Genomic DNA, 68,950 nt, shown 5'->3' with positions numbered 1-68,950 from the left:
CAGTAGTTGCTTTTCAGAAGGTGGTGGCAAACTTGAATTGTCTGGGTTTCATATCAAGAACTATTCAGCTGCTTAGGAGGGAGAAATAATTGCAGATGATCTTTCCTCATCAATAAACCAAGCAGGGTACTAATCTACAGCAGTATTTGGGCCTTTATAAAGTCCAACATCAGCTGCCCCTGCTCCAAAGTTAATTTCTTGGATAAATCAAGTAGGTTTACTATGAGGATAAGGTGACGGAAAGACATGTTCGTTCAGAATTCTGTCGGTAATAGTGTAATAACTATTGTATAATAACTACATTAATAACTACAATATAGGTGAAGGTTGGTAACTTGATAACTAGACATAAGGAAGGATCCTAGACATAAGGAAGAATTTCTTCACTATGAGAGCGGTGAGGCACTGGCCCAGGTTGCCCAGGGAAGCTGTGGCTGCCCCATCCCTGGAGGTGTTCAAGGCCAGGCTGGATGGGGCCTTAGGCAGCCTGATACAATGGGAGGTGTCCCTGCCCATGGGAGGAGGTTGGAACTGGATGATCTTCAAGGTCCCTTCCAGCCCAAACTATTCTATGATTAGAAATGACGTAGCAATTCTTAACAAGGAAGAGTTTGCTGCATATCTTTAGACTCAAGTTTAATCTTGACCAGCAGAATATTTGCAGCTGGTAGCCAGTCTGATGAACTTCTGCTGCTTCCAGTTAGACACAGAAGAATGTTTCTCAGTATACTCATCATTTCCTCCATGGGCTGGAGTTTCCCACTGTGTCAGTTTTGCATCCAAATATGAATTCTATCACCATGCTACAAGTATTCCTTTTTGATGAGTTGTGAAGATGTTCCTCATTTAGATCCCTGGATCCTTAAGGGTATTTCTAACTTATCAGAATGGTCTCATGCCTATTGTGGCTGACAATATATGACAAAAAATGAGAATCAAGTGAAATAATCTTTATTGATTTGACTGTCCACTAAACTGAATCTAGTACACAAACCCTGAAAAAAATCATTCTCCCCTGAAGGACCTATATTCCTTCTCGGGAGCAACAATTAACATAGAATCATAGGATGTCCTGACTTCGAAGGGACCCACGAAGATCATCAAGTCCTGCTCCTGTCTGTGCATAAGACAACCCCAGAATTCCCACCATGTGTCTGAAGATGTTGTAAAAATAGATCTGTTCAGGGTAGTTTAAGTTCCTAGGGGATCTAGGTCTCTCCCTGTTGGCTGCCCTATCCTTAAATATATTCACCACTCAAGTAATACTGACACTATCTGTATATTTTATCAACAGGGTTGATAAATAGCTGCTTGGCAGAAGCAGCTATGCTTATATTTGAGGTTTTGTATTTATGATACGTCGAAAATGTTGGAAGCATTCTAGTGCAAACATACACAGTGAACCATACAATCATGTTGTGCCAAATAATTAAATTTATTGATTCAACGGCGTTGACACAAGGATGTCTGCAAGAGCTGTTATTCTGATTTACAATAGGTTAGAAGAGATTCACTCTGCATATATTAGTGAAATAAAAATAAGGGCAATTTTTAAAACACCATTCCTTTCCTTTTGGGTTTTTAATTGCATATAATACTGAAGAAATGTGCCATGAACACCTAGAATCTCCAGCACCAGAGTCCAGTGTGAATTAACCTTAGATTTGTTTTATAAGCCACCTCTCTTCTGGAAGACATCCCTGTTTGGGGACTGCTGTTTGTTGGGTTCTCTCAAGTTTGCTGGTCTGTATAGAAGTTGATGGGAGAACAGCAGCATCAACAATTGCTGTCTTAATAAATGTATGAGAATTATCAGTTGAGCCCAAAAGAGGCGTGCAAATCCTTGTATAATGAAAAGCGCCAGTAGGTATCATGTGTTATCAGAGGGTCTTTCTGAAAACCCACTTGAGACAGCAGCTTTACTCTGCTTTGATTTAAATACTTAGTATTAAAAAGGTAATGTATTTTAGAATTATCTATTTATGACTGCAATTCTCATGCGAAAAACATGGTGTGCTGATCCACAGTTTTATACCAGCACAGTAGGGAGAATGTTGAGTAAGAGGAAGGTAATTATGCAAATAAAGACTATATTCTCTGCCAGAATTGCCACATAGAGATATCTCTGTGAACATATTTTTCACTCTGCAATTCCATTTCTCCAAAGAGAACCGTGCATGGCAGTTGTATTCCATTCAGCTGGTAACTGGGATTGCTTACATGGGCATTTCTACTCAGTCACACCTCTTACATCACTGTCACACAGACCGGTTAGAGCTTCAATCCCTGTGCCTATGGCTCTACTTAGAACAATAAATATGTATCAGGTGGTGTAAGAGAGACCATGTTAGATCAGAGCAATATGCCAGCCAGCTCAGCATCCAAAAAGTGGATGCCTCAAGAAGGATATAAAGCCGGATTTAATAGGGATTAAGTACAATGTCTATTTTTTATCTTATGTGGGGTGAATAATGGTGAGTTATCCATGGGGGAAGGAAAATAATAGCAGCTCTGGCCACTCAGTCTGGTGCTGGCATCATCGGAACAGGCTGCCCAGAGAAGTGGTGGAGTCTCTGTCCCTGGAGTGGTTCAAGAAGTGTGCAGCTGTGGCACTCTGGGACATGGTTTAGTAGGCACAGTGGTGCTGGGCTGATGGTTAGAATAGATGATCTTACAGGTCTTTTCCAACCTTAATGATTCTATAATTGTATGATTCTTCTCAGGAATTAGTCATTCCACTCCTGATGACTTACCAGGACCTCATGATAGGTGTCCCAAGTACCAGTCTAACTTCCTTCTAGCCCTCCTGAATTCTGAAATAGCTGAAGACACTTCGCTCTGCTGCAATACAAGTGGATTTATCCATCCACGACTCCTCATGAAGCTGAGAAAGGGTTTATCTGCAGTTTTTAACATTTGTTGGAGTGGGCACTAGAGCTACACAGACCAAGTGAAAAAAAATTGACAGTAATAATATACTTAAAAAAATCATCATCGCTTTTTTTCTGTGTACTTCATTCTTCCTGCATGTTTTGAGAATGCACACTCTTAGCCATAACATCACAGCAGGGGCTTACCTAAAAATAGAGAGCTATGCCATTAAAAAAGTGATTTCAAACTCAGCTTCCATATATCATTCCTGTTCTGTCAGGTGAACAGAGTCAACCTGTTTTGGAATGTGATGGCTTGCTTTGGGATTTCTGATGTTTCAACACACCATTCTGAAGCCTTAATTTGCTGAATCAGAAACACTTTTATACATCAGCCATGCACATGAACGAGCAAAGTAAAGCAAAGCAGGCATGTATTACCCATAAAACCACATGTTATAATAGCTTTAAATGTCAGCTGTGGGAGATGATCTAGTGGGACGTGTCCCTGCCCATGGCAGGGGGGTTGGAACTAGGTGATCTTTAAGGTCCCTTCCAACCCAAACCATTTGATGATTCTATGAGCTAGAAGTTTGATATTGAGGCATATTAAATGTGCTCAATATATGGGCAACGACATAAGCTTCTTAACCCTATGAATAAAGTCGCAAGGTGTGGGCATGTGAAAATGAGAGTGAGGTTCTCAGGGTACTTCTAAATTTTTTTTTTTTACTCACCACTTCTTTTCACTGCCCTTATCAGCTTTTAAATGAAAAGATACCTTCAGGAAGAAGCTATGACATGCTGACAGCAAGGGAGATAAAACTCAGCCTTCAATCATCACACCGTCATCCACACAATTGCTTTCTCCTCACAGCAGTTGATTTGATACAAATGCTGGTGGGCTATCAACTATAATGCCTGGATTTAGGCAGTTGGACTGTTTCTGTGTAACTTGCCCTTTCTATGAAAGCCCGTTGTTGTTTCTGACCACAAGCACATCCAGTGTGCAGCAGAGAAGAAATCCTACCTAATTTCTTGCAGATGTATTGAAAGTACTCAAAAAGTAGCAGACATAATGGCAACAAATCTAAGTACTTAGTTCTTCCAGGGAGCTGTACAAGAGCCATGTTCCCTGCCCTTGCATTACCATGCATTGTAAACCTTGATGAGCATTAACCGCAGTCCATTTATGTTGTCTTCTTCATTCAACTCAAGTGGATTTTCTCCATTCACCTGCTTGTTGCAGCAGGAGAGAGAAACCTAGGTTTGGTTCCACAAACAAGGGTGGCTTCTCCTTTCACACCAGCCTTCTCCTGGAGTGCTTGTTTCCCTCATCATGCTCTCTGCCTCTATATTGTCATAGCCATTTGGTATTTGGAATCCTCAGGGATTCTGTTACCTCCTTTTCTCTCTCACAATTCTGACCTGATTCCCTCCAGCTCCAGTTCTCCTTCCAGCTCTGCTAACAGATTGTAGCCAGCACACACTGGAACACATTTTACCCCGGCACAAACCACTTGACCATTGCCAGTGTCGTTAGGATGGGCCATGGGAATAAAAGCTTGCCTTACATTTTTCCTCTAATGAACGCATGACTTCCGAAAAATCTGTGGAACACAATTTCCTTTGCTGCTGCTTCTTCAGAACGGCAATTTTTGTGGAGCAGAAGATTCCTGGAAAAGGAATAACCTTTTAATAAGGAAGTCTTTAAATAAGACCTCAGATAATAAAAGCAAGATTAAGGCATTGCTGCCGTGTTTATATAGACAACATTATTGTCTTCCGTGAGTGTGTTGCCACTGTTTAGTTGCATGAACCAGGGTGTGTCTTGTGTTCTTCTGGCTCTAGTCTCTGAATCTGCTGACAGAGAAATAATTCCTCTTGTCCCTAATAAAAAAAAAATCCCTCTTAACATAATTCCCACTGACAAAGCTACCCTGAGGACAGGGCAAGGTTGCATGGATTTCAAATAAAATCTATGGCACTCTAATCAGGGGTTGTCTTTGACCACAGAATTATAGAATGGTTTAGGTTGGAAGGGACCTTTGAAGATCATCTAGTCCAACCCCTCTGACATGGGCAGGGACATCTTTCACTAGATCAGACTGCTCAATCTGACCTTGAGTACTTCCAGTGATGGGTCATCTAGAAGACCCTTACTCCTTTTTGTGCCCAGACAACTGACCTTGGTTGGTCAACATGAGGGTTTTTAAGAAACGAGTCCTACAGATAACAAGAAGAATTAAGCACTGACTAGAAGGTTCTGTAACTCCACAACAGCAGTATCTGATCATCCCACATGTCTTTTTCACTAACTGATCTTCATCATCTTTTTGAGAGCTGGGAAAATGGTTTATCCATTACAAGGCAAGAAGTTTTAACATCTGCCTCTAACTGATTTGAGAGTGCAAGAAGTCCTCTATTTTTATAAGACAACTGCGGTGTAGAAGGTAACTAAGTCCCAGTTTCTTGCATCACTGTATCCTTTATGAAAGCATTTGGCCATGTATAAGTGTGTCAATATGAAAAGGGGAGATTCAGGTGTAAAAAGGATAAAAGAGAAATGCAGAATGGCAAGTTAGAAACAGATTGGAGACCTTTGAAGAGGAATGTTTGTACTAGTAAGAAATGGGCTCAATCTCTTTGTGGCTGGCTCTATTGTCTTGTGTCTCAGCCTATCACGTGGTACTTATCATAGAATGGTTCGGGTTGGAAGGGACCTTAAAGATCGTCTAGTTCCAATGCCTCTGCCATGGACAGGGACACCTCTCACTAGATCAGGCTGCCCAAGGCCCCATCCAGCCTGGCCTTGAACACCTCCAGGGATGGGGCAGCCACAACTGCCCTGGACAACCTGTTCCAGTGCCTCACCTCTCTCATCGTGAAGAAATTCTTCCTTATGTCAAGCCTAAATCTGCCCCCCTCCAGCTTATACCCATTCCCTCTCGTCCTATCACTACAAGCCTTTGCATACTTCTATCATGTACTTTCTCTATATGCATTCCAACATCCTTTCATAACATTTCATTGTAATATTAGTGCTGATAAAACAGTACATGAACTTGGGGTTAACTGGTGAAATAGCACCTGATAAGCCCAGCTCTGAGCCCCTACAAATTAAATAATTGTCTTAACGAGTGCTTGCATCGTGGGACTGATGAGGGAAGACAGCAAGGCCTCGTTACTTTATTGACAACTAGATCTTCCCATTTACATTGCCCTATAGCTTGGACTCGCTCTCCACTGAACACATCTCCAAGCTGAACGTGTCCTTTGGGTCATTGCCCCATAGGTTTACAATCATCCCCACAGGGAACTGGGTGCAAAACCTGCCTCCTCCAGGTGCTGTCTGGTACATGTGCTCTCTAAAGCCCAGCGGTAGTCGTGGCAATGAGCTCCCCCCAGTGGCAAATACATCAAAATGTAAATTAAATGCACGCATGGGTTCTACTTTGTGTTTCCTAAAACCAAAATACAATCTTTATTTCTAAAATAAAGAGGTCAGAGTGCTTAATAATTGCAATACAGTTGTCCATGTGATCTCATTTTCTTGGTAGGGATTTAATGCACTCCTGGGAGAAAGATAGTTCCTCTCTTAGATGTTCAGGTGCAAACTCCAAGGCCATTCTTAGAGGGGACTATTTCTAGACAATATGGTTTGGACAGTATGGACAACATAGTTTTCAATGTGAAACTACCTCATTTTGGAGTGCAATCCTCTGCTCCTGACTGCATCTTGCTTCAGTTCAGGAGTTAACTGTTTCCGTTTGGACTTGAAGCCAACCCAAGATTTTTATATTTAGAAAGTGCTTTCAAATGAGTGTTTGACCGGACTCAGGCCTGAAGAAAACTATTGTGTCTTTCTTCACTCACTAGGGATTAACATCGGAGTTTATAAATGATTGATATTGGGACAATCAACGAAAGAAGGATAGAGACCCTCAAAAATTTGATCAGAAAGCCAGAGGGATTGGGAAGGTCAGAGTAGTATTCACTTTATGAATGTGTTTTAGCAGCATAGTCCTACTATAAATAGTATATAAAGAGGGACAGTTTGGTGCATTCTTGTCTCCCAAGTGGTAGAGTATATTATATATTTATGATATGTTCACCAGGGCTGATTATGGTCTTTGCATGAGATCAAATCTTACTCCTTGGACCAAATCTTGAAGTGGTGGCCTACAGTTTTCGTATTTGTTTGGTCTATCTCTGGCTCAATTAATCTTGTACCATTTGCTGCATGTTGACACCCTTCCTAGTAGGGAGTGAAGAATTTCTTTCAGTTTGGAAGTGAGTGGACTGAAAAGTGAAGAGACAGCTTCAAGAAAGTAATTTATCCATCCATCATAGAATGGTTTGTGTGAGAAGACATCCTTAAAGGTCACCTAGTCCAACACCCCCACAGAAACAGGAACATCTTTAACTAGATCAGGTTGCTCAGAGCCTCATCCAACCTGACCTTGAATATTTCCAGGGATGGGGCATCTACAATCTCATAACCTCATAATCATAAATGGCATCTCTTTTTCTATTCCTTTTCTAAGAAAAGATTAACTATGTCAGGGCCTTGAGTATATTAACAGGTCTTAGTGGCCCTGGCCAGCCTCATCTGGAACTGACACCCTGACCAAGGTTGCATGTAACTCTGGTCTGGGTCACCAATTCCTCCTTGAGCTCAGCTGAGTCTGGCCATGGACCTCATTGACTCTAACCTATGGACCTGCTTCCTCACCACAAACTTTTTCCTGGCCTTTGGGACTTAGTTGAGCCTGGCTACAATCCAGTCCTGATCTGCTCACCTTAGGTACTGTGAAACTGGCTCCACCTGATGTGGCCCTGCTGTCTTTGGTCCTTCCACTCTCCATCTGGTTGGGAGCTGCCCACCTTGGCTGCATGCTGACAGACTACTCTTGGTCTGCAGCTACAGCTTGTACCATGAGTACCATCCAGGTCTTTCCAAGACTGGCCAAAGAAGGTTCTCAGAGCATTTGCAGCCTCCTGAACTGACATGTATCCTGCTCATTTCACCTAGAATCACAGAATATCTCAAGTTGGGGGACACACGTGAGGATCGTTGAATCCAATTGGCTTCTCCTTGCAGAAATGCCTAAAGCTAAACCGTGCAACTAAAAGCGTCATCCCAAAGCTCCTTTAACTGGCAGGCTTAGTATTATGACCTCTTCACTTGAAGTGCTAGAAGAGGTGGAAGATACTGGAATTATTTCCAATCCACTAGTTGAGAGGTACTGCCTCTCAAGGAGGAATACAGAAAAGGATTAGGAAAAATAATCCAAGCTTGCCTCCTTGTGGTACTGTCCCACTGTTACGCCTAGAAATGGACTTTTTTTTTTCCTCTCTGTTTGCTGCCAAGACTGGGACAGCTGCGTCCAGAAGAGATTATTTAGAGCATCTCTGGCCTTTCAACACTCAGTTGTGATTTTGGAGACTCTCAATACCAGCCAGCATCGCTCAGGTAGGACAAAGATAGGGTGCAGGTACCTGATAATACCCAATACTACAATGCAGTGCTCCTGCAATGATGTCCTGAGTGCCTAACATAGAAATATTACCCAAAGAAGTGCAATTACAATATAAAAATAACTTAATCTAATAATTTCTCCTGGATTACTACTACTAGCATCTGTATTAAGTGTGTTCAAATATGAAAAAAGTGGCGTGATTGTAATAATTATTTTATAGCACACAGTTATGCAGCTATAACTACTCAGTCAAAGCACTGTTCTGTGTGTAGAAGAACTCAAATTGTCTTCAGCAAAAGAATTGGGTAGTGTTTGAGAGAGCAGGAAGCCAACAAACATTAAAAATATGGTTGACTATAAGCACTGAAGGGAAGTAAAAGGAACATAAGGAATATAAAGAAAGGGACCTAGAAGAATGCTGAGGAGGGGCTCTCTATCATGAAAGGCAGGGATAGGACAAGGGGAAATGGTTTTAAGCTAAAAGAAGAGAGATTTAGGCTAGACAGTAGGAAAAAATTCTTTAGGGTGAGGGTGGTGGTGCACTGGCACAGGTTGCCCAGAGAAGTCGTTGGTGCCTCATCCCTGGAGCTGTTTGAGACCAGGTTGGATGAGGCTTTGAGTGAGCAGGGACACCTTCCACTGGATCAGGTTGCTTCAAGCCCCATCCAACCTGGCCTTGAACACCTCCAGGGATGGGGCAGCCACCACTGCTCTGGGCAACCTGTGCCTGTGTCTCACCACCCTCACTGGAAAACATTTATCTTTAAGATCTAATCTAACGTCCCCTCTTTCAGCTGAAAATTGTTCTCCCTTGTCCTCTCCCTGTGCTCCCTGAGAGAGAGCCCTTTCTCAGCTTTCCTGGAGCCCCCTTTAAGTACTTGAAGGCCACTATAAGGCCTCCTCAGAGGCTTCTCCAGGCCGAAAAAACCCAACTCTCTCAGCCTGTCTTTGTAAGGGAGATGCTCCAGCCCTCAGATAATCTTTGTGGGCACCTCTGGACTTGCTCCAACAGCTCCATGTCCGTTCTGCTGAGGACTGCAGAACTGAAGGCAGTGTTCCAGGTGAGACCTCACAGGAGTAGAGGGGGAGAATTTCCTCCCTTGACCTGCTGGTCCCACTGCTTTGGATGCAGCCCTGTGCCTAGGGGCTGGCTATGGAGAGAAGGGATGTGGTGTCACAGCCTAGGATTAGTTTTGCTTCTCCTTTACTTCTTCCATGTAGTATCCTGTGGTGCACAAGGACTGGTTGGGAATGACTCCAAAAGCCTGGGCTAATGAAGCTCATTCCTTTGCTTCAGTCTGCAGCTCACAAAGCTCTTGTACACCTCCTACGATAGGAAATGAAATTGCATTATGACCTTGACAGACTCCCTTAAATTTCAATTTAGTTTAACTACATTGCTCTTAGCCTTTTTTTTTCCTCAGGACACTGGGAGTTCCTGCTGTATAGAAGGTCATGTTTCAAGATCCAGAGCTCTGAGGTATAATCCCAGCTGCTGCCAAGCTTTATGTTTCATGTCCAAAAGATGGCACTTGCAGCACTGGGCCCGCCAGTGCATTGTGGAGTGGTTTGTGTGTCAGGCAACGCTGCCTTCTCAGGTTTATAATCTGTTAGTTTCAGTATAAGCAACCGGCGGCTGCCCAGGGCTAAGATTAAACAATTAGTATTCCACTTGAATTTTCAGAATTATCCCACAGGCATCATCTAAGATCTCTGTTTGTATAACCAAGGATTAGAAGCAACTAAGAGAAGTAAAATGCAACAGCAAAAGCTGGACAGGAGCCAGTAATGTGTGCTCGAAGCCCAGAAAGCCAAACATATCCTGGGTTGCATCCGATAAATCATGGCCAGCACAGTGAGGGAGGGGATTCTGCCCCTCTACTCCACTCTTGTAAGACCTCACCCAGAGCCCTGCGTTCAGCTCTGGAGTCCTCAGCACAGGGAGGACGTGGAGCTGTTGGAGGGAGTGCAGAGGAGGCCACAGAGATGATCCAAGGGCTGGAGCACCTCCTGTCCGAGGACAGGCTGGAAGAGTTGGGGTTGTTCAGCCTGGAGAAGAGAAGGCTCTGAAGACACCTTATAAGGAGTTCCAGTACTGAAAGGGGCTCCAGGAAAGATGGGGAGGGGCTTTTTCACAAGGCCTATTGACAGGACAAGCAGTGATGGTTTTAAACTAAGAAGGGAGATTGAAACTTGATATAAGGAAGAAATTTTTTTTGCAGTGAGGGTGGGGAAACACTGGCACAGGTTGCCCAGGGATGTAGTAGATGCTCCATCCCTGGAAACATTCAAGGTCAGATTGGATGCAGTTCTGAGCAACCTGATCTTGTTAAAGATGTCCCTGTTCCTGCAGTGAGTTTGGAACTGGATGAACTGTAAAAGTCCCTTCCAACCGGAAGCATTCTCTATTTCTATGATATCCACTAATATTCATCATGCTGGGCCGGCACAAAACTCTTAGGAAATGTATTTTTAAAAGACAAACCATTTCCTCTCAAGGTAAATTATGATCCATCTAAAGAAAACACCATTCTGGAACCTGGTGTCCATGGACACAGGAAAAAAAAGCATTCTATCTAGTTAATCCATGCTGTCCACAAATACAAATAAAGAACTTTGGTCTGTGTCTCAATGAGCTCATTTCAGCCAGGAGAGGAGGGCTCTTGATCCATCAGTTCAAGGACATAGAACTGGAAAGAAATGGGCTATAGTCCTGCGCTTGAAACTTGTGTGAAGGACTCACTGCATAAACTCTGATGCATGTTAAATGGGATGTAACCGGTCAGTTAGTCCACGAGGCTTCGCTGACAACAGGAAAGGCACACACAGAAGGGTTATTTGCAAGGAAATTCACAGGATCCTTTGTCTTCATATGGCAGCTGCCAGGGAATCTCAGGGCAGCCTGATCTAGTGGGATGCGTCCCTATCCATGGCAGGGAGGTTGGAACTGGATGATCTTTAAGGTCCCTTCCAAACCAAACTATTCTATGATTCTATAACTGGGAGATGGGATACTTCAGATGCAGAGGAAAATTCAACGTTAGCAGTCCCATTAGTCACCTGTTCTTTATTCTCATCAGGCATTATAATCCTCCCAGTTCCTTTTGAGGCTGGCAATAGTTTTCCCTATCTCAGTAACTGCTTTGCCTGCCTCAGTTGTCACATTTCTTTATCTCTTAGGGTGCCTTTTTTTTTTGCTTTTTAGCAAAACCCTTTTATGCCTGTTTTGCTGAGATAGCTTTAAACTATAGGTACTCTGAATAAATCCCTATGAACAGTTTCTCTTTGTTGTCCTTTGCTGACTTGTAATTCCTAAAAGCCAAAGTAAGAATCAACTAGGAATACTTAAAGTCATAGAATCATAGAATAGTTTGGGTTGGAAAGGACCTTAAAGTTCATCCAGTTACAAACCCCCTGCGATCACCAGGGACACCTCCCACTAGATCAGGCTGCCCAAGGCCCCATCCGACCTGGCCTTGAACATCTCCAGGGATGGGACATCCACAACTTCCCTGAGCAACCTGTGGTTTTGCCAGTTCTCTTTCAATAATCTGGGTCAGCTGTGAATGAAGAGCATAAAATAATCTTCTAACAAAATAAGCAAGCATGAAGTAATCTGGTAAGCGTAAATAATAAGTGAGGATGGGTTCTTAGGCTTTGAGCAACTGTGAATCTACATTAAATAATCAGATTTGTCACCTAACTGCTGTGACGACATCAGAAAATGAAAATACCATGCAGTTGATCCATGGATGCTATGCAAGGATTGTGCAAGCAAATATAAAAGTATTTGTTGTAACTTATGAATGTTTTTTTCTAATGATTTTTGGAGACCTGTCAAACTTTCCATCCTATGTTCTTTATGCTAAGCATAAACTGTGCATAGAACAGCCTGCATTTAAGGTTTATCATAAGGGCCCTGGGACCATATCCATGAAATTAATAACTTGAACATAGGAGGGGTTCAATTACATTTATAATAAAGGAATAATTTTAAACTTATAGAGTCCTTAAACATTGATTTTGGAGATGACAATTAAAAGTTCTGTTTGAAAGAAAGGAAACTTCAACTATAGGTCAGTAGGACACAGAAAACTTTGAGCTTACCTGAACAATGTGCAACTGCCTGGTTTGTCTCTGAGCATGAGCAACAAGATATGACCATTTCCTGGCCTTGGATGAAGATATTTCTAACATAAGAACCCTCTTAAAAGAGGTAGCACAATGCAACATTGACTTATATACACTCAACTACTTAACACCACTTACATTAGTTTATTGAATTGTATTATCTGTTCTTTGTATGTTGGACCATTACACTTGTCCTGTAAAGGAATTATAATTACATAACTATTTTTATGGTTCCTTATTAACGTGTAAGAAGCTCTCAATGGATATTAATTATTGTTATATATTGAGCGGGTGGCAGCGGCGGCACCGGGATGGAGGTCAGACCCCGTGAGGGGGCGAGCAGGAAGGACATTGGAAGCTTCTGGGTGACCTGAGGACCACAGTGGAAGGCTTGGTGATTCTATGTTATATGTACATATTATTATATGTTGTTACTTCTCTCAAGTAACAGGTGATAGAAGGAGAGGAAATGGCCTCAAGTTGGGCCAGGGGAAGTTTAGACTGGATGTTAGGAAATATTTCTTTACCAAAGGAGTGATGAAGCTTTGGAAGAGGTTGATCAGGGAAGTGGTGGGTCTCCTTCCCTGGAGGTGTTTGAAAAACAAGTAACCATGGCACCTGGGGACATGGTGTAGTACGCACGGTGGGGTTGGGCTGATGGTTGGACTGTGTGATCTTAGAGGTCTTTTCCAACCTTAAAGATTCTATGATTCGATATTAAGATGCTGAGATGAGAATGACTTGTCTGTTATTTACAGAGCATTGGCTGTTGGAATTACATCTTTGTTCTACAATGCTGAAATTGCAGTTAATAAATCCACATAATTTTCAGAGCCAGCTGCACTTGTGGGCTTGGAGATGTGAAATAAGCTTGCATGTATCCTATACCTATGCCGTCTATACAAATCCACATTTCCAAATGAAATTGCAAGCCGAAGTCTCTGTTAACCTGCCAAATTCTATTTGGCAAGCAAGCAAGATTTATGTGGTTTGGCTAACATAAGAGCTAGCCTTAACTTCCCATTTCTGCTTCTTTTCCCTTACTGGGGAAGCAGAACAGAGAAGATCTTAAAAGAAAGGATGAGTTGTGATGAAATATGGATCCAACCACTGCAGGTGAAATAAGGCAATTAGGTAACCTGGGCATAAGTTGTGCAAGGAACCAGTCCAATTACAAAATATAGATCCTCCCTGCTAATCTTGATAATGTTCCTGACAGAATGAATTATATAGCCCGGCTTTGCTCCCCCTCCTTTCCCTCAAATCTAAGGGACTAAATTGTTCTCACAGAGTGAGTGGGTGTCTAGGGTTTTGTAAGACAATTCTGAGCAGGCAATGCACCAATTCTCAGTTGAGTTTGGTTGAATAACTTAACTGTGATTTTACTATTCTGCCTCCTTTGGAGAGAATAAAGCAGAATAATGAAGAGTCACTTCATTTATGAAGGTGAGGGATGATGAATGCACATTGGTAATCATAAGAGAGTAATTCTGCAAAAGGTTATTTTAATGGTTTAATTTTCCATTTCATAGAATCATAGAATAGTTTGGGTTGGAAGGGACTTTAAAGTCCATCCAGGTCCAACACCCCTGCCATGGGCAGGGACACCTCCCACTGGATCAGGTTGCTCCAAGCCCTATCCAACCTGGCCTTGAACACCTCCAGGGATGGGGCAGCCACTGTGGGCAACCTGTGCCAGGGTCTCCCCACACTCACATGAAAACATTTCTGCCTAATATCACATCTGAATCTCCCCTCTTTCAGCTTAAACCCATTCTCATTTGTCATTCCTATCCCTGCACTTTCTGAGAAAGAGCCCCTCCCCAGCTCTCCTGTAGCCCCTTTTAAGTACTGGAAGGCTGCTCTAAGATCTCCCTGGAGCCTTCTCTAGGCTGAACAACCTCAAGTCTCTCAGCTTGTTTTCAGGTGGGAAGTGCTCCAGCCCTCAGATCATCTTCATGACTCTCCTCTGGACTTGCTCTAGCAGATCAAACAGGTATTTCAATTGCTTCTTTAGACTTTTCCCAAAATTTCTTTCAATTGCTCAAAAAAGAGAGAAAAAGTGCTGATAAGAGCTGAAAGTACAGTTCCTTAAAGAGCTTTATTACTTCATTCATGAAAGAGAAAGTGAAGAGTTAAGTTGGTCGCTGTTGATAACAAAAGCAAGGAATACAAAAAAAAAAATCTGAGTAGATCTCAAGCGCTTCAGTTTTCTTCAAATCTTAAACTTGTGCTGCTTCCAGAATGAACGCTCAGAGAAGAAGTGTTATCAGCCCTAATATTAAAGGACTCATTAAACAGAATTCATCTTGCTTAGCTCTATGATGTTAAGCATCTGGTCTAAGCTAGTGTCTAGGTTCTCTTGTCAGTGAAGCAAGATAACCATCTCTAGATGTAACCTCACTGTCCATTTTCTCAAATGATTGTAGAGAAAGAACAAATAAATCATTTGGATTATGCATTTTTAGGCAGTTTAAGCAAAGTGAAGGAATTCATTCATTGCATCTGAGTTACCCGGATGTTTTCATCATCCTTTTTGAGAGGAAAAGTGTCATCGAGGATTTTCTGTACCTGCACAATCATAGAGAGGAGATTCTGATACTGGGGAGCTCTGTTCACTACATGATTAAAAATAAACAGATCCTGTCACTAAATAATGGGGTCAAATTCACTCCAAATTTATACTGAAAGTAATGTTCATTCTGTAACATGAACATTATCATGAAATGTGCTTAATTTGCCTTTAGAAAAGTCTATAAATCAAAGTTAAAACATGTCTTCTGCCTCAATTACAAGTTGTTGGAGATCTGAACGTGGGTCTCCAGGTGGGCTCTCACCAGAGCTGATTAGAGGTGCAGAATCCCCTCCCTCCCTGCTGGTCCCACTGCTTGGGATGCAGCCCAGGACACGGGTGATTTCTGGGCTGTGAGCACCAGCTCATGTTGAGCTTCTCATCCACCCCTACTCCCAAGTCCTTCTCTTCAGAGCTACTCTCAATCCATTCTCTGCCCAGCCTGTATTGTACCATATTCTACATTTCTAACATGGTCTGGTTGGAACACAGGGGAATTTAAAGGCTGAGAAAGAATGCAATACATTTCCAAATACTGGAACAGATGCCTCAACGCAGTTTTCATTAATAACGTCTTGAGAGAGACGATGCCACTGCCTGATAATCACCTACAAACAACACAGTTGGGGGAAAACCATGAGAGAGCAATGATGTCTAGAAGCCAATGCTGTGGGGCACCCATGAAAAATTAAAAAACAGGCTTATATCAGTCAGGAAATTATCTGTAGTGAAAAAAAATTCAGTAGTCTTGTATAAGACAGGAGAAATCTGTTCTAGATGATTGTGCAAACTGTTGGCTGCCTGTTCCACAGAAAGATTAATTCAACTGAAGACGGAGGAATACTTGGCAGATCAGAGAAATTCTGTGTTAATCATATGATCGTAAGCTAAAATAACCAGCAATGTGCACTCGCAGTCCAGAAAGCCAACCATAACCTGGGCTGCACCCAAGGCAGTGGGACCAGCAGGGAGGGAGGGGATTCTCTCCCTCTGCTCTGCTCTGTGAGACCCACCTGGAGTTCTGCATTCAATTCTGGAGTCCTCAGCACAGGGAGGACATGGAGCTGCTAGAGCAAGTCCGAAGGAGGCCACAAAGATGATCAAAGGGCTGGAGCACCTTCTGTACAAGGCCAGGCTGAAAGTGTAGGGCTTGTTCAGCCTAGAGAACAGAAGGCTCGAGGAAGACCTTAGAGTAGTCTTCCAGTACTTAAATCGGCTCTTCCTCAGGGAGTGCAGGGATAGCATGAGAAGGATGGTTTTAAGATGAAAGAGGAGAGATATAGATGAGATATTAGGAAGAAAATTATTAATGTGAGGGTGAGCAGGCCTTGGCCCAGGTTGCCCAGAGAAGTGGTGGTTTCCCCATCCTTGGAAAACCAGGGTTTAGATGAGGCCAGGTTAGATGAGGCTTTGAGCCCCTGATACAGTGGAAAGTGTCCCTGCCCATTGGAACTGGATGCACTTTAAGGTCCCTTCTGACTCAAACCATTCTGTGATTTTAAGAAATTTTTAAGTGACATTTCCAGTATTTTTCTCCAAATGAAAAATCAAGAACCAATACAGCAGTAATTTATATATTTATACATATATACAAATTTTTAGAACAAGATGATTTTCACATGTTCTTTGTAGGAGCCTGGTAGGTGCAAAGAAACACTACATTTGCTCTCACTGATGTGGCGCTTAAAGAGAAGAAGAGCTTTTCATGAGACCTATTGAAAGAAGCACATTATGCCCACCTTGTTATAGAATTGACTTCCCAAGAAGATGATTTATACTGTTGTGCAAGGTGTTTTCAGCTACTGTTTGATGTGACTTGTCTGTACCTGTTGACATGCCTCAGATGGGAAGGCTGGGTGGATCTTCGTCTTATACAAATTGTAATAACTACTTTTCTCCAAATGCTAATGCAGACAAAGCTTTCTATAAAAGATATCTATGAGACTACGCAGAGTGTGCACACAGTCCATAAACTCCATGTGTAGGAAGTCATTACTTGTTGTTTCACCTTTTGAAATCCACAGTTCCTGTCCTGTACAGGAAAAAGGACGCACTGGCATCTACGCAAAGAATACTCTTCTCTTTGTCACTGTGGACGCTGTCACAAGTTGCTCTCAAGATTTCCATTAAGGACACGAGTGATTTCAAGTTTTCCTGCACTTCCCCATCCTTGCCACTGGTGTAATCACAGCATAATTACTACCCGTACAAAGTTGGGTAGTAATGCTGGCTCATGTTGACGATGAGCCAGAAATGTGCCCTCATGGCCAAGAAGAGTGTAGCAAGCAGGTCAAGGGAGGTTCTCCTCCCTCTCCACTCTGCCCTATTGAGGCCCCATCTGGAGTTTGTGGCCAGTTCTGTATTCCCCAGCTCAGGAAAGACAAGGAATCGCCAGAGAGAGTCTAGCAAAAGCTACAGAGACGATGGGGGACTGGAGCACGTCTCTTACAAGGAGAGGCAGAGAGACCTGGGTCTGCTTAGCCTGGGAAAGAGAACATTGAGAGGGGACCTTATCAGTGCTGACATTTATCAGCACAAGCTGGAGCATGGGAAGTTCCACCTCAACATGACAAAAAACTTCTTTACTATGAGGGTGATAGAGCACTGGAACAGGCTGCCCGGGGACGTTGTGGAATCTCCCTCTCGGGAGATATTCAAAACCTGCATGGATGCATTCCTGTGCAACCTGCTGTAGGGTCCCTTCCAACCCCTACCATCCTGGGATTTTGTGAAGCCTCTCTGGTGACTTTCCATCACCACTGAGAGCTATGTTTCACTTTCTACACCACATGGTTTGAGATTGCTTCTGTTCCTTTCTTTTCATAATTCCACAGGCTTTTGTTGCTTTTGCTACAACATATTTAGAGTTGCTAGGCTGTTTCTTCAGCCTTTTCCAAATACTGTCTTCATCAGAGCACCACTTTCTGAAGGTTAGGAAAGAAAGTAGTTATGGTTATGACACATTTCTGAAAAACGACGACTAAGAAATTAAGTACACAAAAATAATCCCTCTCTCCCTCAAAGATTGACAAAGTGGAAATCCGTTGAGAATATTCCAGGTACACCAACTTGTAAGCAGTTTAATGAACTGGATGTTGAGAAGTTAGTTTAGCAGTAGCTCTGACAAAGGATGATCAAGAAGAGCCAACACTTTCTGTGGGATTTCAGCCTCCCCCGACCCTTTTGAATACAGAGGACAGTGCTACATGTACCTTTTCAAATACTCAGCTATAAATCATATCTGTTCTGGTTTGCACAGAATCGCAGAATCATTAAGGTTGGAAAAGAACTCTAAGATGATAAAGCTGAGAGAGTTGGGGTTGTCCAGCCTGGAGAAGAGAAGGCTTTGAGGAGACCTTATAGAGACCTTCTGGTACCTGAAGGGGCTACAGAAAAGCTGGGGAGGAACTTTTTACAAGTCATGTAATAATAGGACAAGGGAGAATGGCTTTAAGTTGGAGAGGGGCAGATTTACATTAGACATAAGGAGAAATTTCTTCATGAAGAGAGCAGAGAGGCACTGGCACAGGTTGCCCAGGGAAGTTGTGTCTGCCCCATCCCTGGAGGTGTTCAAGGCCAGACTGGATGTGGTTTGGAACCCCTGATCCAGTGGGACGTGTCCTGGTCCATGGCAGTGGGTGTTGGAACTGGATGCTCTTTAAGGCCCCTTCCAACCCAAACTATTCTATGAGTCCATGTTCAATTGTCAGCCCAACACCGTCATGCCTACAAACCATGTCCTGAAGTGCCATGTCTACACAATTTTTTAACACCTCTAGGGAAGAAGACTCCACCACTTCCACAGGCAGCCTGTTCCAACGCTAGATTACATCAAATAGCAGGAAACAGGGATTCTCTTGCTCTGGAAACTACTTGGAATAAAGTAGTTTTTGTTTAATCTGGGTATTTGATGGTAGCGAGGTGAAAGTGTACTGACAGAATCCTACCTAAGAGACTAAAAGGATCCAAATTTTGAGACACTGCAGTGATCTCTAAGGAGTAAGTTATGGCCACATAAAATGGAATCATCAACACAATGCAAATATCTCATTGCACTGGCCAGGGAGAATCTAACTCTTAACATAGACAGTTACCTGACATTAGACACTTAAAGTTAGGTATGGTAAGTTTAGACTTAAATATTTGGCCTTCAAGGAAAAGTGTAGACAAATCCTGCTCGCTGCAATCCTAAAATAAAGTAAAAGCGTCTGTGTATGCATGGGGAGAGGGAGGAAGAAAGGGGCTGTTAGATTAGGACATCAGTCAGCCAATGTAAAGGTCTGGGCACAAGCTTAACTCTGTTGTCAATTCTTCACATGACCGAGTTTGAAATACTTTAAATGTACTCTGATTTTCAGATGTTTAGGTTTGTGGAACAGTGGCTTCTTAAATGGGACAGGATAACATGAGGGAAAGTTACGTAAAATGATGAAGCTTTCAGTTGCTGAAATTCCTACTTGCAGTTCTCGTAAGACAGTGATGCTTCCTGTGGGAGTAAGTGGTCAGGCACTTAATTTTATGTGTAGGTTTTATTGGAGGCTATATGTGATTCTTTATAATGTCTTCCCCTTCTATCTTCTGTTGTAAGAGCAAGGTAATTGTCCTCATGCATTGTAAAGTTCATAAGTTCCCTGTCAACACACAGCAACTTTAAGCATAGAAGTACAAAGGTCTCCACAACTTTTGTACCCAGCATCTTTCTCAGCTTATCTTCCATTTATCCTACTAAGAGTAAGAGAAGTTATGCCATGTTAACACACTCCAGGAAGAAAAATGATGGGTAAATGCCTGTTTTCTTTGCTGTGTTGCTTGAGTTGGAGTCAATCTTAAAAAATTAAGTCAATTTGAGTACTGAATGAGCTATTCTTCCCCACTTGCAACATGGAGTAGTAGTTCCCACAAAGTACTGTACCACAAAGAACGTACATTCTTTGTCTATAGAGTCATAGAACAGTTTGGGTTGGAAGGGACCTTAAAGATCATCTAGTTCCAACCCCTTACCATGGGCAGGGACATGCCCCACCTGGCCTTGAACACCTCCAGGGATGGGGCACCCAGTGTTCAAGGTCATCTTCTGGCTTGAAAAGTGAGTTGGAATGAAGTAAATAGGAACAATGCAAGGTTTCTTTAAAGTTTAACTTGATAAAAGTGAGGAAAAGTTGGTGGGAGAATGTTTCCATAATTTTTTCAAAGGGTTAAGGCATCCACCCTAGGATTGTGGGTGCAGTTATTACCAAAACAGGCCATAATCAGCTGTACTAGCCAAAAAGAGTGTAACACAGTATGACAGGAAAAAGATTTTATCATTCATGCTATTCAGCAAGTCTGTGCTGTGAATGTTGAGTCATACAGTGCTACTTTTTGGAGGGCAGTAGATAAGATCTGTTGTTATGAAAGAAGAGGTTACATCATATGAAGATGCAAGGATATCATTCTGTCAGTGATGGGGACAGACTTTTTAGCAAGGCCTGTTGTGACAGGACAAGGCAAATGGTTTTAAACTAAGAGAGGGAAGATTTAAAGTGGATATAAGGAAGACATTTTTTACGCTGAGAGAGGTGAAACACTGGCAGAGGTTGCCCAGGGAGGCAGTGGATGCTCCATCCTTGGAAACATTCAAGGTTGGATGAGGCTCTGAGCAACCTGATCTGGTTAAAGATGTCCCTGGTCCTGTAAGGGGTTTGGACTGGGTGACCTGTAAGGTCCTTTCCAACTCAAAGCATTCTACGCTACTCTTCCACTCACACTGTATAACCCTACAGCTGTGTTTCAGCACAGGTATCCCTGCAAACACAGCAGCCACAGCACAACTCTTTATGTGACCACCATGAGTGGTGAGCAGCAGCAAGTCCCAAAGCCTGAGCATAAGAAATCTTTCAGTCACAATACAGAGAGTTTTCCCTCTGAACTTCCCACTTTTCTTTGTCTCTTTACTGACCTCCACGGGGTTATGTATTTAATCTTCCAGAAATTTCTGTGGAGAAGCACAAACAGAAAAACCTTCACTGTGTCATTATCAAGAGGACCTCTCAACACAGTTCTAGTTAATTAGTGGAACACTCCCAAATGAGAGATGGAGCACCTCTCCTTCGAGGACAGGTTGAGAGAGTTGGGGTTCTTCATCCTAGAGAAGAGAAGGCTCAGGGGAGACGTTAGAGCAGCCTTCCAGTACTGAAAGGGGCTCCAGGAAAGCTGGAGAGGGGCTTTTTATCAGGGAGTACAGGGATAGGATGAAGGGAAATGGTTTTAAACTAAGGGAGGGTAGATTTAGGCTGCATACGAGGAAGTATTGTTTTAAAAGGAGAGTGTTGAAACACTGGAACAGGTTCCCCAGGGAGGTAGTGGATGCCCCACCCCTGGAAACATTCAAGGTGAGGTTGGATGGGGCTTTGAGCAACCTGAATGAGTAAGATATCCCTGCTCCTGTAGCAGGGTTGAACTAGAGGACCTATAAGGGTTCCTTCCAAAACAAAACATTCTATGATTCTATAAATAATGGGAAACAATCGGAAAGAATGTAGTCAGCATCAGCTCTGTGCTACATCAGCTGCTCCACTGAAAGTCTATTTATCAGCTCTTTGCCTAACTGCATATTTCCCAGATCAGTGTTCAGGACCATGAACAAAGTGCAGTGAAGAATGTCTAACTATTTACTAGAGGTCCTCGACAGCAGTGTTATTGCTCCAACAATGTGACTCTACTGTGTGGCTCTAGAGAAAGTGTTTGGATTAAGGTGTGTGCCACTGGTCATCTCTTCAGTAAAACACGATCTTAAATTCATAACATAAAAGGGAGAGTTCATGGTCATAAGTAGTTCTAGGAAGCAACAACAGTTGCCATGTTTTGAGCTGGAGAGGGATATGGACCAGTATGCTCTGATTTATTTTTTATGTAACGCACCTCAAGGATTTTTGCAGTGCTCTTGTTAACAACTTACATGAAAGCTACAAAGAGTTTCAGAGATGTTCTGTTACACTTTCACATGAGTTCATTGCAATTTACATTTCTCAACTTGATCAATGACCAAGAAAAATGATGGGGCATTTCGCATTTGTCTGGGCAACCGCTTCCACTGTCTCTCCACCCTTATAGTTTAAAAGACTCTTTCGTTTGTTCAATCTAAATCCATTCTCTTTCAGTTTAAAACCATTGCCCCTCGTCCTATTACTACAGGCTTTGGTAAAATGTCTCACTGCATCTTTCTTACAAGCCCCCTTTACATACTGAAAGGCCATGGACAACATCCTGGTGCACTTGCCGATAGATCCCAAGCTTGGGTTCATAACACCGTGAAATGAATTCAGCAGAGGAGCAGAAAGACTGAAGCACATTTTGTGTGTAAGCATTTAGCATGGAACTGTATGGGTATGTGCATTAGGAGACTCCAAAATCCTTTCAGACCCATGGAAAGGACAGTGTTTCATCCATAGCACCAATCTGGCTGAACAGTCCCACACACAAAGTCCTCACTAAAACATTAGGACCTTTTCAAGACCCTACCGTGGCAGTCTTTCCTGCTTGGTGCTGTAAAGTCCAAGAAGTTGATCCTACTTCTCATTCCTCTAACGTCTTGCACCATACCAGCAAGAAGAATCAGAAGAGAAAAAGAACAGGAGTTACAGGTTGCAAGTAATTACTTATGGATCCAACTTGCATTCTCCTCCTACATATTGCATTTTCAGAAATCACGCTTTATTTTGTTTATTTATATTTTGTTCTGGCTTCCTGAGCTTAATCAGCTCTTCTGTTTGGGTTTGTGTGTGTGTGGTGATTTCAGAGGTTCCTCTTTATGGAGATTTTGGGTCTGGCTGCTCTGATTATATCCTTCAGCTACTTGAGCTGTTGAAATTCATAGCATCATTCATTACTGAAATTGTTACTGCTGCCCACACAACTGTAATGAAAGAGGAACCCATTATGAATATTTTACTGGCCTACAGTAAGAAAAGAAGCAGCCTAAGCAACCCACTGAATTGTTTTTCTACCAGTCCAAAATAGCCAGCAGAGGAAGGCACACTGAGTCCCATACGTTTCTTATCAGGCAAATCAATACCCTGTCTTCTTTCTTGCTATTCACCACAACTCAAAATATTTTTCAGAGACAAATTGTTGCAAATATATTGGCAGTTGCCCCTTCTGCCAGGATGAAAAACAGGCCTGTGACACTAAATATTGTATTATCAGATAGGGACTCACCAAGTCTAAAGCATTGCAGGAATGCAAGCACCACACAGCCTTAATCATAGAATAGTTTGGGTTGGAAGGGACCTCGAAGCCACCCAGTTCCAACCTCAGGGATACTTCCCATTGGATCAGGGGCTCCAAGCCCCATCCAACCTGGCCTTCAACGCCTCCAGGGATGGGGCAGCCACCACTTCTCTGAGCAACCTGGGCCAGGGCCTCCCCACCCTCACAGCAAAACATTTCTTCCTAATATCTCATCTAAATCTCTCCTCTTTCAGCTGAAAAACATTCCCCCTTCTCCTATCCCTGCATTCTCTGATAAAGAGAACAACGTCACAGCAGAGACCTGCAGCACTGAAAATGCCTAAATTTAGCTTAATGGGGGTTCCAGTAAAAAAAAATTACTAGTAGGCAACTGAATATAATAGCTGTGGTTCAGATTAATGAACTCTTTGATACCAAATGAGTTGCTCCATTGTAAACAGTGGCTGATACAATCACAATTACCATTATCATCAGCACTTCTACCAGAGTAATCTCTACAGGCTGCTACAATTGTACTACCACAAGTGCCACACAACCCATGTAACACAGATCCTTCTCTGAACAGTTTTGTGGCTCATTCCCAAGTAATTAAAGCTTCAGTTATCCAAAGGGTTCACATACATCCTTGAAAGGACTTCATAGCCTGGCTACCAGTTTAGGTGACTGAGGGCAGTTCTTGAAATCAAAGGCTCCAGCTGAGCTGTTGTGTAACTCCCAACATCACCAGGTTCTCCAAGCTGTGTAATATGTCTCACTAAGGTTCCCAAACACCACTTTCTGAATCATGCACAGAAGTTGTTTTGGGTTTTTTTTAGCCTCCCCTTTAGCAGCCTAAGGACACACACGTGTCTCACCCAGTCAAGCAGCCTCCTGGGGGCAGGTGAGTGACTGGGTACTTAGGACACTAAAAACCTTGGGGGGAGAAAACCCTTTTCCCTGCCTATTTTACTGATCCAGAGGCAGCTGTAGCTTTACATCAAAGGTGACAGGAAAAGAAGGTTGTTTTATGTTTTACTCAGCAACTTCTGATTCACTGAAAGCTAAAATACCACGGGGACTGGAACTTATTTCTCCTGTAATTGCTCAATTGCCCTGAGGATCCTCAGAAAGGTGGAGAACAAGAAGAAATGGAATCTCTCAGTGATGTTGAAGCTATTTAACCTTGTGTAGGATTTCAAGGTCAGAAAAAGCAGCCAAAGAGGGATGAACACAAGACAAGGGAGGCTGAATCCTTCCTCTGAATATTCAGTGTTGAGTATTCGGTGTAGGAGGAGAGCTAAAAGGAAAAGTTTTGCTGTGCTCCCAAAGGTGTGGACTGGTGCACTGGAAATGGCTTATCTCAAAGATGATGAAAACATAGTCTATTAAAAAGTAGCAAACATGAGCCTAAGGGATGGCAAAGCCCAGGGAGGAGAAGGAAAACATGCTTTCAAACTACCTACGCTGACAGGAGAAAAACAAAGAAACAGATTGATGGTAGTGACTATTCAACTTCTTTTTAAGGCTTCTTATTTCATTGAGAGCTGGGCTGAGAAATTGGCTTCAGTCTTTTCACACATTCTTATAAAGAGAGAGAATCACAAACACTATTTAAACATCTTATCCATGATAACTATGTGAGATTTCTCCTGGTTCTCCGGATCAGCATTTCTAACTAGAAACAGACTACAGAATTATTATCAAGTGAGAATTTCTCTGGCCCGAGCAGCCTTAAAAGCAAATAAGTACTGAGGAAAAAAAGAAGCAAGCTGATGTGTAAGAACTATTACAGGTGTATGGGAATTGATTTAAATTAAATCAATTAATTAAGAGATAGTAACTCAGGCAAATTAGCTTCAGCTTTGATCACATGCTTTGAGTCACATCCTAATTGTGTGCTTCTCCATCTGGGTTGATGCCAATGTGGGCCTTAATGTGTGTTTATATGGAATAAAGAAATCATTTACTTAGTCATGGTTTTATATTTTCAAGACTGTATGGTCTGTTTTGAAAAAAGAAACCTATGTGAACGCTGTGACTGCTTTAGAAAGGTAGGAAAAGCTGAATCAAGTTACAATTCATATGACTTTCCTGGAGTACCCAATTCAATACGTTATCTAATAAATTTGCAAACAAGAAGAGGCAAGGGGGCAGGAAGAAAAAGCAATTTCACAACCTACCATCAGAACCTGTTATAACATTTGTGAGTGCCACCTCAAGCTTACCCAGTAACAGAAGCACTGAGCGCAGAGCTTTAAGAAGATTCTTCCAGTAAAGGGCACAGTGGAAGCCTCCTCCTTGTTCTGTTCTGGCTGTGAATGCTGCAGAACTGGAAATATGGAAATATGAGGTTTCATCAGGTTCTAAATATAATACTGAGTCCTTAAGAAATGGGCATTTTTTTAATCAGGCATAAGAATGTGCATAACTCATGTTTCTTCCACAGGGGTTCATGGACTGTAGTATCTAGGCTGAAAAACACTGAGGTTGGAAAAGACCTCTAAGATCATCAAGAACAACCATCAGCCCAACACCCACTAAACCATGTCCCAAAGTACCATGACCACACACTTTTTGAACCCCTGCAGGGATGGTGACTCCACCACTTCCCTGGGCAGCCTCGTCCAATACTTCACCTCTCTTTTGGCAAAGAATTTTTTCCTAGTATCCAATCTAAACTTCCCCTGGTGCAACTTGAATCCATTTCCTCTCATTCTATCACTTGTTACTTGGGAGAAGAGACCAGCATCCACCTCGCTACAACCTACATTTCTACAGGCAGTTGTAGAGAATGATGAAGTCTCCCTCCAGCCTCCTCTTCTCCAGGCTAAACGATCCCAGCTGGGCTACAGCCTGGTAGTATTTTTCTGGCTAACCACAGGTTAATCAAAGGCATATTTAAGTCAAGTTTTCCCTGACTGTGAGAGCCCAGAAAGCTGCTCTTGGGAGCAGAATGAGCTCTCCGAGAAAAACCCCTAAGTGGTCAGACACCCGTTAGCGTAGTTACTGCTGCTTTGCCTACTTGGATCACGCTGCAGCTGCCAGCGCTGTGGCAGCAAAGGACTCATAGACTCACTAAGGCTGGAAAAGACCTCTAAACTCATCCAGTCCAATCATCAGACCAACCCCACCGTGCCTACTAAACCCTGTCCCAAAGAGGCACGACTACATGCTTTTTTGAACCACCCCAGGGATGGAGACTCCACCACTGCCCTGGGCAGTCTCTTTTAGTGCTTCACCACTCTTTCAGGAAAGATTTTTTTTTCCGAATATCCAACCTTAACCCCTTCTGGTGCAACTTAAGCAGCTTAGGGGAGCGGGAGCCGCGCAGGAGCTCTGCCTGCATCCCAGCACCCCTCACCTCTCCCGAAGCCTCTCCGCTCACTCCCAGTGATGGGAAAAGGAGGAGGGCGGGCATGCAGGGAGGGCCGGGGCGTGTCCCAGCTTTATATCCCATGGCTGGAGTGGGGTGCTGGGAAGCAGGAGGGCAGGATGGCACCGCCGCAAGGGGTTGGGGAGGTGGGCGAGGAGCAGGATGGGGACCCCGCTGCGAGCCCGGCGCTGCGGCGCTTCACCTGGAAGGAGATCGAGGAGAGGAACGGGAAGGGGCCACGACCCCAGGAGTGCTGGTTGGTGATCGAGAGGAAGGTGTACGACATCAGCCACTTCTGCAGGAGGCACCCGGGAGGGGCTCGGCTCATCGTCAGCCACGCCGGGCAGGACGCCACGGTGAGCGGAGGGGCTGGGGAGCGGCTCCTCTGGGGATGCCCCGCGGCGGGGGGGCTGGTACCCGGGCAGCATCGCGCACGGGGAGCTTGGGAGGTGACTTCGGGGAGAATTGGGATCTTATGGGTGTGGAGAAGCCTTTGGGGGGGATGTAGGGTCACTGCACGGTGAGTGGTGGGGCTGGGGAGCGGCTCCCCTTGGGATGCAGGGCGAGGAGGAGGCTGGTGCGCTGGTAGCATCACACGCAGGGCGCTTGGGAGGTGACTTTGGCGAGAATTGGGGTCTCAGGGGTGCGGAGCAGCTTTGGGGGGGATGTAGGGTCACGGCTCCGCACAAGCTTTCCAGCCCCGTGCTCTTTAACCGGGCAAATGAGGAGGCTTAGCCCACCGGGGCTGTGTTTATGCAGCTAAAGTCAGTGCTTAAAGGGGCTATAAGAAAGCTGGGGAGGGGCTCTTTCTCAGGGGGTGCGGGGTTGGGATAGAGGAGGACTTCAGAACTTCTCAGCATGGAGAAGTTTTCACATGAAAGCACATTGATACGTTCTTAATGGGACAGAAAGAAAAGGGAAGGGAACAGAAACTGCAGGTACCTTCAACAGCTCTTTGTGAGATGATGGAATAGCAAGATTCCAAAGGACTTCAGCTCTTAATCTGGATTCAAGAACTATGTGAGAATCGATTACTGACAGGCTGAGAGAGTTGGAGTTGTTCAGCCTGGAGAAGAAAAGGCTGCAGGGAGACCTTAGAGCAGCTTCCAGGACTGAAAGGGGTCTCAGGAAAGCTGGGGAGGGGCTCTGGATCAGGGAGTGCAGGGATGGGGTATGGCTTTAAGCTGAAAGAGGGGGAATTTAGATGAGACATTAGGAAGAAGTGTTTTCCTACGAGGGCCGTGAGTCATTTGCACAGGTTGTCCAGAGGAATTGTAGCTGCCCCATCCCTGCAGGTGTCCAAGGCCAGGCTGGATGGGGCTTTTAGCAACCTGATGCAGTGGGAGGTGTCCCTGCCCACGGCAGGGGTTGGAACTGGATGGGCTTTAAGGTCCCTTCCAACCCAAACCATTTTATGATTACTCTTATTTCCTGATCTTGCTTTTGCAGCTGTTGTAACTGCAGGGATTACTTACAGCCAGGGTAAGATGGGGAAGCTGCCATAGGCAGTTTATCAGCCCTGTGGCAAGGAAAGCAGTTGCTTCCAGCTTCTTGAAACATACCTTTGGGAAAGGTATCTCTCCTTAATGCCACCTGGTGTAGCTTGGAGGGAGAGCAAAGACAGCATGTTTTCCCAAGCAGCCTTACAGAAAGGTTTCTGTAGGTGTTGCATATGGTCCTTCTGACCCTTGAGATGGGTAAAATGGAAAGAATCAGCCAGACAGCAAGTGTCCAGCTGCTGGCGAGTTGGTCTGTGGGCCAAAAGACTTCTGCTCATCATGTTTTCTTATCTATGTGCTATTTTAAAGCCATGGAAACCTGTAGGGACACATACCAAAATGTTGAGTAAATTCTCCAGAGTTCTCGCTTACTGGTATATGCAAGAAAGTAGAAAATAGCGGTAAATTATTTCTATACAAAGACTTGATAAATGTGATTGCTTCCTTGCTGTGTATTTTGAAAGTAAAAAATAACAAAGCCAAGCAGTTCCCCGATCTTCCGTATACAATGGATGTTGGAGGCTTGTGGAAATAAAAACAATTTTCAGTCCACTAAATTTAAATTTCAAATTCTGTATTAGCTACACTTTGCATTCTGTATTTTTAATCACTTATTTCTCTAGTTAGTGCTGTCTGATTTCTTTTATTTTAGCATGTTAGAATAAGCCAGACAATGGATGAACTTGGAAAACACAGATATTTTGTCTCTGGGATCTGAGCTGGTTCTCATAGGTTGGATCCACGTCCAAATCTTTAAGCCCTGCAAGACTTCAGTCGCTTTTGGGTGACACCGGCTTAGCTGTCCTTGCACGCAAGTGTGAAGCACAGTAAATAGGCTCTGCACCAAAGTGGAAGAATACTTGGTTATTTCTCCTCTCTTTCTTTAAGCTCATATGATGAAAGTCTGGCTCAAGGGCTGTGAGCTAATAGGAATGGTTTTTACTTTGACCCAGAGATGCTGAAGAACACCTAAATCTTCATCATCTCAGCATTTTTGGATAATAACAGCATCACTTCTGACAAGGCATAATATTCAGAATGTGTATTTATTCCAAGGCAAATCGCTACTTGTGATAATGGAGTATATGAGGATATGGAATCTTCAACATAAGAAGGAGTTGGTGCTGTTGGAATGGGTCCAGAGGAGGCTACAAGGATGATCAGAGAGCTGGAGCACCTCCCATATGAGGACAGGCTGAGAGAGTTGGACGTGTTCAGCCTAGAGAAGAGAAGGCTCCGAGGAGACCTTATAGTGACCTTCCAGTACCTGAAGGGGCTCCAAGAAAGCTGGGAGGAACTGTTCACAAAGGCTTGGAGTGATAGGATGACAGGCAATGGGTATAAACTGGAGAGGGGCAGATTTAGACTAGACATAAGGAGGAATTTCTTCACCATGAGAGTAGTGAGTTCCTGGCACAGGTTGCCCAGGGAAGCTGTGGCTGCCCCATCATCCCTGGAGGTGTTCAAGGCCAGGTTGGATGGGGCCTTGGGCAGCCTGATATGGTGGGAGGTGACCCCTGTGGCAGGGGCGTTGGAACCGGATGATCTTTAAGGTCCCTTCCAACCCAAACTATTCTATAAGTCTATGATCTTACCCTGCTTAAACTCTGCTGAGGCCAAGATGCACAGCTTGCAAGTGTGCAAAAACTGCAGAAGACTGTAAAAAGGTGGAATGTTTGCTCTGAGGATGCCTATAGTGCAGGTTTGTGTAATACAGGGCAGATAAAGCCATGCTGGCACCAGTCAGCCTCTAAGTAGGGTAAATCGCTCTGTGTGGACTTCAGCGCTCTCCTGCGTAGATTGATTGTGTGAGCTCTTGGGTTTAGAGCAAACTTGGTTATATCCGCACTGTGTTTTAGAGGGAATATATCCTGGGAATTGTCAGTAAAGTAAGAAACTCCTCTTCATTACTACAAGCAGTTTCAAGGGTAGGTAAGAACAGGGATATGATTTCATAGTGGACAAGTACAGTTGGGCTTGATGATCTCAAAGGTCTTTTCCAACCTAGGTATTCTATGATTCATGAGATAATGTGAATTCGATGGGCTCCTTAGTGAGTCTGGGAGGCAGAAAAAATGATGTAAATGAAGCATTAATTAAGAGAATCCATAGGACTTTAGTGAGGTCTGTACATCTTGGAATAGGTCAAATGCTTAATTATTTGTATGTATATTATGAAAAATTAAGAAATAATCTTAGTTTGACTGGAAGATTTTAGCAAGAGCATAGAGCTTTGAAAGATGATAACTTGGGAAAGGATGAAAAACACATGGAAGGCTCTCTCAGTAAGAAAAGAAACCTGAAGAATGAGAAAATGAGTATAATTAATGCCATAGTATTACGATATTATATTGGCCAAGAGAAGCCATGGATGCCCCATACCCAAATATGTTCAAGGCCAGGTTGGATGAGGCTTTGAGAAATGTGATCATTGGCGGGTGTCCCTGCCCGTGGCAGGGGGATTGGAACTGGATGATCTTTAAGGTCCCTTCCAACACAAACCATGCTATGATTTTCTTTTTTGATAAATGGCACATTTAATAAGATTCCAGTGTGCTGATAAGGAAGGTGTTTTGGGCAGCCGGATGTTCAATAAGGTGGAAAAGTCACTAATATGGGGGTTGAGAAGAGGGAGGGGAAGGAAGGCAAGGGGACCAGACTCTGCTTTAGGCATACGATGGACTCTTGTTCAATTTAATATAATGGAGTTTAGTAATTGCAGTAGTTGAAGTCAGACCTGTTCCATTTGGCAGCTGAAATGTCTCATTTAAGGACATAGGGCAAACATGAGAAGAAAAAGGTCAACAAAGCTTGAGGAGATACAAAAGTAAAGCTGCCATCTTTGCTATTGTGGTCCTTTCACAGTGAATGTCTTGCTGCGCACAGCAGATTGAGGTTAGTAACACAGAATTTGGTTTTCTTACTTCCGTCTTTACTCCTGTGCATTTGCAGGATGCCTTTGTAGCATTCCATGTCGACAAGGCGCTGGTGAACAAGTACTTGAAACCACTGCAGATTGGGGAGCTGTCACCAGATCAACCTAGTATTGAGCCCACTAAAAACGTAAGTTTACCTTCCCAAATAAGATCAAAGGTAGATTAAAGGGAAGTATTCTGGGATTAAGCTTTGTTCTTCTTTATCAGTGTAGCTCCTGGAATAATGAGATCAGGTTCTTCACAGTTTTTTGTGCTACTACTTAGAAACATGAATTTTTTCCCAGATCATTGAGAAAGTAGGCTGGCAAGATCCTTTGTGGGTTGGGTTGCGTGGAGAGAGGAATCGGTCTTGGGGAGGTATCTGCACGGCTGGCAAAGACAAAGGTGGATTGATCTTGTACCTTGTGCTGTGTTTATTTCTTCTCCCATCCTTCTTCCTCAGTGCTCACCAGCCTGAGGCCATGTGGGCTGTAGGTGCTACTTCTCATATAGGCATTTAACCCTTCCCTGCTCATCTTGAAGGGTGAAGTGAAGACGTGTGTTATCTATTGGAACTGGTGACAGCAGAGGAATAGTTTTATCTGAAAGATCTGCCGCGAGATGTTTTGCTATGTTCATACATATAGAATCCAACTTCCACTTGCGCCCTATGCCACCTGCCAACAAGATGATGGAATGACCACTAAAGATACAGTCTTAGGGGTTGAGGGCACAGGGATTGTGTTCTTCCATGGCTGTTGTTTGCTTCTCCTTATCAGGAGATCTTGCCCATTTGGCCGGATCCTTTGCTCCTTCTTTCCTCCCTCAGAGTGGTCCTTGGCTTTTGAGGCTGCGGTGCTGCAATCTAGAAACAGAAAACATGTAACACTGGTGCTTCCCACAGAAAATGCTGGTGGAAGACTTCCGTGAATTGCGCACTACTGTTGAGAAAATGGGACTTCTGAAGCCAAATCAACTCTTCTTCTTCCTGCACCTCGCTCACATCCTCCTGTTGGATATCGCTGCTTGGCTCATTCTTTTCTACTTTGGAACATCCTTAATGCCCTTTATTGTCTCTCTGTTGGTGCTGACCATTTCCCAGGTAAGGAACTGAGTCCACAGCATGTGTACGTGGACTTGCATCAACTTTCATATGCGTAATACTGTTGCAGTTTTCTAGTCCTCCTTTCATTACTTGGCATAGTTCTTCATCATAATGTCAGGAGAGGTTTAGATTGGATATTAGGAAAAATTTCTTTACTGAAAGAGCGGTGAAACATTGTAAAAGGCTGCCCAGGGAAGCGGTAGAGTCGCCATCCCTGGAGGTGCTCAAAAAGCTTGTAGACATGGTACTTCAGGACATCATTTAGTAGGCACGGTGGTGTTGGGGTGTTGGTTGAACTTGATCATCTTGGGGGTCTCTTCCAACCTTAATGATTCAATGAGTCTAAGAAGACAACCACTATATGACATGTTTACAGAACATGAAGGTAAAGAAGAAATTCTGCCTGTGGAGAGTTCCCCCTAAACTTAGTCTAGGATCCTTTCAGCAAGATGTATTCTGAGGGAAGTGTCAGGATTTCATAGCTCCAATTGTCACTTTGGAGCAGTGTCTGCAAAATAAATTTTGATATTTCAAAGCAAAGGAGGAATGTGGTACTGGCCTGGTCTTGATTTCTCCCCTCCCAACGTTTTCTTTTTCCTCTTCCAGGTCCAGGCTTCGTGGTTACAACATGATTTGGGACATCTTTCAGTATTCAAGAAGATCAAGTGGAACCACTTGCTGCATAAGTTTGTGATGTGCCATTTGATTGTAAGTAGGTGACTCTGCAAAACTTCTCAGATTTGACAGCTTTTCTGTAAGTGTGTGTTTAGAAGACTCTGTGGAGGTTAACGTGTTCAGCATTGGGAGAAGGAGAGGAACTGGAGAGAATCTGGCTCTAAAAGCATTGTAATTTTTATACTTCTTTCTTCACTAAAACAGGGGGCATCAGCCAAATGGTGGACTCTTCTGCACTCCCAGCACCATGCCAAACCCAACTGCTTCCAGAAAGACCCTGATATTGATATGCATCCTTTCTTGTTCACTTTGGGGAAGAAATTCTCAGTGGAGGTCAGTGTGTGTGTGTGTGTGTGCGCGCGCGCTCCTGTACCAGGAACTGGGAAGAACACCCTAGTCAACATGCTGTACCACAAAGATCTAAAACTAATATGTGATGAAGGTTTCTGTAAAAAGATGGCTTTCGTCCACATCTGCTTTCTTCAGCCTTTGCAAGGTCACAGCTCACATGAGGTTCCTCTGCAAATTTCTTGAACAGCCGACAAGTGGTTGTAAAGAAATTAGACATGATGTGCGTGCATCATGTATAGGGAGGAAACTCCATCATCAAAAATACTGTTGACGGTTATAGCAACTTAATGACCTTGTAGAACAACTCAGCAATTAATGTTTATTAGATAACTTGTAAACAATAATGTAAAGCATGTCTGCAGTTGGTCTGGGACTATTTGTAGAATCATAGAATGATTTAGATTGGAAGGGACTTGACAGGTCATCCAGGCCAATGCCCCTGAAGGAGCAGGGAAATCTTTAACCAGTTCAGTTGCTCAGAGCCCCATCCAACGTGACGTGGAATGTTCCCAGGGATGGGGCCTCCACTGCCTCCCTGGGCAACCTCTGCCAGTGCCTCCCCACCCTCACTGTAAAAAGTTATTTATATCCGGTCTAAATCTCCCCTCCCTTAGCTTTAAACCGTTCGCCCTAGTTTCATCCCTGCACTCCCTGATCAAGAGCCCCTCCCCAGCTTTTCTGGAGCCCCTTTCAGTCCTGGAAGCTGCTTTAAGGTCTCCCTGCAGCCTTCATTTCCCCAGGCTGAACAACCCCAGCTCTCTGTCTGTCCTCATATAGGAGGTACTCCAGTCCTCAGTTCATCTTCAGGCCTCCTCTGGACCTGCTCCAACGGCTCCATGTCCTTCTTGTACAGAGTATTAACATTTAGTATTTATTACTACTGTAATACGATTGCCCAAGACTCAGATACAGGTGCCTTTGGCAAATCTATGCCTTGCTGCAAAAGGCATCCAGCACAGCAGGACGGAATAACCAAGAGCTGTTCTTGGAGTTCTCCAACTGTTCCCTCTAGTGGGCAGAAGTCGTCTGAGCACATAGGGTGTTCCTCAGCCCCTGCTGCTGGGTGGCTTCCAACTTAACACAATGCTGGAGTCCTTTCGTTGTACAGCTTCATCAGTTCTCGAGACCCTGCAGAAGTAGCTACAGCAGTGGAATATTTTTCTCCTTGGGAGGCCTTTGCCATCATGGAATTGTCATTTAATTGTAGACAATCGGAGAAAAGGTAGGGGAGGGAAAGAAAGAAAGAAAATACATGACTACTTTTGATCACAGAACTTCGCCTTGAAATATCTGATATTTCACCAAATGAATTATGAATGTGGTAAGAACACAAACCCAAGGAAATCCACCAATTGAAATTCACCTCTGTCTACCATCAAAATGATTTTTATCATAACTTAGAGATCACACCAACTTTTAACACATGAAGTGTTCTGGTATAGTTTTTAGTATATCTTTCTCTTCCAACCCAGACGATGGTGGTATCTGTGACAGCAGGTTCCTTCCCACCAATGTGGATATTTGTGATGGGCTGCCTCTGTTTTGGCTTGTCATAAGTACATCTAGAACTACTTCTCATCAATCAATTTATTTTCCCTTACTGGAGAAAAATCACACGCTCGCTTAACAGTTTATCTCTGACGGACTTTACAAAGCTGGAAGGCATTAAACCCTTATATTACTGGAATAAGGATTTGTAGAAGAGGTCTATTATTATGTAAATTAATAGGACAGGTACAAAAGAGGGAGACAGCAGAGGAAAGTGTGCAAGAAGTAGTTCTCTGGGGAAGAGAGTATGCAAATCAGCAAGTTACGTGTGCAAATTGCTTAGTTTTCACTCGGTATTTTTTTTGCTGTTTCTTCTTACAGCTTGGGATCAAAAAGACAAAATATATGCCGTACAATCACCAGCACAAATACTTCTTCATCAGTGAGTATCTCCATTCTCCTGCAATACCATGAGGGGCTTGTAGATCTTCCTCTTGGCCTGTAGAACTTGAGTAGAGCTAAGGTGCCTACATGAAAGAACATAATAAAGAGTCTGCATCTAATTTTTGGAGGAATAGAAGAACTGAGTGGATAAAAAGCCTTACTAACCTGAGCTGACCTCATAGCTGATGCTGCTCTGAGATGCTGAGATCCTTTCCAGCCTGAATTATCATATGATCCTGTGTAAGATAAGGTTTCTGTGTCTTTCTTGACTTGAAACAAGTTCATTTCATTTGAGAAATTTTAACCAAATGGTTTAAGTTTGTTCCAGGGCAGAAAAAGCAGAGGGATACGCTTACCATAGGTCATCTTAAAGCTGTAATACTCTGCAAAAATAAGTCTACATCTATTAGGAAATAGACTGTCCTCAATGAAGCTTCAGAGAGCCTCTTGTCTTACCTTTGTTTTGCCTCTTGAGGTCAGCAGGCTCCCAGTTTGCTTACTGTTTGTGCGGATGCATACTGATATCATCCAGAAAATCCTGCAGCCCTACAACTTCTCAGAATGTTCTCCATATTGAGAAGTTTTTCAGGGATTCTTTGCTTCCAGTTTGATTGTCTGTCATTCAGTCCGTGACAGCCCCAGTGACAATGAATTCTCCTCTTACAGCTCTTCCTCCATTCCTGTTTCCCACCTACTTCCACTGCCACACTTTTTATATTGCATACACAAAAAGGTATTGGGGGGTAAGTATTGCTGCTCATGCAACCAAGAAGGGGTCGGTTGTGGGTCTTCAGCCTTTCTTCTGAACATTGAGCCAGCTTCTGTCCAGAGGTCAAACCCCTCTATGTGACACTATGCCATTCAATTAAGCCTAATATGACAGTTTGGAGCAGCATTTTCGGGGGCTTTGCCTGCCTTCTGCTAAACCCATGGTGTTCCCCAGGCTGTTTGTGGCTCTGCAAATGAGGCAAAGAAGGAGAAGCCAAAGTACACTGTCCTTTTTAGGTTGGGAAGCAAATGGGAAGGTCCATAGTGGTCAGGAATGGCAAGATGTGGATTTATAAGAACTGTTGTAGTTGATTTGTTAGCAGTCTGCATACTTGGCACTATTTCCTATGCCAGGCAGCCAGGATTAATGCTTCTTTCTTCCGTCTCTTGCATGTGTGATGCATACAGGAGGACAAGAGCAACTTCCAGCCAAAATGAGACCATTAGTCTAGTGCTTAGTTTGCTATGGAGTCCTGGACAACGATTGGATACAAGGCTTCAATTTATGTTTCTGCATTTATAGTCATATTAATATATAAATTTACTTAATTACATGAATTCTCTAATTTATCTCTGTTATAGCAAGCCATGAAAAAGAGTAGTATTAGTTTATGTTACCTTGGATTGCTCAAGATGATTCCACTTAGCAGAAAGCTACAGAAGCTGAATGTAGATGGTTTTCTTGTACATGAAGCTTAGAAAAAGATTTCAGCAAAAGTAATTTATATTTATATTCTTTTCCTGTTATCTCTGGTTTTGGCAGGACTTGGCCTGGATGCTGACCTTCTATATCAGATTCTTTTTTACTTATGGAGCATTACTAGAAACAAAGAGTCTCCTGGCGTATTATTTTATATTCAGGTGATGTCACTTTAGAAGGTTCCTCAGCCTTCCCCGACATATTCTTTCCATCTCTGCCTGCCTGCCTTTCTCTGTCTTTGCTTATCCTTCCACGTTCTCCCTTACTTTCTCATTTTTTTGCATAGTTTTTTAATTCTGTAAAGTTAAACTAAGCTCCTTCTGCTCAATTTCCAGTTCGAGTTTTATGTCATTGGCTTTGGCAGCAAAGAGACTTCACTGGGTGCTGACTGGATTGAGAAATGGTCACCTTACATAACATTCAGTACTTTGGGTGTTGGGTTTGCTACTGGTTAAAGAGAACATTGAACAGAAACAGCTTAGCCTGGGCTTGCAAATGCCCAAGCATTATTCAACAGCATTGGCTCGAATGGACAATACGCTCTCCAGTTGGATCATTTTACTGATTCTAATCAGTTTGGTCCTTGGCTACAGATAAAATAAGATGAATAACAGGCTACATCAGCTTCTTAATAAAACATCTTAAATAATCATAAGGAAGTATAAAGCTTCCTGGTCTTGGAAGTTCCTCCAGATGCTGGATAAGCAAGGCTGGTGTTCAGCTGCGTGTTTGTAGGTCTGGCTGTGCTGTTATATTGATGGCTCATCATTAATTTGCTTACCTGTTACTGAATTCTGGCCTCTTGTCTGATTGCACAGAATGCTGGAGAGCAGCTGGTTTGTTTGGGTGTCACAGATGAATCATATCCCTATGGATATTGACTATGACAAAAATTTGGACTGGATGTCTACTCAGGTAAAGTATTTTCCATTCTTAAGAACCGTGAACATACAGGTACAAATTCCAACCATAAGACAAGGAAACCTGTTGCATTAAGGATGAAAACCTGTTGGTAACTGGGAAGTGAAGGTTAATAGGTTAACGGGAAGGACAAGCATCTGTAAGAGTGAGTCTAGAGGAGGCCACAGAGATGATCTGAGGGCTGGAGCACTTCCCATAACAGTACAGGCTGGGAGAGTTGGAGTTCTTCATCCTGGAGAAGAGAAGGCTCCAGGGAGACCTTAGAGCAGATTCCAGTACTGAAAAGGGCTCCAGGAAAGCTGGAATGGGAGTCTTTACAAAGGCATGTGGTGATAGAACAAGAGGTTCTGGTTTTTAAACTGAAAGAGAGGAGATTTAGATGAGATCTTGGGAAGAAGTGTTTTCCTATGAGGGTGGGGAGGCCCTGGCCCAGAGCAGTGGTTGCTGCCCCACCCCTGAAGGTGCTCAAGAACGGGTTGGATGAGGCTTTGAGTAACCAGATCCAGTGGAAGGTGTCCCTGCCCATGGCAGGAGGGTTGGAGCTGGATGATCTTTAAGGTTTCTTCCGACCCACATCTTTCTAGGATTCCATGATTCAATTATGGCAACAGTAAAGGAGGACAGCAATAACAAGCTTGTGGACAATCGAAAATCAAATCTAGGTCCCAGCTCTGTTTCCTAAACATACTCACCACTCTGCTTACTGCATCATTCTGTCTTGGACCTTTTCCTCTAATGTGGAGGTTTGAGTTGGTGTCTTGCTCTTCACACAATTCACACTAGTAGAATGCCAGCATGGTGCCCCCTGTTGTAGACAGGATTGGAGACCAGCACTAAGTCTGACCACCAATGGAAGTACTCTGCCACTTCTGCTTTTTCTGCAGACGTAGGTTTGAGAAGACCCAGGAAGAGCTTCTGACTGTCTGCTCACATGCATTCACAGGAGCACAGAGCCAACTCCTAGTTTTACCATGGTTCATTTTAGCCCATCTACGTACATCTGCTGGTCCATAAAGCTGAAGGAGGATTATGATCCCTGACTTGAGGTAGCTCAGCTTAGGCTAAAAGAAAGCAATAGAACAGACCAGCACAGCGTACTGTGCTCTTTAGGTAAATGAGAAAGGTTGCGATTACCAACATGCACTGACTTTGCTTTCCTTTCCCCTCCTCTAGCTCAAGGCAACATGCAACGTTGAGCAGTCTCTGTTCAATGACTGGTTTACTGGGCATCTGAACTTCCAGATTGAACATCAGTGAGTAAGCACCCTGAGAGAGTATTTTCTTCCTTCCTTTTTTAATAATGTTTCTCTTCTCTTTTTTTTTTTTTTCCCCTGTTTTTCTTTGCTCTGAATTAGATGATCTTTAAGGTCCCTTCCAACCCAAACCGTTCTGTGATTCTACTTGTACTGACTACTTATGCTATTACTGTAGAGACTGAGATATCATCACAATTTACTGCTTCCTTTCTCACAAGGGAAGGAGGAGAAGAAATTGCTGATCTCTTCTTTCTGGTGACCAATGATAGGACTCGAGGGAATGGCAGGAAGATGTGCCAGGGATAGGTTAAGCTGCATATTAGGAAAAGGTTCTTTACACAGAGGGTGGTGGAGTGCTGGAACAGCTCCTCAGGGAAGCAGTCATGGCACCAAACCTGACAGTACTCAAGAAGCATTTGGGCAATGCTCTCAGACACATGGTGTGAATGTTTGGGTTGTCCGTTGCAGGGACAGGAGTTGGACTCGATCCTTTTGGGTCCCTTCCGGCTCAGGACATTCTATGATCCTATGATATGAAACTGAAGGATGGGCTCATCTCCTTTTCTGTGCTGTGGAGATGGCTATTTCTGGAGAAAGAGAGGGGTGGAGGAAGTAGTTTCTTTCAGTTTATAGCATGACTTGATTGGGAGAAATGTCACTGGAGAGATGCTAAGAGATGGCTGTGAAAAATAATGGAGGGGGGGAAAGCAGAAAAATCTTGGCAATTACTAGTGCTAAAAGCACTCTGAGGGGAAAGAAGAGACAGGAGGGGCTAAAGACCCATCTCAATGTGAGCTGTGTGATTGCTGGGAAGTAACAATGAATGTGAACATGTGAAAGGTAATATTTCTTATGGAGCACTGGAAAAGAATTTGTCTGTCTCCTGTTCACAGTCTATTCCCTACAATGCCAAGACACAACTACTGGAAGGTGGCTCCTCTGGTGAAGTCCTTGTGCGCCAAGCATGGCATTGAGTACCAATGCAAGCCGTTGCTTACAGCTTTTGCAGACATTGTACAGTAAGTAACAACAAACTGGCAAAACATTGCAGAAGGATGTAAAGGAGACTGGAATCCTGAGAACAAGAGCTGGCTTGTTCTTCTCTTTGAAATCGACACACAGAAACCCTCATTTCCCTTGTCCCCACCCTGCAAGGAACCCTGTATAATATCACCACTTGGCCTCTCTCTTTCAGCTCTCTGAAGAGTTCAGGAGAGCTCTGGCTTGATGCCTACCTACACAAATAAGAAGATGTGAATGATGGTACCATTCACAGCCTGCCATGTCTTTGCGTGCCCAGCAGGCTGAAGAGCAGAGACCACGAGGGACTCTGGCAGAAGACAATGTATGAGAACTGAAGTGTGTCTCCAATAGATATGAAGTTACCTGCATTTTTCACTTTTGGTCTTTCCTGGTGTTTTCGTTCAGATATGCTAAGAATGAATAGGGCGAGCAGAAGATGAATAGTTTGAACATGGAGAAAGTCTGTGTAAATTGTATCTGAATAAATATGGCCAAGAGGATTTCTGAGCTTGAGTATGTATTCAAGTTGGACTGTGGACTGGTGCAGCTGCACATGCCTATCTTCATGTTGGACTATTTATTTAGGTGCTCCTCATTTGGAGGGTTTAATGCCTAATATAATGTTTGCTTACTTGAAGTAATTTGAAATTGTACAGGATTGTAAATTAACACAGTGTTCCAGCACTGTCCTTAAGTCATAATAAATTATAATAAACTACATATCAAACAGTACAGCAATCGCAATATACAGTTCAATAACAAAACAAATGTGTTTCCCATTGCCGTTCCTCACTGTCACAATGCCAGGCAGCCCCAGTTGTCAGTAAGAAACACATGGGTTGAAACCAGCTTTTGAAGCCTGGTGCTCTCATCAAAGTTTCCTTATTCACTGTTTGGTTTAATTGTACTTTGTGTTGGGCTGAGCCCCATGCTGATCTGGTGGAGTTGTTCAGAACCATGAAGGAGCCACTATTGAGTCTATACCCTGAAGATACTGTTCAACTACCCTGTGCAGCACAGAAATGTAGATGGATACTCGTCCTTGCCATTTAGATGGCTCTGAGTGATGCTGGAACACACCAAAAGGTACTTGCAAAGCTATGGGGGCCCTCATAGACCACTGCAGGTCAATTAACTCTAGAGTTAGTGTTGAGATAAGGATTAGAATAACAGCTATGTTTAGGGTAGGAGTCCAGAGTTAGCATGAGATACAGAGTTAGATAGAGCCCAGGTCCAAACAGAGACCTGTCAACTAGGGCTCCCATGCAGAAGAGGCTGTGAAGGTATAAAGTAACAGTCAAAAAGCTTTTGAAGCAGATCCAAAAGCGGCTGCCTCCTGGTGTGATACGTGGGCCAATACAGGGGACTCCAGCACACAGTGATGGAGGAGGAAGGATAAGCACTCCCACTGCTGTCTAGGGAATGAATTAAGAGTTATGGGTTATAAATAATGAAGTCTTATGACCTAAGTGGGGAATAAATAAATTTACCTGATGGACTAGTCTAGCAACAGGAGATTGAGTCCCAGTTTGTTGTATTTTTTTTGTTATATTTCTTAATAAGCTCATGAAATAAAGTTTAAATCACAGAGTACATTGTCCTGTAACTTTGAGAAATCCAAATGGCCCAAGAGAGGCACTAACCCTAACCCAAAACTTAATTGTAATGGACCTAACTGAAACCCTAATTACAGGCTGGGTAAAGAACAGATTGAGAGTAGCATTGAAGAGAAGCTGAGGAGGAGCTCTTTATCAGGGAGTTCAGGGATAGGATGAGGGGGGATGGAGATGAGATCTTAGGAAGAAATGTTTTCCTGTGAAGGTGGGGAGGCCCTGGCCCAGGTTGCCCAGAGCAGTGGTGGCTGCCCCATCCCTGGAGGTGTTCAAGGCCAGGTTGGATGGGGCTTGGAGCAACTTGATCCAGTGGGAGGTGTCCCTCTTCATGGCAGGGTGTGAACTGGATGGGCTTTGAGGTCCCTTCTGACCCAAACCACTCTATTATTCTAGAGTATTTTTGAGAATTCAAGAGTAAACTGGATTACCTGAGTGGACTCCAGGAAGAAAGTGAGTCAGAGAAAGAGGCTCATCTAGGTACTTTTAATTGCCCTTGAGAGGAGGCAATATCTCTCCATTAATTAGCAAGAGAGTGTGAAGCAGAAACCATCTTGAATAGATCCTTAAACAACAAAATAAACTACATTTTGGAAAAGGGACTTTGGGAACAAGAAATTCAATTGAGTACCAGCAGTTAAGATCCCTTCCTTATAATAATGAATGTGATAAGGTTAATAAATAGAGATCTTAACTGGTAAAAAGATAAAGCCTCTGATTAGATACTGAATGGACTTTGTGTTGTTTGTGCAATGCTCAGCACTTACTTTAAAACCTTTAACTTGGTACATGTAAAAGATCTGTTATTAAACCATTTCTGCCCTGGAAAGTGTACAATTATGTTTAGAGGTTATACGTACAAAGTACAACTTCCAAACCATGGGAGAAAAAGACGCAATTCCTCAAAACTCTGTGGGAGAAGTAAGGAGTGAAGCAGGACTCTGTCAGTTATTCACACAGTTCCACTATTTTAAAAAGCCTTTTAAAACGTCTTTAAATAGTCTTTTAGAATAATTTCTTTGGGCAATTGAGAAATTCTGAAGAACAGCGTATTTTTTGGCTTTCTATATCATTGGGCAACAAATGCAATTTGCAGGTAGGACCCCTCGAGGTCTAAATGCATTAAAAACCTAAAGCCCCAAATGCCTTCATTAATTGAAGACCCAACAGTGTGCAAACAAGGAAAGGTGTGCAAAGGGGCTGAGGAAGAGCTATGGATAAATGTGGAATAAAGCCTAAGAAATATGGATCAATGCCAGAGCAAACATGGATATCAGTGCCAGAACAAACATGAGGAGCTTCCCAATTTCCCCCAGCTATCTTTGACCAGTCTTATCAGCATGGTAGGCAACGTAGGTTCAGATGAAAGGCTGCCTGTGTTACCTCAGCAAAATATTTAATATCTTGGTGAGATTTTACACAGAAGATATCACTGCAGGGGGAAAAGAAGGAAAAGTATAGAAATTAGTTCTACAACATAAAAGAAGAGCATAAAAGACAGCTTCTATATAAAGAAGTTATCATAGAACAGTTTGGGTTGGAAGGGACCTTAAAGATCATACAGGTCCAACCCCCTGCTGCTGCCCACAGCTTTAGCGGCACCTTCCACTCGATTAAGGTGCTCAAAGCATTATCCAACATCACACTGAACACCTCCAGGGATGGGGCAGCCACCACTGCTCTGGGCAACCTGGGCCAGGACCTCCACAGCTTCACAGTAAAACATCTTCCTAAAATCTCATCTCAATCTCCCTTCTTCCAGCCAAAACACACTCCCCTCGTCCTGTCCCTGCACTCCCCAATCAAGAGTCCCTCCCCAGCTTTCCTGCAGCTTCTTTCAGTCCTGGAAGCTGCTCTAAGGTCTCCCTGGAGCCTTCTCTTCTCCAGCGTGAACAACCCCAACTCCCTCAGCCTGTCCTCATATGAGAGGTGCTCCAGCCCTAAAAACAATTGATCACCTCCGTGGCCTTCTTACATTTTACCAAGCTTTAGTGTGTGATCTGAAAATAAACATCAGCACAGCTCCGAGGGCCTGTTTCCTCTCAGACAGTGAGATGCAGTGAGATTGCCAGCTGCGCTGAAGTTAAAGTTTGACTTTGGATGGAACTCCCACCATGACAAAGTTCAAGCTGTTACTGCACAACTAAACCATCCAGGCTCCACAAAGCAACCCAGGCTGTAAAAACATCACTGTTATCAGCAACCCAGTACCAAGCTACTTCACTTATTATTTTTACAACACTGCCTCATTTTCTAGCTTTCCTAGGCTACGTAATTATGCAACCTTTTCCTTTGCAAACATAGAGCTTTTTCTGGAATCTTCTGTCTAAATGATCCATCCCCACAACTGAAATCATCCTGAACTAGAAAAGGACTTCAGAACTTCTCACATGGGAGAAGGTTTCGCAGGAAAACACAATGATACTTTCTTAATAGGATAGAAGAGAAAGGGAAAAGATGCTTTGTGGGTACCTTTAACTGCTGTTTGTGAGACAATGGAAAAACACAGATTATAAAGGTCTTTAGCTCTTAGACTGGATTCGGGAGCTAAGTTGGAATCAATTACTGACAGACAAGCTACAAATTTGGCAAAATCGCCTTAATTTAATTTATAGTCATCAAAACAGAGCTGAAATTCTTTTCCTGGTTCTGTCCAATGTGGCCTTATGCAACTGCTGAAGTTACATCCTCAGACATCAGTTGAGGTAAGGCTGTGCTGGAGTCCAGCTTTGCATGTCATGACCTATGTCATGATCACACAGTTGTGAGCTCAAACATCAGTTCAGATTAACTTCTGGAAGATTTCCTGGGAGGACAGGTCATGTTTTACCATGTACTACAAATCTTCATGTAATCCATCGATGAGATAAGAAGAGGGAACGTATCACTGGATCGACAGACTTTTTACTGCGGGGTTGAAGCCCCAACCCCACAGCAAACAAAACTCAAAGTGCACAATCATAGAATGATTTGGGTCAGAAGTGACCCTTAAAGGTCATCCATTCCAGCCTCCCTGCAGTAAGCACGAACATCTTCAACCAGTTCAGGTTGCTCAGAGCCCCATCCAACCTGACCTGGAACGTTTCCAGGGATGGGGCTTCTACCACCTTTCTGGGCAACCCTGCCAGTGTTTCACAATCCTCACTGTAAAACTTTTCTTCCTTATATAACACTCTTTTAGTTTAAAACCATTATTCCTTGTCCTATTGCCCTGCTAAAATTTATCCCCATCTTTCTTATAAGCCTCCTTTAAGTACTGAAAGGACACAATAAGGTCTCCCCAGAACCTTCTCTTCTCCAGGCTGAAGAACCCCAACTCTCTCAGCCTGTTGTCATATGAGAGATGCTCCACCCCTCTGATCATTTTTCTGGCCTTCTCTGGACTCATTCAAACAGCTGCTACAGATGTGCATCTAAAATAAAACACTAACAGAAAAGCTATTCTCCTTCACACAAGACTGAAAACCGTATTGCAACAACCCATCAAAGGACTATTGGATTTTACTTGAGCAGAACACAATGTTGAAACACAAGTGAGAGTGTGCCATGCCATGTAAAGTTTATTCATTCTCAAATTAAATAGCTGTGAATAGATTTATTATCTGGTTTATTTGAAGAAAAAACATTATTGTTCCTCCAGTGCTGCCTAACACTCTCAGTGCTTCAGAAGTACACACAACCTACAGAGCCTGTTTTGTGCCCTCTCAATGTTACTGTTCAAGTCGTGTCCTCTCTTCCTCATTCCCTAGTGCTGGATTTTTTTTTTTCTGACTTGATCCAACCAAATTTTAGCCTAACCGCTGTTTTAAACTAGTGTGACTTACAGTAGGATTTATCAGTGATAACCATTTACAGGCATGGTCAGCTAAAGGCCACCCAGAGAGAGTTAACAAACCAGCCGCCCATATTAAACACTCTACTAAAACCTCCCCGAGGTCATGTCACAGCGCCCTTTCCACCATGTGGGTACTCACCCACTGTTTGGTGAAGGCCACCCAACAATGAACAATGAGGTAGGAGGCACATGGTTCCTTACCAGGAAAGAAAAACTGGTGATGTAAGAAAGAAGTAACTGCAATAAGAAAACCAGAACTGAACATCTGGGCAATACAGACATAGCTCTGAGACACTTCAAATGTTTTATTCCAACTCTACAAAGCAAGACAGCAACTTTTTTCCACCCATAAGGCACACACAATGGTAGGCACTGCTGGACCACAGCATTCCCTTTTGTGAAGGCTTTGGAAACTAAAGGGAAGGCTGCTAACAAGCAATTTCACATATCAGAGCCGAGCAGAACTTAGCACTTGGCCCTTGCACATGAATTTCCAGGGTCAGCATTGAGCCCAAGGCTGTTGTTGGCAGTCAAGGCCTGTGCTGGTCAAATAAAGTTCTGAAATAGGTACCAATTACCCAAAACATCAACAGTTTCTGCACAATCTCCAGAACAGAGATGAACTTCTAGATTAAAATAAACTGCTTGAAAACATTTGCAGAGCAAACAGACCACATATTGCTGAGAGATTTTTAAATTCAGTTTTATTTGAGAAATGGAAGAGGAAGACAATACAATTCATTTAGCAAACACAACCAAAACTAAAGATTAAGCCTGCCTGATCAGGTGAAAATCCAACTGAATCCTAGAACAGAGTACACTATCAGTTTGTATTACTTTACTATATCGCAGCTGGTTTTTCACTATAGGTTAGTAGAATGATTTGGAGAAGTAGCAGCTTTCTACAATTTAGTGGAACAGCACTTGGTATCTACTCTTTGCTATCTGCCACCCCTTCTCAGAATGCCAGTTCCCACTTAAATGCCATGTTAGGAAGTACTCCTACTCAAAACACAACTCCAGACAGACCCAGAAATGCACTGAATAGTGGAAAAAAAATCCAACCTGCTACAAGTTGAAATTTGTATAACATTGGCTTAAGAGCTGATAGCTGGGCTCTGAAATCCTCCGTATGACCATTCCTGCTTTCTCCAGTCCAAACACTACTGAGGCAGTATCAGCAGGCAAACAAGGAAACAAGGCAAACAAGAGGTGATGCTGTGCAGCTGGGAACTGGACTAATTACACACATACACTGATCTTTCTCTTTGGGAAGAGGAAAAAGGAACAAACAGAGTAGTTATTAAAATTGCCAGGTCTTTAGGCACATAGTGAATTGTCTGATCCTGCATTTCTAAAACTCTTTTGGTCTGTTCAGACCAATGTGCAACAGGTATGACAGATTTTCATTCCAAACTCCCACAGTCAGCCAGGGCACTAATTACCCACAACCAGGTAACGGTTTCCAAATATTCATTCAAGAAAAAATATTAGGTGGGATTTTTGCCCTTATGAAACAATAGAGTTGGCTTTACTGTATGCTTGAATAGTAAAGCATCCAGATGCTACCAATATGTTTCCTTAGGTGACCACTACTCATATTCAGCCAAAGTAAGTTTTTCTCAGACTCTTGGAAGAGTAGTATTTTTCCATTTCAATTCTTACAGCTCAGAAAGAACAATTCATCCTGCTAAAGAACTGCACAATGCAATCAATTTAGTTGTGAAGTGTATGTAGTAAGAAAATATCCTTTCCTATCTCCCTTAGGTCGGTTATACCCCAACCTAGCATTACTGAGCAAAGGTTATCTTATATATTGAGAATAGAATTTACATATACTGAGATTAAACTTTCTAGTTAGCTTCATTTTGATCATAAAGAATGAAATATAACCAACATTTTACTCAAACTACTGCACAGCATTTTACTCCTGGAAGGCAAGAAATGAAATTCAAGCGTCTACAAATAGATACAGATAACTATTTTATTAGAAATATTGAGCAACATCCACTTTTTAACATGAACAGGTTTATCCATAAGGATAATCACAGTGTCATCACAGAAGTTTTATAGTGTGATTTTGCCAGGAAAGTTTTCAAATGAAAAAAAATGAAACATTATTTTGATTAAGTTTATGTTTGTTTCTAGAAATGAAGACAATTTTTAATCATTAATTCCCTTAAGAACAGCATATGTTGTTAACAAGCAGCAAAGCACTAGTGTTGAAAGGCACTAGGATCGTTAGCTTGTGTTACCTAGTTTCCAATACAGATACAGGCACCCGAAAGCTTAATAAACCAAGCCTGTAAAACACTGCTGTGTGCAAGTCTGCTATATTCATTACCAACTTCAACACGTTGTCCCGCAGTTTTAAGGATGCAAAATTCAGAGAGCTCATCTCCACAGCATGAATTACAAGTTGGATCTTTCTTTGGCAGACATACGAGATGTGGGCCGGGTATAGGTTCTAATTACATCCTAAAAATAACACAAAAGAAATATTCAGAGCAAGTTTCATTAAAAGCAGTTAAGGTAACTTCAGAGAAAAATAAGTATTTGAAGCAACCATGTTGTTATTCTGTGTGGAAAGCACTGAGCCCAGGAAAGCCTACGGAAATGTTTCATTACCATTACAAAGAGTGGGTAATAATTTGGCCTGAAGAATCAACCTGAACACATTGCATATCCCATACAGTTATGTTCCAAAAGCCTTACAAAAACACAACTGAAACCAAGTAATTGTACGTCATTGGTTAATCATCATTTAATTAAATGTAATTAGAGTGATGTTTCCTCATTTTGTAATTCTACATGCACTGACTTCTACCATTCAAATCAAAAAGGAATCAAGACCAAGTTCTCACTTTGTTTGATCTACAAGAGAAGCAAAGGCAGCTCAGAGCCAGTCCAAATTCAACTACAGCAATCCCTAGCATACCTTTTTCCCTTTCTCAGCATTGTATTTGTCCAGCAAAGTCTGAATACGGGCACCATAGTCAGGATGAACATCAGTGAAGTTTTTAACCTAAAAAGAAAGATAGAGCAGAAAAGGCAGCAACAATTTTTTCCTCCACTTCAAACGTACTCTCAGACACATTTCCTGCTCTCTGGTCTACAAGCAGTACGTATCACGAGGAAGAAATGCAGGACGAAAACTCTTTTCTAAAAGTTTAATTCTGACCAGCCATAAAGGAGCTCCAAACATCAAACACTACTTCTACCATCTCACACAAAGCTCTACTGATCTAAACAAGGAACCACTGGGAAGGACAGAGATTCAACACCTCCTTGGGCCCCAACGCCCTTTCCTAGTTTAGAGCAAATCATTACACTGGCAACCGCTCTATTTTTGAAACCCCAAACTAAACACATAACAACAGCCTTGATGTTCAACATCAAACCCATTCTTTCCATCCGGAAAAATGTTACTTTAACATGTTATGTGTTACTTATGATAGGTAAATAGGCAGATATTTAAGTGTTCCATATTGGTAATTCCCGCATAAGAAAAATCTAGAAGTTGCTTTCTTCAATCACAGAATCATAAAATGGTTTGGGTTGGAAGGGACCTTGAAGATCATTCAGCTCCAAATCCTCGGCCACGGGCAGGGACACTTCCCACTGGATCAGGCTGCCCAAGGCCCCATCCAACCTGGCCTTGAGCACCTCCAGGGATGGCAAATCCACAACTTTCCTGGGCAACCTGGGCCAGAGCCTCCCCACCCTCATCATGAAGAATATCTTCCTACTGTCTAATCTAAATCTTTCCCCTTCCAATTTAAAACCTCATCCTATCGCTATGTGCCCTTGCAATAAGTCCCTCCCCAGTTTTCCTGGAGCTCCTTTTAGCACTGGAAGCTGCTCTAAGGTGTCCCCAGAGCCTTCCCTTCTCCAAGCTGAAAAACCCCAACTCTCTCAGCCCATCCTCATAGCAGAGGTGCTCCAGTCCTCTGATCACCTTTGTGGCCCTTCTAATTCCAACAGTTCCATAACCTTCTTATGTTGGGGAACATAATATCCTTTTTGGAGAAGAATTCCTGATCTTCATTCCCATAAGCACATTACAATTCTGGCAAAGTTACTAGACTGCAGGAAAACCTGGAATAAAGGGCAAAGGATAAAACCAAACAGGCCACTTACAGCCCGCTGCTGAATGAAGAGTTGTGCGTCTTTAAGATGATCAGCAATATTTTTACACAGCCTTTGGCGTTCATCCTCCTTCAGCACTTTGGTATAGAAGTCTCGCACCTTATGATTGGAAACAACGATTTATTTTTAAATGCCCAAAAGCAAGTCATCCCACCCGTAGCAGCCAATAATACTTACTAGACTTGAAAGAACAGCTTTCACTTACTATTCAGGCAACTTTGCTTAAAATAAGCAAAACACTTAAACTCAAAAGGTAACCAATTTGTGGCTGTATTTTCCCAAAATCTGCTGCCAATTCTTTCCATTTTTAGCTTGGAATAACTGATGCTTATTGAATGAGTAGAAATAAGGAAAGGTATCAGGGTCCAATTCAGAAACTGATGACCGTGACATTACATGCATACTCTAGTCTGAATATCAGCAGACACCAATCTCAAGCAGAAAGTCACAACCTCTAAATATCTGTGCCCAGGATATGGATGACAAAGGTCTGTGGGAATTCACTAACTCTCCCACCAGCAAAACTTCAATTATTCAATAAATTAAGGTGTATGGAGATCTTCCAAGCTCTCATGAGAGTTGAACTTCAGGTTAGCCCAGACGCTTCAGAGAGAAGTCGTGTTTGAACGATTCTTATGAATATTATCTAATCTCATCTTACATACTAAGCAATATAAAACCTTTTTCATATATCATACCTGAGTCACATTATCTTCATTTGCACTGTTAAAGCGCTGCACATCACTCGAAACACTCATGCGGCTCTCCTTTACCATAGGTTGATCTTCCGGACCAGTAAAACTATTTGGATAATAGTTTGGGGCACCACCTGAAAACAAATAAACACCATGCTAAACCAAAACAATCAGATGCCAGCTCTCTCGAATTAAGTCAGAAGACAGAAGATTGCTTTAGGTTCTTCTAGGAATAAACAATGACCCAGTTACGATTCACTTTATCCAAAACAGTTGCCAGCATTTTTCTGTCAACATACAGCTCAACATCAGGAGCTGCACCTTCAGCCATATTTAACAGCACTTACTACAAACAGAATTTTAATGCCTTTTTTTGGAGGGAAAATTGATTTGTTTCAGAAATAAGGAGGTCTGGCTGCTCTCAACAACATTGCACAGACAGTTTTAAAAGACAAAGTCATGGGAGTCAGGCAAAGTTTTAGTCCAAGGTGGCATAAAATCCAAAAAAATAGTCCTTCATCTGCACAGCTGAAGTACTACTGATCTTAAATTGTAGGGGGGGTATTTTAAACAGTGAACTAACAGAACTGCATAAAAAACTTCTTATCTGTTCTTGGACAGGAGCAGCTTGTTTTCCCAATATTTCCCTCCCTCAGCAAGTATTAAAATAGAATTCATAGCCCAGAGGAATACAGCGTTTTTGGCACAAAGCACAGCTTAAGTATATATTTGTTTACTCCCAGGTGTAAAACAGTCACTCTTGGGCAAACACTGACAGAACACAGCATTCTGCTGAACAGAGGCGAAGATAAAGCTCTGTTCTTGGCATTTATGCTCTTGCAGCTCAACCAAGCAGACTGAGTACATGAAAGTCAGTCTTTAAACTTAAAAAGTGCAAGTACAGATTTCTGAAAGACTTTTGCCTAGAAGTAGAAACAGAAAGGTATTAATTAACTTATGTGAAAGCATTTCTCAAGAACATTATTTCATTTTAAATAGGTAATTGAAAGAGTTCTAAGTCTCTTCTAACAAGCATGTTTCTAAAAGTCTTTAAAGGAACTTAAAGTAGGCACATAACTGAATTCATTTGACTGGGTGTTCTCCTGCAATTCCCCCTTCTCTTAATGGCCTAATTCTAGGTTTTTAAACACATCACAAGCTTCATTTGGGTTTAATGCCTTTAAAATCCCTACCTCCTGCACAAACATCCAAACAAAGACTCCTTTCCTGGATTAACAGAAGAGTTATACATCCATTCTAAATAAGTATGTACAGATGACAAACATTCTACTTATCAGGCACCAAGAAGAAAACCCCTTTTCCCCCACTGATCCAAAATAAAAAATGAGTCTATTTGCAGCAAGGAGAATTTACATACATAGCACTGAAAAACATTTATAGTTCAGATTTTATCAACTACTTTGCACAAGGCTGTTTCTATAAGGAAACTTATGCCATGTGCTTCTTTTAAAGTCTTAAAGATGCAGAGGAAGCATTCTGTAACCTACAGGAGCACCCTTGTGTTTTACAGCAAGGTTTTGATCCTCAATACTTGTACAAGACCAACAAGAGAGACAGAGGATACATGAATAAGAGTGATGAAGGCACTACCAGCCTATTCAGATTTAAGAATCCTTTCAACAAGATCCCTCAAACAGGACATAACAGGAACAAAGTATCTTGTCATTTAGCATTAAGAACATAAGAAAGAGAGAAATAAAAGGTCACTTTTTGTAGTAAGAAAAACTGATCAGGTAGACCCTTCTTAAGGATCTGTTCTCATGGCTTCAACCTGAAAAGGGAGCAAATACATCAAGCTTTATACACGCATAATCATGGGTTCCGAGATACGTCATTACCAACCACAAAACTGAGCTTGAAAGCATGTGGTTATGTTGAATTAAATTACTTTCTGATTGCTGGTGAGCAATGAGTTAAAGAAACTATTTGGAATGGCACATGGACAAAGTTAGGGCACTCTACAGAAAAGCGCATATGGTGGATTTCTAACAACTACAGATGAGGCCAACTGAACTCAAAAAAGAATCCAGCGATACATGGAAAGGTACTAAAAAGTTAACAAGTATGACAGGTAAGGAACAGTTTTCACATACAAGTAAAGAAACAGACTGGGAAGTCTGAAGCACGGGAAGTAATACAATGTCGTTTGATTTGAGGGAACGAGTCACAAGAAACACTGAATGGATGAAGAGAAAAGTTAACATTTCACACAGTGTAAGTTAGTAATATCCAATAAAATGAGTTGTTCTGCAAAAAGCTTAAATCCCCCATGAATAGAAAAGAATTCTGCAGTACATGCATAAGTAGCATTGTACTTAGAGATATTTTCATTACTACCTTGGTTATCAGTAACGCACATCGGTCCATCCCTCTGGTAGTTGGCCACACGAGTTCTGAAGGGGCAGTTCACAGGAATTTGTAGGTAGTTCGGTCCCAGACGGTGTCTGTGAGTGTCAGGATACGAGAAAAGACGACCCTAAAATATTTATTGCAAACATTAACTACTACTTGCTGAAAGAGATCACTTCTGCAATTCAAAGCATTATACATTAAATAGTAAAAGGGAGAATCATAGAATGGTTTGGGTTGGAAGGGACCTTAAAGATCATCTAGTTCCAAACCCCCAGCCGTGGGCAGGAACACCTTCCACTGGATCAGGCTGCTCAAGGCCCATCCAACCTGGCCTTGAACACCCCCAGGGAAGGGGTAGACACAACTTCCCTGGGCAACCTGTGCCAGTGCCTCACCACCCTCATGGTGGAGAATTTCTTCCTAATGCCTAATCTAAATCTTCCCCTTCCAATTTAGAGCCATTCCCCCTCTTGCTACATGCCCTATCACTACATGCCCATGGAAAAAGTCCCTCTCCCGCTTTCTTGTAGGCCCCTTCAAGGCTGATTCCTTTGTACATATATTCTTGATATGCTTTAGGTCATATCCGAAATGGCACTTGGACACAAACCACCTTGGGTGCAACACCAGCAAGGAACACCAGGCTGAGTTGCATTTATGCAGCTTGGGCGTTTCCTACCAATTTCAGAATTCTCCTTCAGAATAGGTTTAGGAAAATGGTTACCCACGGTCATTTTCATCTCTATGTAATGGTGCTAAATACTATGAAGGAATAACAGTATTTTCCAACCTATTTTCAACCTGAGATGTAAAAATGGATTGATTACATTAGAATATGGCAGTCCTTTATTTATTTAGTGAACTGAATCTGAAGCAGTTCTAGTGACATCTGGATGCCAAGACAAGAGCTTGTTTCTGACCATGAAGTTTCTGGGAGCAAATAGAGGTAAAACAAAACAACCCCATGATAGTTCTCGAGTTTACCCAGTGAAATCTGTCAAAATACCTTCTTGTTTCCATGGATGTAATTTAAACAACAATCAGGTTTCAATCTGAAAAAGTGTAACATGCAAACATCCACTGCTCTGCAGACAGTGCAGTCTACTGCAGACACTCTTGCCAGATATTTTGACCTGTAAGAAATCCAGTACTACTTCCAAAGAATAGCCCTGCGGTTTGTACTGGGGATCAGTTATATCCACATTTTAGAGCATCTGAATCTGCCTCTCTCACTCGTAAGAGCATATAAGATAATACTGTAAAAACATGAATAAATATGCGCTGCTGCTATAGTTTTATCCCACAATTTTTGTCAGATTGGCAGATCTCCCCATCAACTTTGGCAGCTGTTGCAGATGCCCTCTAAATTCTTCATTTTCTATTCCTTCAGTTCTTTCCCATTCTCTACATATTTCAATTTTGGATGAGTACATCAAAGAGCGATCATTAAAAACAACAACGAAATCAGATGCTTTCCATCTTCTGGGTTATTTTACTGCTGCTACGCAAACAGCAATGGTAATGCTTTCATAAACAGCAAAGCAAACATGATACTCGTCACATAAAACCTTATGTACATTGCAGTTTACCTGCAGCATTTTATCAGGGCTAGGCTCAATACCAGGCGGCATGTTGCTGGGATCATATGCCATCTGTTCTACCTCTGCAAAATAATTGACAGGATTCCTGTTCAAGACAACCTTTCCCACGGGGATGAGAGGATAGTCACCATGGGGCCAGATCTAGAAGACAACACATATACATTCAAGCTGCATAACTCTTAATAATGTGATTTACATAATAAATCAGGCACACGCTGCCCAGTAAAGTCTTGAGAAAATTCATTACTAAAGAAAAGTATTTTTTGCTAACAAACATTTTAAGAAATGTCTTATTTTAAGAAGTCTTTTGCAATTAATACAGAGTACTAATGCAACATATTTCATCATCCCAGCATAAACTCAGCACCTTACTACTTGGATGGAATACCCACAGGCACTTGAAAAAATGCCTAAGAATGCAATATTATAGGTGGAACTGGTAGGATGGTTGTTTTCAGCAACTTCAAAAGGCAAGCAGCTTAATTAGCCTTTTCTTTGTCATCTTAGCCTGTATTTTCATGTTCAAAAGTCTTTCCCCTGATATTGCTCTCCCAAAGTAGCTAAAAAAAACACAAGCTGATGTTAATGACTTCCAACCTCCAACTGCTGTTCCAAGGAATGTTAAGTCTGACATAAAATTAGACCAAATAGAAGTAATATATCAACAACATTTGAAACTAGCAAGCTCAGGGTGTGACTGTATGATCTGAGATCACACTTTGGAAATGCAGGCCTGGAATCAAGCCCTATCCATATTTCACTGAGAAAGAGTAATATCAGGCTTAACATCAATGTAATTTCATCTGCAGAATTTGTGAGTCATCATGACCATAAAATAAAAGAGTACACTTAAACAGAAGTGGTGAATAAAAAGGACTGACTAACTCTGCTGATGGGAACTAGTAAGAAAACAGTGCTACTCCACAGAAATGCTTACACTTTTTTTTTATAGGTAAGCCCAGCCTGGCATTTCCTCCATTTTTATCTCATGACCTTTCTTAAACTAGCCAAAATTCAATATTCACATCAGGATCAGAGATACCTTAGTTAAATCAAAAGGATTAAATGGAAACTTCTCTGCTTCTTCAAATGTCATGACTTGAATGTAGAAGGACCACGATGGATAGTCTCCCTTGGCAATGGCATTGTAAAGATCGCGTATTGCATAATCAGGATCAGTAGAAGCCAATCTTCCTGCTTCTTCAACAGGAAGATTTTTGATGCCCTGATCAGTCTAGAAGCAATAAAAGCAGTAGCACCAGTTACAATGTGCAGAAAGTATGACAGAAATCATTCATAAGAATGTGCTTTAATAAAACTTAGAATCAACCATGCCGTTGTCATTCTTCCAATCTCCAATAACTTGATTACCAAGACATTCAACAGCTGCCATCCAGATAAAAATTAGTTCTCTAAGAACGGTGAAATAAATGTGCAATGCTGTACCACAGAACGCAAGACATCAAATGTGAAGTTATGGTCCCTGCAGCACATCAAGTAAAGCAGTTTCACCTCTCTCCTTACAGGATGCAGTGTTCATTTCCTTTCCATCCCATCTTTTCCTACAGATCACGCACCAACACAAAGTGATAAAAATGGTGCAGCCCTTAGGGCTGAAAGCTCTGGATTCTACATGAATGTCCATATCCCACCTCACTACCTCTATTTGTGACATCTTTAGCACAAACTAAAAATCTCATTTTAATTAGCTTTTGACAACTCAAAGGCTAAAAGCTGCTATACAATCTCTCTTAGCTTAACATCATGGTTTCCAAAGTCTTGCTAGACAGGTAGATGTCTAATTAGGTGAGAAAAAATCTTGATGGGATGTTGTTTTCAAGTGAGATACATTGATGTGACTTTCTCACAAAAGTGTGCAAGTTCTGTGAGTTTCAGCTGCACAGCTCTTGGAAACTGAGTTCAAAAAATACTAGATTAATGCAGCTCATACCGAGTAGATAAGTGGGAATGAAAACTAGATCCAGACAGAGAGAATTTTTACCTGAAGAAGTACCTGTTGAATACAGACTATGGTGTAACCATGAACATGAAAAAGGAACATAACACACACTGAATAAAACACATCTCCAAAGGCCTGGAGGATTCTTGCATCTGCACTGAATGACAGTAAGGGAGTCACATCAGGAGTACAAGGCAGAAATGGAATAAGCTGACCTAGGTGCTCAGAGCTCACTGCACAAGTCAACAGAGTTCTCCCATAACAAGAGACAGCTCCCCAAAGAAGAGTTTTTCACAGTCCAGTAAATACCGACTGTGTCATAGCAGGAATGATGTTCATCCTATCTGTTAAACGCATGGAAATTGTGTAAAAACCCACACACCCTTTTGTTTAAGTCTATGCTCTAACAGTTCAAGTTTAATTCAGAAAAGACAAGTCACAGAACGTTTCTAGATTGCCTATTTAAAATTGTTTTTATCCCATACGATGTATACTTCCAAGAGGTAACTGGAAAAAAACACCAATACCTTCACATGGAATTTGCAATAAACTGCTTGTCCACTGGCATTAACCAGTTTAAAAGTATGGGATCCATATCCATTCATATGGCGAAAACCATCAGGAATACCACGATCACTGAACAAGAAAGACACCTAAAGAGAAGGATCAATTATTAATGGACTCACCGGCTCAAGGATAAAGCAATCATTCCAAATAAAGTTCTGTATTGCATTAAACTGCATCACTGGAAACCATCTTAATGGTATGAATTCCTTGAGGAATTTCTAGTTTAAGAGTCTTAATGAATTAAGACTGCTTTGGCTCTGCACAAAGAACAACTGTGAATGAAACCCATGTGGGGTTTTATACCCACACGAAATATTTTGTGAAGCACAAGACATTAAACTAGTGATAACGTTGCGGTTTCCCCTTTAAACACAGAGCAGGTAACCATGGATAATTTCAGTTACAAATATAAATAAGTATTTTTTTTTCTGTGTTATAGACAAAATGTGAAAACTGAAGCCAGTAACAACCAGTTCTTCAAAGTATTCAAGCAGTAAACACACCACTATGCAAACATTCAAAACAGTGCTTTTCTTTAGGTTTAGGATCACAAAGAATGCCTGTGATACTTCTTTCTCCAGTTGATAATGATGGAAGGCTTCTCTACGAACCCATTTTCTTTTTTAAAAAAAATAAAACTGCATCTTTAGTTTTATATTAAAAGCTTTTTTGTATAACATTCTTGGATACAAATACATTTTGGAATAATTAAAATGCTCTGTCAATTCTACTCATTTCTGGAGTTGACCTAATGTGCTTCACAATACACAACTTCAAATAAACTTCTATGTGATAGCATTACTTTCCCAGTACTTTACTGTTCTCTAACATTTGTTGTTCATTGGTATCTCCACTGCTTCAGTGCTACAGAACTTAACAACCTCCCTTTCACCCCTACATAAAACATGATGCTGAAAAGAGAAGAATCCTACTTATTTCATAGTCATTAACAGAAAAAAGGCTACAAGCATGCACTAATAGCCTTAAGAGTTATTGCAGGCTTTTCACCTTTACTGTCCCTAGAGGATTATGTAGGCTTTTAGATAAATATGGAAAAGAGGTCATTAAAAACATATGCTGTCATATCATAACATGAATTTCTTAATCATACAAAATACAGTCACAGAAGAACCTTACTTGATGCAAAGACTCAGGGCGAAGACTCCAGAAGTCCCACACCATGTCTGGATCCTTCAAATGAGTCTGAGGGTTCCTCTTCTGACTATGGATGAATGATGGAAACTGATTTGTCCCGAAGTGGCAGAGGGAGGAAGGAAAACCAAAAAGAAACAGTTCTGTAACACTTCAAAACTATATGAGGTAGATTAAGCAACTCCTGGTACAAAACAAGACAAAATAGTTTTTTTTAAGACACTGCACTGTGAAAGGCAAACTGAAAGACGAGAGAAAGTTGTAAGAGGTGGGCCTGTGCAAACCTGAGGCAATGGAAAGGGTTGCCCAGAGAAGTCAGGGATGCTCCATCTCTGCAGGTGTTCAAGACCAGGCTGGTTGGGGCTTTGAGCAACCTGAGCCAATGGGACGTGTCCCTGCCCATGGCAGGGGATTGGATTGTATGGGCTTTAAGGGCCCTTCCAACCCAAACTATTCTATGATACTATGATCTTCTACTGTTATACCCCTCCTGCAGTAAAATTTATTCATAGACCAGTAAAATAAAGTAAAAAATTTACAATTAGGATAAAGAGGCTGTTCAAACTAAAGAACGCTGTCATTTTGCGAGCGATAAAATGAGAGGTATATCTTTTCAGATATACAAATTTGAACCTTACTGAATATCTGACCCTAAATGAATACAGAGATAGTATAAAATATCTGTGCAGAACTCCTCCACTCCTCTGCTAAACTTACACTAAAAGGCAAAAAAAAACCCAAAAAAACTGATTTAATAAAAAGATTTACAAGCTTTTAAAGTATTTCTTTTTTAAGATAGCCTCAGAATGGAAAAAAAAAAAGCAATGTCTACCGAGTTAAACAGCTGATTTGAACATCAGCAAAACTGATCAGATCTGAAGTTAAAAAGATGATAACGTACTTACTTGCTGGCTATTCTGGCCTACGCACTAGCAAACACAACTAGTACCACAATTAGCACACACATTTAAACTACATAAGTAACCAAGTATTATAGTTCTTAAATCTATTTTTTTAGTTATTTTTTATTTTAAATAACCTTCAAGTCATATGTCGGGACAATCTCATAACATTTAAGTGTGTCAAAACAACAGCTTTTGCTTCTCAGAGAAGCAAGAACAGGATGAACGAACTTTTGGACTCTTTCACAAAGTCCTCTCGCCTGCTGTGCTTACTCACCAGCATCGCATCCCGAATAAAGAAGATGGGAGTATTATTTCCCACGAGATCCCAATTCCCCTCTTCTGTATAGAATTTCATTGCAAAGCCTCGAGGGTCACGAACTGTATCAGCTGACCCAGATTCTCCAGCTTGAAGAAACAAATGAACATGCAGAAATGTTATGATAGGAAATGCATACAAATTGCAAGCGTAAAAACATAGAATAAGAGAATAAGCCATAAAATGCTGAAAGTGCAGGGTTTATCGATGTAAGTATTTTCTAAACAAAGGAATTATTTTGCATATTTTCAACAATACTTCAGACACTGGAAGTTCCCACAGTGTGAACAGACACCCACCCAAGCATTTGGGCCATAGTTAAATGAAAGAAAAAAACCAAACATCTCCACTTGAACCAGTTAAGAGCAGAATCTGTATTATCACAAACAGAGACAATATCAGATTATTAGGTTAAATCAGCTAAAAACACATTAGTTTGTGCATCAAATCCCAGAGTGAAAGCTCTCATCTGGAATGTAGCAATCTAAATAGCATGCCAAATAGAAAAGGAACTTATCATATAAGAGTTGTAATCCTTTTATTTCCCCTCCTGCTTTACCCAAAACAGTTCTTTCAATGAGTAACTTTATACTGGAGCCAACGTGCACACCACAACATCAGAACAGAAGCGTTCCAGAAGTGTTCAGGAATAGCTAATGCTAAAGATCATGATGAAATAACAAGAGCACACTTCCTCTCATTAATAAAGTTGTGTACTGCAGGATAGCTAGGAAGAAACGTGTTCAAACAGAGCAAGGAAAGGAAAGGAAATAGTACAACAACCCACTTCAGCACACAGTCCACTGATCAAACTCAGCTGTATGCCTTTCTCCCATAAAACATTCTGTGACTCCTTAAGTTTTGGAGACACATGGAAGAGTCAGTAGGCCAAAATTAGCAGCTCTCTGAACCTTGTTGAGCTTCTTTCTCTCCAATATCACTTCCGAGCTGAATCCTCGTTAGCATTTCTTCTCTTTTAAATACAGATAAGAGTACGAACACATAAGGTTTGAAAGATCTCTTCTCTATCAAACACGATATTGATTATAATGCATGTTTTAATTAAGAGCATGAAGATTTTGCTAGTTTATGTACTAAGCTCTTCAAGAAGTAAATTTATTTATGGAAGACTGTTTATTCTTATTTACCTAGTACTTAGTTTACAGCATTCATCCACAAAATATTCCTATCGTAAGAGTTATGCCATATTTTTCCATTTGAGGTTATAGGTATTTAACTTTCAATTGTTAAATCGCAGGATTCAAGTGTTCATTACAATCTGACCAAAAACAAAGCAAGCTTTCCAACAGCTCCGAGTAAAAATAGCTCAGAGTAACCTTTCTCTCACATTCCAGAGGGGAAGTGACCACAGAGAGCTCTGACAGAAGCTGTTTAAGGTCTTACCATTTAAAGGAAATACACAGAGGAGGGATTGGCAGGCAGAAAACATTTCAAACTACCTTAAGTACATGAAGTGTTCCACAATGCAAACACAGATATTGGTTCAACTAAGGCGCACAAATAACTTCAGAGCCTTACCAACAGTGGAGAATCGGATCGCAATTGGAGTTCTTTTTCCAATGTGTTCAAACACTTTTGCCTTACAATACTGGGTAATATCATGAGTGACTTCAAAATAGCCAAAGGCTCCTGAAAAAAAGTATTTTCAAAATATTAGATCTAGATACCTTCCTTCCACTCACAGCTTTTCTGTTATTCCATTGTGGTCCAAGATAGAACTTTAGGTCAAAAGGAAACATGCAAATACACTGGTTTAAACACAGTTCATAGCTATGCACTAAAACACTCCATTTCTTTCCACAAAATGATATTTACTTAACACAAACTACTATTTGCTCACTCTCCCCTCCTTAACTGAGTGTAAATAGTTCCCAGTGGCAATACAGACCTCATTTCAACTGTGTAACATAACAAACAGTAACTTTTTGGATACTCTTCTATCAAGATTTGCATGTTTATCTCAGAGCAAGACAAGTATTTCTTTAGTCTTGATGTACGTTGAAGAATTTTAGGTCCACCTGTAAAGTGGATGAAGCAACAAAGTTCTTCCCACCCCACAGAGGTATTTTTCCCAGGTAAAATCACACTATAATAAAAGCTCATTCTGTATTTTCTCCTTATAGTGCAATAAGTATTAAAAAAATCAGCTACCAGTTCCACTCTACTAAGATCAGGAGGAAATTTTAAAATAAGTTGGGTTTTTCAATTTTTAATTTAAATGTGAGATCATCACCTTGCTTTGACAGACAGATACACCTGGTGACAAAAGCAAGAATCTCTATCAAATAATATGAAACAGACATTAAAACAGAGATGAGTAAGTCTTCCCTTCCAGAGGAATGAGGTACTATAGAGGAACAAATAGAGGAAGCAGATATCATACAAATGTAACAAAAATCTAAAGGCTATAACTACATTTTCTCCCTGTTTTTTAAACAGATTTTCAGTGCTTCACGTTTTGGCATCAAGTTTAAACCAGGCCTTTGATATATAATTATTTATCATCAGCTATAATAATTAACTATAAAGAATGATGCTATTTACCTGTCACAATTTATGTGTTAATTCAAAAGCACTTCTAAGTCCAACTGTACACAGAGAAAAAGTAAGTGTTTTTCAACATACCTGCCCCTTTTGCATGCACAACTCTTTCAGGAATCCTTTCTCTGTCAAAATGAGCCATCTCATCCGTGAAAATAACATCTTGAACAAGAAGAGGTCCACGTGGGCCTGCTGTCAGGATGTTGAGCTTATCCCCTATGGGGTTCCCAGCACCAGTGGTCAAGACATCTGGTTTCTGAAAGTGAGAGACACTCAATGTCACATCACCAGAAATTAATAACCCTCTAAATTTAAGCCATACAGTGTGCATGTCTGTTCAAGCACTGTGTGTCACAGGATGTATTAACAAGTACACAGCAAAATGACATAAGATTCTGGAACTAGTCGTGGAAAACATCGATTTCTAACCACATCACAGTACGCCAGGGCTATTTAAGAAGAGTTCAAGTCATTTATAATCCAAGAATGCCTTCCATGGTTCAGAAATATTACTTTCAAGACTATATCTCTTGCTTTAGTTAAGGTACAGTTTGCCCCCAATCTCAACAGGGGAGGCTGGGAAGAGAGGGAGCTAGAAAAGAAGCAGCTGCTTGGAAGTAGTAGGGGAGAAAGGAGAGGAAGACGGTAATGTCAGTACAGAGATGGAGGCATCAGGTAAGAGCTGCAGTCACAGAGCATAAAGACTAACAGACAGTACCCACAACTGCTGTTGGTCTGGAAGAGCTATAAGCAAGAGCACCTGAGGAATCTTCGTTTTCAACTTGAACCATGGAAGGATGAAGATTAACAAAAGCCTGAAGCATCACTATGGTCAATAAATGTCCTGTCAACAGGACAGAAAATCAAGACACTCTTTTTTTAATTTAACTATCACTATTATTGTCTTTAAAGAAACCATCCAAGACAGCCCACTCTCATCCTCTTCCCTCAGTTCCATATCACATCGAAGTTAACCATTCTTACAGGCTACTTAGAGCTGCAGTATCTTGTACCGTAAGCGTGACTTTGCACCTGAAAAATTTAGCCACTCCAGGACAACAACGAGAAACATCTGCTGGAACTCGGCAGGACTACAACTGCATGAACTCCCACATCCTTAAAAAGAAATCCAAGTAGAAAAGACTGCACCTGCATCACATATGGGGTTATTTGTCCCTCTAAAGTGACAGTCTATTTTACTGGGTACTGTAGAAAATGCAGCAAGAATGGAACATCAGCTCCACAGACCTGATGACTGTAGGTGTCACTTTTTCCCAGAGCACATTTATTAACTTTTAGGAGCCAAGTTGATGTTTGTAAAGGACTTAGAAGAGAACAGAAGTTAGTACAAAGAAAAAAAAAAAAAAAAAAGAAAATACTTTGCAACACAGTGAACTCAAATATCCAAGTCAGCTTACGACCAGTTAATGCTAAACCCACAGTTACAGGTTGCACTATGCTGACACACTTCTGTACCGGCTCTCTACCCATACCAACTCACTCTCTTGTACCAGCACCTGAACCATGAGAAATGTACCAGAATAAAGTCACTCACTCACTCCTGACCACCTCTCCTTCTTTTAAAGTTCTATAAATGAAAAGGGATGGCGAAGAGAAAGAAAAAATAACTCTTAATGAGGCCTTCACTATTCTATCAGCGACTTTATGGGGTTCCAATTTTTTATACCGACAATCTAAGTTCTGCTTTAATTGATTCAATTGCTATAAACAGACTAAATTCCTGTTTGTATTACATGGAAGAGTACACTGAACTGGACTAGTCTCTAGGGCATTTTTTTGCCCCAAGAGGCAACCCGCAAAGGCAGGAAAAGAACAATTATTCACACCTATACCTCGAGTTCTGGATGCAGCAGAGTATACAAGGGGAGTTATACACGCCTTTGTTTAACTCTGCTACATGAATAACCACATAAAAGACATTTGACAGGATAACTGTGTTTCCAATGTGTTCTTACTAATATGCAACATGCTACTCTAGCTGGGTGGAATTCCCAAAATACCTCGTGTCTTTATTTTTCATTCACCACTTCATTATCATAAAGGTAAAAGTTATGAAGCTACGGGCATTAATTCAACTACTTCAGGGTGCCAGAAATCCTCACCTGCACCGACATGTGTAATAACAGCTACAAAAGAAAATACATGGGGTTACAAACAGGACCATGATGTTTATAAACTTATAGGGAAGTTACCACTTTAGCTTTATTTAAAGTATCCTTAAGTCAAACAAACATCTGCTTAAATCAAAACATTGTCTATAGTTTGATAATATAAATATGCAAGAGTAGAAACTGTTCTCGCTATTCTTTCTACTGTTCAGATCTCACATGATTCCTACTCTGTGTTTTGCTCAGTTTTAAGTGTGAGAAGCTGTATCACCGCTCATTTCGAGAAATCACCTAATTGGGCTGCACAGGACACTCTCCTATCCTGAGCCAGTCTAAGAATTCAACTTCTTAATGTGATATGCTAACATACAGGACCCATATAATTTAGCACCCTTAAATGGTTATGCTTTATGGTGTTTTAACTATTATCTTAAACTCAAAATGGTTTAAATTGCCATTACAAATGAACTTTTTAAATTAGAATTCAATTTCATATGTTAAAGCCACTACAAGGACCCTACCATATCCCAGGAACGTTAGGAAAAAGCTCATCCATCCACTCCACGATTCAGCCTAGTAAATGTATTATACTCTGCTTCAAGATATTTAGTCAGTGCAATTATAGCATCATCAGCTCATTATCCTGACATTTTTCTATACTGAGGTAGGAAAGCTACAAACAACCCTCGTTGAAACCTGTTCTAACCCTCTGCTTTTAAGAGTCCTTTCTTAGAACACAGTACAGTCAGCAGACGATGAGTCTATAAAATGCTCACTCATCATGACATTTTCAACTGAATTCCTTGGTCAAGAAATTTTTGCAAGGTTTGCTTAGGGAGAAGTACTTTTTTTTTTTTATCCAGTTTCCAGCACTACCAACATTATTCTTTTATTTTCATAGGTTTTGCTAATGAAAAGCTTCAAAGTTCTCACAGATAAAGCCCAATGTATTAGTCTTCCTAATCAAAACTCATTGTTTCTTTTTATATTGATGACTCTGTCACTCATTTAAGACAGGCAAGCTCGCTGTAATGTGCTCAACAAGAAGATATCCCAACAGTGGCATCCTAAACTGCTGCCTTCATTTCTCCAATTTCCTTGTGCTATCATTCATTAGAGGCATCTCCATCCTTCCCACGTGTTCTACACACACAGAACTTCCACTTCATCTTCACTCTAAGGCAGCCTGTGACACAAAAACCCTGTGCGCAACCTCAGCACCATTTATGAATTCTGACTATCAGAATTCTAAGAAAAGCAAACTTGGGGACTGGATTCTGGGAAATCTGTTTTACCAAGAGATATAGCTCTCATAAGACCCCTCCAGTCCACAAAGCGACTTTTTAAAGTCATCAAAACTTACAACATCTTGAAGCAGTGACCAAGTTTCACCCTGTCCACTGAAAAACATAGAAGTTGAGCTCATTTATCCTGAGTTCTTCACGAATTCTAACCAGCTCAGTAGGTTTAACTGTGCAGTGGCAGGACTATTGCACCTACAGCTGTGACCATCTCCTCTCCAAAGACTTCGCAGGAGCTTGATAAAAGTCAGAAGGAAAATAAAATGCATCCTTAGTCTTTAGGAGACTTTTGAAGACCTTTTGATTCACCTATGCCTTTATAATACCTTTTGTGTGATTACCTCAAGAGTAGAAAAAAAACCTGTATTAGTTGTAAACGATGCATGCAACAAAGAATAAAGGTTCATAGAGGTAATACAGCCCTTTTCAAACCAACAGGCTCTAATGCTGACTAAAAACCACTTCTTCAGTACTGCTGATATTAAAGACTACTAAAAGTAGGAGCTAAACTCGTAACTTTTTGAAACTAAGCCTATCAAAATATTTAGATGAGATAATAGGAAGAAATGTTTTACTGTGAGGGTGGGAAGGCCCTGGCTCAGGCTGCCCAGAGCAGTGGTGGCTGCCCCATCCCTGGAGGTGTCCAAGGCCAGGTTGGATGGGGCTTGGAGCCCCTGATCCAGTGGGAGGTGTCCCTGCCCGTGGCAGGCGGTGGAACTGGGTGGGCTTTGAGGTCCCTTCTGACGCAAACCATTCTGATTCTACTCTTTTATGACTTAGCAGCTCTGTGGCTGTACAGTCCCCTTTGTGTAGGCAGACTCTCCGAAAGGTTCTTTCTAGCATTCACATTACAATTTTTTTAATGGTAGGATATAGTCACTTTAGTTTCAGGATAATGTTATGTGGGACATACAAAACAAGTTCCACCTGAAGGAAGGGAGAGAGAAAAAAAACCACTGTAGTTTTAAGAATCCTCATACTGCTTTTGGACTCTAGGTTGTTTGCTGCCTGTATTTTCCTATGGTTGGGAGCTGCACACAGTTAAGACCTGAAAAGACAAGAATTTTCAAATCTGCATGTGTCTTTCATTACAGCACCAACCTGCCTTAACAGAAAGAAGGGAAACAAAGCCAGGATAATTTAGTCAGAGCTGTTGTAAACATCACACATCAAAGTACATACTTCCAGGCATTACTGATACTTTGCACCTTATACAAGTCACTTTAAAATTCTAATAAGATAGAAAGCAGGGAGGACTTAAGATCTCATGACTCCTTATGCAACACAGACTTCAGGTTGCCTCCCAACCATCAAATTAACCTTGGCCTATATTCAAATATGGCTTTGTTACAGAAAAGCTGACATCCATACAGAAATCTTTCTCAGGCTACAAAAAGAAAATATTACAAAGCCTAATAGAATACGATGGAGCCACAATTCATCACTGGAAGGTAGTTTTCATACAGCACCTTTTAGAAGAGAGGGTAAAATAAATAAAATCAAGATGATTTAACAACTGTGAAGAGTGGGAAGTGAGGCAGCCACTTGGGTCTTATAAGACTGCTGCTTAGCATAACCAGCAGAAAAAGGATTGAATGCCAAATAAAGACTCTGTCAGAAAATACAGAGCAGAAACTGTCACAGTGATTGATGAAGAAGGGAAATCAACTCTCTTAGCATTTAGGTATTTATTCAAATAGTTTTCATACAGTATCTTTTAGAACAGAGGGTAAAAACAATAAAATCAAGGTGATTTAACAACTATGAAGAGTGGGAAGTGAGACATCCACTTGTAAGACTGCTGCTTAGTATAACAACTAAGAAAATGACTTCATGCCAAATACAGATTTGTCAGAAAACACAGCAGAAACTGCATTTTGGACAACAAAACTACCACAGTGATTTGATGAAGAAGAAGGGAAATCAACTCTCTTAGCATTTACATATTTAATCAAGTATTTGGGGGTATATTCTGCATATTCAGAAGACTGCGTGCCTGCTGTCGATGACAAGTTCTTCTGACTTCGGCCAACCAGTCGCCCCAAGCCACTTCAGCTTGGTAAACAACACCTACAGCTGAGTGCACCTCACCTTTTCTACTGCTCCCTAGTTACCTTTTCAGCTTTTTCTATCGCTGCAATAGCACTGAAAATGTGAACAGCTGAATCGGGATGAAATCTCCGCCAAGGGACAGGCAAACCTGGAGGCTGAGGAGCCCCACTCCTGCCCAAACGAGCAGCTGCGGGGGCAGAGCTACATCTCCCAGCTGGCTCCGTGCTTGGGTTTCAACAGGTGTTCCAAGATGAGAGCACAACACACCCTTACTCCAACCCGACCAGGATCGACACTGGAGTTAAGAACCACACCGGATCAGCATCCAGACCGGAATCGGGGGAGACACTGGAATCGGATCGAGACCCACACCAGACTGGGATCCAGAATAATTCAGCAGCCAGACCAGATCAGCATCCACACCGGATGAGGACCCAGACCGGCATCCGGACCCACACAGATCAGCATTGAGACTGGACCAGCATCCAGACAGGACCAGGTCCCACACCGGACCAGCATCCACACTAGAGCAGGTCCAACACTGGATTGGAACCCGGACCGGATCAGCATCTAGACCGGATCGGCACCCACGCCGGACTGGCATTCAGACTGGGTCAGCATCCAGACCGAACTAGGACCCACACCGGATCAGCATCCACGCTGGACCGGCACCCACACCAGAGCAGGTCCCACACCGGATCGGAACCCACACTGCACCACGACCCGCATCAGATCAGCATCCAGACCGGATCGGGACCCACTCCGGAATCGGGACCCATACCGGATCGGAGCGGGACCCGCGCCGGATCAACATTCAGACTGGATCGGGACCCACTCCGGACCGGGTCTCCCCGTGCTCGCTGCCCCGCACCGCGCCTGCGTCCCTTCCCTCCGAGCCCCGCGGGCACCTGCGGACCCCGCCGGTTCTTCCACTGCTTCAGCTGCTCCGAGGCGTCGTCACGATCCTCAGCCATTTTGCAAGCGACCCCCGAGGCAGGAGGAGAGAAGCAATGCCTGCGTCGGCTACCGACAGGGCTGTGTGGGCCACCGACAGCGCCCCGCTGGCTCCCCGCGCGGCAGCAGCGCCTGCCAAGGTCGCCCCCGCCCCGCGGCCGCAGCGAATAGCGGGAGCTGGGGCTGCGCCCCGCGCTGGGCCCGCCCCCCGCTACCTTCTCGGCCAATAGACGCGCGGGAAGCGGGAAACTCGGGCTCTGATTGGCTGGAGGGGCTGTCAATCAACTCCGCGGGGGGGGCGGGGGAGGGCGGTGTTGGTGGGGGGGGAACCCGCAGGCTCAGCGAGGGGCTGGGGGGGGACAGTGAGGCAGGGAGTTGCTGTTATAAAAAGCGGAGTATTTTTGCTTCAAGCTAAAATAAAGTTTCATCTAAATAGTAGTGTGCTTTGAAAGCTGAACAGAATGCCCCTCTGATGGTATGTTTTCTTTTAAAACGGTGTTTTCCCAGGCAATGTTGAAGAGAAGAGAAGAGAAGAGAAGAGAAGAGAAGAGAAGAGAAGAGAAGAGAAGAGAAGAGAAGAGAAGAGAAGAGAAGAGAAGAGAAGGTTTGGGTTGGAAGGGACCTTAAAGATCATCTAGTTCCAATCCCCCTGCCATGTGAAGGGACACATCCCACTAGATCAGACTGCTCCAAGGCCCATCCAACCTGGCCTTGAACACCTCCAGGGATGGGATAGCCACAACTTCCTGGGCAACCTGTGCCAGTGTCTCCCCACTCTCGTGGTGAAGAATTTCCTCCTTATGCCTAGCCTAAACCTGCCCCTCTCCAGTTTATACCCATTGCCCCTCGTCCTATCACTACAAGGTCTGTTGTGACGGGACAAGGAGGAATGGTTTTAAACTAAGGGAGGGAAGATTTAGACTGGATATAAGGAAGAAAGTTTTTACAATGAAGGTGATGAAACATTGGCACAGGTTGCCCAGGGAGGTGGTAGATGTCCCATCCTT

At 42.2% G+C, this 68,950-nt stretch overlaps 2 protein-coding genes across 2 annotated transcripts; one reads left to right on the top strand and one right to left on the bottom strand.

The window, feature by feature from the left end:
- The first annotated feature begins 26,729 nt into the window (after positions 1-26,729).
- LOC104062546 (acyl-CoA (8-3)-desaturase) lies at positions 26,730-41,381 on the top strand. The gene is made up of 12 exons (XM_054068940.1): positions 26,730-26,993; positions 31,089-31,199; positions 31,956-32,153; positions 32,763-32,864; positions 33,036-33,164; positions 35,052-35,112; positions 35,781-35,857; positions 36,646-36,743; positions 37,401-37,497; positions 38,677-38,756; positions 39,653-39,778; positions 39,955-41,381. The coding sequence occupies exons 1-12, from the start codon at positions 26,757-26,759 to the stop codon at positions 40,004-40,006; spliced, it is 1,368 nt and encodes a 455-aa protein (XP_053924915.1). The 5' UTR covers positions 26,730-26,756; the 3' UTR covers positions 40,007-41,381.
- A 4,528-nt stretch (positions 41,382-45,909) lies between these two features.
- On the bottom strand, positions 45,910-68,102 carry CAT (catalase). Its single transcript, XM_054068522.1, has 13 exons — positions 67,898-68,102; positions 61,592-61,763; positions 60,485-60,595; positions 58,904-59,034; positions 57,710-57,814; positions 56,533-56,658; positions 55,088-55,279; positions 54,034-54,186; positions 52,430-52,568; positions 50,075-50,205; positions 49,368-49,475; positions 48,166-48,252; positions 45,910-47,705 (listed from the first exon to the last, which is right to left on the bottom strand). Exons 1-13 carry the CDS (start codon positions 67,961-67,963, stop codon positions 47,640-47,642), a joined length of 1,587 nt encoding a protein of 528 aa, XP_053924497.1. The 5' UTR covers positions 67,964-68,102; the 3' UTR covers positions 45,910-47,639.
- Between the last annotated feature and the right edge of the window lie 848 nt (positions 68,103-68,950).

Source organism: Cuculus canorus, chromosome 5 (genome assembly GCF_017976375.1).
Source record: "Cuculus canorus isolate bCucCan1 chromosome 5, bCucCan1.pri, whole genome shotgun sequence".
Classification (NCBI taxonomy): Eukaryota; Metazoa; Chordata; class Aves; order Cuculiformes; family Cuculidae; genus Cuculus; species Cuculus canorus.
This window is presented reverse-complemented; position numbering and strand designations above follow the sequence as displayed.

Coding starts and splice junctions, on each gene's coding strand:
- LOC104062546 (XM_054068940.1), top strand. CDS start 26,757: ATGGCACCGCCGCAAGGGGTTGGGGAGGTGGGCGAGGAGCAGGATGGG. Junction 26,994..31,088: donor ACGCCGGGCAGGACGCCACG/GTGAGCGGAGGG, acceptor GTGCATTTGCAG/GATGCCTTTGTAGCATTCCA. Junction 35,858..36,645: donor ACACAAAAAGGTATTGGGGG/GTAAGTATTGCT, acceptor TGGTTTTGGCAG/GACTTGGCCTGGATGCTGAC.
- CAT (XM_054068522.1), bottom strand. CDS start 67,963: ATGGCTGAGGATCGTGACGACGCCTCGGAGCAGCTGAAGCAGTGGAAG. Junction 50,206..52,429: donor GTGCGTTACTGATAACCAAG/GTAGTAATGAAA, acceptor ATTTGTTTTCAG/GTGGTGCCCCAAACTATTAT. Junction 48,253..49,367: donor TCTTCATTCAGCAGCGGGCT/GTAAGTGGCCTG, acceptor CTTTCTTTTTAG/GTTAAAAACTTCACTGATGT.